General features: G+C 42.6%; 1 pseudogene across 1 annotated transcript; it reads left to right on the top strand.

Moving 5' to 3' along the window:
• The first annotated feature begins 20,759 nt into the window (after positions 1-20,759).
• LOC308248318 (phosphatidylinositol 3-kinase regulatory subunit beta-like) lies at positions 20,760-22,711 on the top strand (annotated as a pseudogene). The gene is made up of 2 exons: positions 20,760-20,846; positions 21,884-22,711. The product of its transcript is annotated as a phosphatidylinositol 3-kinase regulatory subunit beta-like (transcript).
• The last annotated feature ends 49,378 nt before the right edge of the window (positions 22,712-72,089 follow it).

Here is a 72,089-nt window from a genome sequence, read left to right as displayed (position 1 = left end):
AAAGCACCATGCACCTTAGCTGGTTTGCTCAGTGGTTAGAGCACGTGCCCATGGGTTGAATGGTAATGGGTTCGATTCCAGTCAAGGGCACATACTTTGGTGGTTGTAGGCTCGATCCCCCGACCCCAGTCAGGGCACATGTGGGAGGCAACCAATTGATGTGTCTCTCTCACATCAATGTTTCTCTCTCTCTGTCTCTCCCCTTCCCTTCCACTCTAAAAATCAATCCTTGGGTGAGAATCGATTAAAATAAATACCATGCATGTTGTCTGGATTATCATAGGTATTCAATAATTGATTGCAACTGTCAGTGGTAAGTTAACACTATTATGTAACGTGAAGGTAAGAGCAATCCATGTACCTATTTCTAATACACCTCTTTAGCATGTTTGCCTGAGACTGATTTCTATTTGGAATAGTTTATATTTGCTCATCATCCAGACATTTTGAAGTTAGAGATTACAAAACAACGTGTTGCAGAGACTCTGTACTCTAGAGTAATACTTCCCAGACTGTGCACCACAGCACACCTACCTTATGAGATTCTCTGAGAAGAAAATCTAAACAAATCAAACGTATTGGAATTTAATAAGAAGAAGCTTAACCTTATTTTGAAGAATTCTAACTCGATTTGTCTGTAAAACACTGTGAAAATCTTCTTTATGTACCATGTATTTTCCAAAAATATATTTCATGCATGGTAAAAGACAAATAATACACCACAGACTCGTATTGTGAGACACACACTTTGCAAACACTGACTCTAGAGAATGGTTACAAGAGGTAAATACACCATTTTTGGACATTTATAAAGCGCAGTGAGATTTTTTTTTATTTTGTCTATGTTCTAGCAAATTAACTTAAAAATATATTATCTATTTCATCAAAGTGTTAAATATTTGAGCTATATTTAATATCAAAGCAAATTTAACGTGAAGTCACCGCTTATTACAACAGTCTCTTAGGAGTTAGTCTTGTGCTTATTTGTCAAAGCAGCAGCCCCATGCAGACTCCTCTTAATACATAAGAAACAACCAGCATTGTGGGTTGCAGGAAGTTGGTGACATGGCAATTATAAATTTAAAAATTAGCTGTGCTTCTGAATTACTGAAAAGAGTGCACCATTGAGCACAATCATAGTTAAAATATAGAAATGACTGAATGGTAGGGGCCAGGTTATTTCATGCCTAATCACTACAACCAAGAATTTACAATCATTAATGGTAATCTTTGCATTAAGAGATTAAATTGGTTTTTGAAGTAAACATTTTCATTTTGTTCTTCTAAATACTCCTGTGGTATGTGCCAGTCTTAGCAAAGGATTTGCCTCGATCAATAATACTGAAGCAAGGGGAAGATTGGTCCAGTGATTAATTTCATGTTATACTCATGGGAACAAAACAGCTGAGTATATTTGTCTCTATAATCCCTTTTCCCAGATGTAATTACAAATGGAATTGATCAACTCATCTGTTTCTACTGAGGCAGAAGGAGGCATATTAGAATTGCTAGGGTGTGTAATAACTTAGTGGAGATCATCAGTCCTTGAGGCTGCAGGGAATTGGAATCTTATTCTAAAAGAAAACACTTTTTCTTCTTCAAGTTCCTTACTTCCTGTCAAGGTTAAATAACTTTCTCTTTGGCATCTTTGTAGGGCCTTGTGAAGGAAAGCGAAGAACTGGATGTTTTTCAGCAGCATGGGAGAGTTGGAAGAATAATAGATTTGGGAAACAGACTTCCTTAAAGATATATAAGTCACTACAAACTCACCTTCTTAGAACCTCAACTGTCTCATCTTTATAATGTAAATAATGATATATGGCTTGCAGAGCTGTTATGAGGATTACACAAGATCATTTTTATAAAGCAACCAGACATTTTCCAGAGAAGTGGTAAGCGATTAATAAAAGCCATTCTTGCCCAGCCAGCATGGCTCAGTGTTGAGCATCAACCTATAAATCAGGAGGTTAGGGTTTGATTCCCGGTCAGGGCACCTGCCCAGTTGTGGGCTCCATCCCCATAGTGGGGCATGCAGGAGGCAGCCAATCAATGATTCTCACTCATCATTGATGTTTCTCTCTCTCTCCCTCTCCCTTCCTTTCTGAAATAAAAAAATATATATATTTTTAAAAGCTATTCTACACATTTCAGATATTATTTTTACTCTGTAATCTCTACAGCATGCCATGATATAATTTGTATTTAATACATATGCCTTATTTAGCAATAGTTAAACTTAACACCCCAAAATATGTCTCAGATATCAATTTGTTAAGCTGGGCTTTCACACTAGATGAATAAGGGGAAAATGTCAGTGAACTGAATTAAAGCCTACCCTTGCTATCTGCACTCTCCTTAGAAGTATATACCAGCCTAATTGTAGATAATAAAATCACACACATCTGTCTTCACTCTGGAATATGATCAAACACAGGTCCAAAATAAAGAACTAGTATATAAGCATTTGGGCTAACTTAATTACCTTTTGACATTCTAGAAAAGTGCAAGAGATTCAACTATCTTTGTTAACCAATCTATATTTTTTGAAAACTTAAGCATAGGTTGCTTGTTTTAAAATATATACATACTAGAGGCCTGGTGCATGAAATTCGTGCAGGGGGGTGTGTGTCCCTCAGCCCAGCCTGCACCCACCCCAATCTGGACCCCCTCAAGGGTTGTCCGAATGCCCATTTAGGCCCGATCCCGGTAGGATTGGGCCTAAACGGGCAGTTGGACATCCCTCTCACAATCCAGGACTGTTGACTCCCAACTGCTCACCTGCCTGCCTTCCTGATTGCCCCTAACCGCTTCTGCCTGCCAGCCTGATCACCCCCTAACCACTCCCCTGCCAGCCTGATTAATGCCTAACTGCTCCCCTGCCAGCTTGATTGCCCCTAACTGCCCTCCCCTGCAGGCCTGTTCACCCCTAACTGCCCTCCCCTGCAGGCCTGCCCCCCCCCCCAACTGCGCGTCCCTGCAGGCCTGGTCACCCCCAAGTTCCCTCCTCTGCCGGCCTGGTCACCCCTAACTGCCCTCCCCTGCAGGCTTGATTGCTCCCAACTGCCCTCCCTTGCAGGCCTGGCCCTTCCCAACTGCCCTCCCCTGCTGGCCTGATCGCCCACAACTGCCCTCCCTTGCATACCTGGTCCCTCCCAACTGCCCTCCCCTGCTGGCCATCCTGTGGCAGCCATCTTGTGTCCACATGGGGGCAGCCATCTTGTGTGTTGGAGTGACGTTCAATTTGCATTTTACTCTTTTATTAGATAGGATTACATTCAATAAGACCTTGCTCAACTCTGATTCACTATCATGCTACTGTTTCTGAAGAATTTCCTAAAATATTTGCATACATGTGTATCTAGTCTATATTTCCCCAATTTGGGGGGGACTATCATATCCTCTCAACTACTCAGAGGCAGAGCTAATACGGCATTGTGTGTTGTAAATTACCTGCCAAGGATCTTTAGTGCACCATTATACAAACACCCTCGGCCAATGAGCAGTTCATCACGCAACGCTGTGGGAGCATGCTCTGCAGTGTGTGTTTTTACGCTACAAAGTCCTTCCTTCCTGCCATTAATTTGTACTGGCCAACAGTTTCTATGTCTAATAGCTGACAAAAGTATACAGAGGAGAAGTTAGATTTGCCATAAAGAACCACTGTTCTGGGTATTAGAATTCAAGTTATACAGAAGCTCATAATGTCTGCAAGAGAATGATTGATGAAACAGAGTGAAAAATCAGCAGGCAATTAGGTAGCAGGTAGAAATGCTTTGACATTGCAAAGGGCATCGTAAACCTCATTGAATCCTGACATAGAATGGACAAGCAAGTGTAGAAAGAAGATATGGATGTGGCCTGTCATGAAGAGACTGCCAATGGGAGGAAATATATCTTCAATGGAGACTGTGTTATGAAGACCATCCAAAGCTCTGAATCAGTTAAAACATCCACCTGCAGGATCTCTCTTTCTCTCTCCCGCACAACCCCCCACAGTCAGCTTTCCAAAAAAAAGTGCATAATTATCGTGTTACTCCTAATCATTTTACTTTTATATCAAACAAACCATACTAGAAAAAAAATAAGTGCTATTTTTATTTATCTGTTATTTTATAGACTGTCTTTACAAACAAACTGATGGAAAGCCATAAACCCATCTTTACATTCTGAATTGCCCTGGTAATTACCCAGGCACTTCTGTCCTTTTGGCTCTTGGCACACAGTCATGATTAGTTATCTTTCATTCCTGGTCCAAACTGACAGGTGATAGTTTTCTTCTAATTCGTGAAAATTGGTTTTGAAAAACAAAATTTACTAAAGGTTTTTTGACCCAATATAATTTCCCTATCTTATATGCAGAGCAGCATTTGTGCCTGACAGTTTCCATGGTTTGGAGCTGTTTTGTTCTCTTTGGGAACAACTTGTGTATTTCGCTGCGTAGTTGTTTCTAGAATTCTGGAAGCCATTTTTATCCATAAAGCAAATGGTGTTTGAATCAGTTAGGCCACTGTCAGTTGCCAGTGACAGAAAACAACCCGAACTGGCTCCTGATAAAAGAGAATGTATTCACATAACTGAAAAGCCCAGAGAAAGGGCTGACTGTGGTGTGATTTATGTAGATCAACTGATTTCCCCTGGGCTTGGTTTCTCTATCTCTAGTCTTTATGAGCTTTTTGATGTTTCTCTTCTGAGGAAGTGGCAAGATGGCTTTAGCATCTCTAAATTTAACATCTTGTTTTGTTCCGATATTCCCTAGTTTCTTAAAGCAAAGGCCTATGCTTAACTCTGAATGCACTCATTGGAATGGCTTTAGCCAATTACTGTGGCCAGGGTGTTGGAATGCATTAATCTTTTAGGTCCAGGCAGCATGTCTTACCCTCCTAGGCAGGAGTGGAATCAGCTTTACTGAAAGCACAAACACTGAAGCTACTATGGGGAGAAATGGTGGAACCAAAACTAAAACCGGAAATACTTATTAAAGGAAGAAAGAAAGGGTGCTGAATTACCCAAACAAAGAGTAAATAGTCTCCAAATCTCATTTTGCCAAAAATACCTTTTCAAATATATAGTTAGGGACATTTAAGACTGAGACATTACCCATTTATTATTCTTTTCCATCCCTTCTCTTGGATATATCCCCTTTGTTAATGTCCCTCCTGGTGGTATATGTGGGGGGAGAGGGATGGCCCTGCTCTTAGAAGGGGCTGTGTCACAAATGAAGACGGATCTGAAAAACAGGAGAATGACTACCTCTCTTATAGTGTCAGAACCTTCTGATCTCAGGCACTGATTAACAGCTGTTTGAGTTAACAACAAATCTAGATGACTTGCTTGGAAGTTTCCGATGAGATGATAATGGCTTCTGCATGAACAAGGACTTTGCCTCCTAATGACGCTGTTCTAAAAGATTTATTGAACCTAGAATGCCCTTGGTTTTAAAACATATCGTTATTTCATGTACCACTGGAACAAGGAGAAGAGGAGTCAATTAAACTCTGACACAACATTGTTGTAAGATGTTTGTAGACATGAGAAATGTTGCAAAAGAAGGGAAAGAAGGAAATGCTTCTTAGAACTAATGCCATATGAAGCTGAACATCATTTACTTGGACTACTTAGTCTAATTGTTTAGGGCAGTGGTTGGCAAAATCATTAGTCAATGGAGCCAAATATCAACAGTACGATTGGAATTTCTTTTGAGAGCCAAATTTTTTACACTTAAGCTTCTCCTAATGCCACTTCTTCAAAATAGACTCGCCCAGGCCATGGTATTTTGTGGAAGAGCCACACTCAAGGGGCCAAAGAGCCGCATGTGGCTCGCGAGCCGCAGTTTGCCGACCACGGGTTTAGGGCATACATTTTGGAATCAGACCACCCTGGGTTTATGACCCAATGCTTCACATAAAAGTTGCATGTCTGGGTCAAATTACTTATCTTGTCTTCAGTTTTCTCGTATGGATAAATAAGATGTCAAGAATATTAATAATATAGAGTATGAAGATTTAAAATATTTAAACCATGGAAAGCCCATCAACTCAAAAATTGTCATGTAGTAAACATTCAATAATTCTTATTTATATAGTAACTAGTGGCCCAGCATGCGAAATCACGCGTATTAGGCTGCCCGCTGCTTCCGCGGGAGCTGGCAGGAGCCGCAGCATGCCCGCAGAAGCCGGTGGGAGCTGCGCCGCTTCCACAGGAGCCACACCGCTTCTGCGGGAGGGAGGTGGGAGGAAGACGCACCTCTTCAGCAGGAGGCGGGAGTGAGCCGCCATCTGCAGAAGCCGGGAGGGAGCTGCCGCTGCCCGTGGGAGCTGGAAGCGGGGGGAGGGAGCAAGAGGTGCTCCATGCATCTCCTGGTGACCAGTCGCACACGCAGCCCCGTCCACCCACACACACCTCGCTGCACACACAGCCCCACCCACCCGCACGCACCTGCTGCACATGCAGCCTCCTACTGATTGGTTGTTACACATGAGGGTGTGACGACCATTTGCATATTAGCCTTTTATTATATAGAATTGATTTAGGACATATACAAAATAATAAATATATAAATATTCAAACACATTTGTAACCACAACTTTGGAGTGCTAACCCTCCTCCTCAGAGTACTTTATAAGAAATGTCATAAGTCATTGTCCTTAATGGCCATTCTTCATCCATCACTGCTCATACTATTTCTTCTTCCTAGAATTATGCTTTCTCCCTCATGGTTGTCTTTTCCAAACAAGACTTTTTCTTCCATGTTCTCTTCGCATACTACTTCTTCATCCTCTTTCCTAAATTTCTTGTAGTGGTCATTAGTGCTACTTACAAATATCTCCTTTCGTTCTCTTCCTGGTTCATATGAGGATGGAACCTGCCTGCCTCTTTTACATTAGGCACTCACCAGTTTTTGTGGGAACACATAGAGGCATCATTGATGCCTGAGAGAATGTTATGAGCTGAGAGTTCCTACAATGGACATAGATTGAGGATGGAGAAATATCATTTTGCTCTGATATATCATTTTGTTCATGCTCTGAGCTTTCTTTTTCTAACCATAACAAAAGCTAAGCCAGTAGTTCTCAACCGGAGACTAGGATGCTGCCCTGCAGACATGTGGCACCCTCTGGAGATGCTTTTGGCTGTCACAACTGGGGGCAGGGATGTTACTGGCATGTAGCTTACAGAGGCCATGGGCTGCTGCCAAATATCCTACAATGCACATGACAGCCTCAGAAATAAGAAGTATCTGGCTCTAATTATCAATTGTGCCAAGGCTGAGAAAATTTTGACTTATGTTATCTTGACTGATACATTTTCCACTTAAAAATAACAATTTCTCCCTAACCAGTTTGGCTCAGTGGATAGACCGTCGGCCTGCAGATTGAAGGGTCCTGGTTTCGATTCCGGTCAAGGGCATGTACCTTGGTTGTGGGCACATCTCCAGAAGGGGGTGTGCAGGAGGCAGCTGATCAATGTTCCTAACTTTTTATCCCTCTCCTTTCCTCTGTAAAAAAAATCAATAAAATATATTTTTAAAAAATAACAATTTCTTTAAAGAAATTCCTAGATTAAAGTTTTTATACATATTGGTGGTTAATAAATGTTCATTGGTTGAAAATTAATCCAACAAACTATTTCAGATACTTGGGATAAAATGTTCCAAATAATTTAAATATTGTGCATATTTGTCCTTTCAAGAAGCACAAATAGGATATATTTATTTAAGAAGTTCAGGCTAGAAGGAATTTTAGAGCCCTACAATAAAATCAAGGAAATACAGATGTTGAGCTGAAGATTGCTGCACATTAGGGAACTATACTTGGAACATAATTTACCAAACATTCATCATGTGCAGTTTATGGCCTTATAAAAATCAGAACTAAACTAAATGAAAGTAAATGCACTTAATAGTGCTAAAAGGTGGCCTTCCTCTCTTTAATGTCTGTAAAATATTTTCCAGCTATACAGTAGAATTCTGTCTAGAAAAGAACTAATGAGATTACTCTAGGCTTTGAGATATTTTCTACTTTGAAATATCCAGTTTTGTCTTCAGAGATTAATGAAAAAGGAGTCTTTTTTTCTTGGTTACTATAATTTACCTGCAAGTTGTGGCATAGCAAAATACGCTTTCCATTGAAGAAATTTCAACTGATCTTCAAAAGGACTTTTCAAGGGTAAGAATGAATTTTCTAAGTTTCTAGCTTTTAAGCAACTGTGCCAGCAGACAACACTCTTACCTGCCTCATGGGGAAGGGGACAGGAGGGTGAGCAGCTGCAAAAATAGACTTCACTGAGGACTACACAACCTTATTTAATGTGTGCTTCATACTAGCTCATAAGTTCAGGGTTTGGCAAAAGTAGGTTTATAGTTGTTCATATGGAACATAGCACAATAATCAATAAATGATAATATAAGAACAAATTCTGTGTCACACACTTACAACTGTAAATCTTTTGTCCCATATATTGAAAAATGTATGAGTTTGACTGTGCTGTGTGGGGAATCATAACAAATAGATATTAAATAAATACTTTTGTCCCAAAAATGTAGCCTGATTTTTTTAATTCACATAATTTCTTCTTTTCTTTTTCTGGTAAAGTCTACCTTCAATCACAAATTCCACAGCTAATCTATCTAAAGTAGTGCTACCCAGAGTGGCCATCATTAACAAACAAGTGCTGGCGAGGATGTGGAGAAAAGGGAACCCTAGTTCATTGCTGGTGAGAATGCAGACTGGTGCAGCCACTGTGGAAAACAGCATGGAGTTTCCTCAAAAAATTAAAAATGGAACTGCCACTTGACCCGGTGATCCCACTTCTAGGAATAGATTCTAAGAAACCAGAAACACCAGTCAGAAAGGATGTATGCACCCCTACAGCAGCGCAATTTACCATAGCTAAGATTTGGAAACAGCTCAAGTGCCCATCAGCAGATGAGTGGATAAAAAAGCTGTGATCCATTTAAACAATGGAATATTATGTACTCGGCTGTAAAAAGAAGGGAACTCTTACCTTTCTTAATAGCCTGGATGGACCTGGTAATTATTATGCTAAGCAAAATAAGCCAGACAGAGAAAGACAAATACCATATGATCTCACTTACATGGGAAATCTAATGAACAAAACAAACTGACGACCAAAATAGAACCAGAGGCATGGATACATGAAACAGACTGACAGGGATCAGAAGGGAGAGGTATGGGGGGAACTGGATGAAAGAAGGTGAAGAGAACAAATATGCATAGCCCATGAACACAAACAACAGTGTAGCGATGGCTGGGGTGGGGGGTTAGGGAGGGAAAATGGGGACATCTATAATAGTGTCAACAATTAAAAAAAAAAAAAGCAAGGAAAAAAATAAGAAAAAGTAGCACATGGAGAAGAAACAAAATGTACTGTGTAGTTCCAAAAGCTGACCTAGGATAAGTTGATGGGTATCATTTGGGCTTAGAAAAACTTTTAGTTGCTAATGTTATTCCAGTAACAGAAGAGTTTGCATTTTAAAAATGTGAGGGATCCTACTAGGCTAAGTATCTATTTCCAGTTAACAAAATAATAGTATCTAAATAAAACTATTAAATAAAGGCTTAGTCCTGTCTAATGTGACTCTATCACAGCCAACCTACCACCATAATAACTTTTCACAAGCTTTTCCTAGAAACCAGTATCTCACTTAACACTTTCATCAGCTTTAGAAAATAACAATGTTCAGTGTCTGCATTTTGGCAGATGAGGAAATTGAGCCTTCAAGAAGTTAAGGAAATAGTCTAAAGACACATGGTTAATGAAGAGTGGAGTGACAGGCACCCTGACATAAGAATATAGATGCACCTACATCAGGGGTTCTCAAACTACGGCCCGCGGGCCACATGCGGCCTGCCGAGGACATTTATCCGGCCCGCCGGGTGCCACTGCCTGTCCTGCTTAGCAGCCGACTTGTCCCGGGCCTGCAGTGCACATAGGAATTTGTTCATAGTTTTTTTTTTTTAACTATAGTCTGGCCCTCCAACGGTCTGAGGGACAGTGAACTGGACCCCTGTTTAAAAAGTTTGAGGACCCCTGACCTACAGCATGCTATCTTATGTACAACCCTAGTTCCCAACTCTGACACTACTGAAAGCAGTTTTAAGAACTAGGTGTACTTTTATCTCAGCTCTTTTTATCCTGCCCCAAGGTGATTTTCAAAATAATCTACTCCATTGTATGAAACACTTTACTTTTATATATTTTCCCCCCAGATTTACTGGTAGCTTCTAGATCCTCTTTAATTTTCTCCCCAAAGAAATGTAAGAAATAAATAATTACAGAGCGGAAACTATACCTACAGTTCATCCTATCTAATAAAAGAGTAATATGCAAATTAACCATCACCCCGCTACACCCACAAGCCACGCCCACCAATCAGGAGCGAGTATGCAAATTAACCCAACCAAGATGGCCGCAGCCACAGAGTGAGCAGGAGGCTTGGGTTTCCCCAGCAATGGAGGAAGCCAAGCTTTCCACACACCCTGGCAGGCCCAGGCTTCCACTCCAGGCTACAAAGTTTCAATTATAGAAGATAAATAAATTCCAACAAAAATGGCGGCAGCCACGGAGCTGGAGAGAGCAGGAGGCTAGCATTGCCCCCGGCAATGGAGGAAGCCAAGCTCCTGCAGCCCTGGCCTGCCTTGGCCTCCACTCAAGGCTACAAAGTTTCAATTATAGAAGATAAATAAATCCCAACAAAAATGGCTGTGGCCACAGAGCAAGCAGGAGGCTTGGCTCTGCTCAAGGCTACAAAGTTTCAATTATAGAAGATAAATAAATCCCAACAAAAATGGCTGCGGCCACAGAGCAAGCAGGAGGCTTGGCTCTGCTCAAGGCTACAAAGTTTCAATTATAGAAGATAAGTAAATCCCAGATACAAGAGCCTCTGCTTGGATTGCCAGGGGGTGTGGCCGGCCTGTAAACCACCACAGGCCCCTTGCCCAGGCTGCCCCACACCCCAAGGGAACCCCCACCCTGATCCGGGACACCCTTCAGGGCAAACCAGCCGGCCCCCACCCATGCAGCAGGCCTCTATCCTATCTAATAAAAGAGTAATATGTAAATTGACCATCACTCCAACACACAAGATGGCTGGCCCCATGTGGTCAAAGATGGATGCCCCCATATGGACACAAGATGGCCACCACAAGATGGCCAGCAGGGGAGGGCAGTTGGGAGGGACCAGGCCTGCGAGGGAGGGCAGTTGTGGGTGATCAGGCCAGCAGGGGAGGGCAGTTGGGAGAGACCAGGCCTGCAAGGGAGGGCAGTGGGGGGCAATCAAGCCTGCAGGGAGGGCAGTTAGGGGTGACCAGGCTAGCAAGGGAGCAGTTAGGCATCAATCAGGCTGGCAAGGGAGTGATCAGGCTGGCAGGCAGAAGCGGTTAGGGGCAATCAGGAAGGCAGGCAGGCAAGCAGTTGAGAGCCAACAGTCCTGGATTGTGAGAGGGATGTCCAACTGCCCACTTAGGCCTGATCCTGGTAGGGCAGTTGGACATCCCTCAAGGGGTTCCAGATTGGAGAAGGTGCAGGCTGGGCTGAGGGACACACACCCCCGTGCACGAATTTCGTGCACCAGGCCTCTAGTGAAACTTTAAAAAAAATTGTGTTTAGCCCCACAGGGTGTCTCAGCTGGTTGGAACTTTGTGTCCTGTGCATTGAAAAGTTACCAGTTCAATTCCTGGTTAGGGTATATGCCTGGGTTGCAGGTTCAACCTCCAGTAGGGATACGTGCAGGAGGCAGCCAATCGCTGTTTCCCTCTCACATCAATCTCTCTCTCTCTCTCTCTCTCTCTCTCTCTCTCCCTCCCCTCTTCCTTCCTCTCTCTCTAAAAATCAATAAACGTATTCTTTGGTAAGGATTAACAAAAAAGGGGGAAAATTATTAAATGTCTTCAAGTTGGATTATATTCAGGATATTTTTTAAATGTTTCTTCCACTTTAAATATATATTATTTGGTTTAAAGCTGAAGAAACATTTTTATAATAAAAACAATTAACTTACTTGCCCTGAATGTCATTAGCATAATTTTTTAAATTAACGTATTTTCTTTTTAATCCTCCTATTCAGACATTACATATCAGGTGAGCGCACATTCATAAGAATATTAGTAACCTTGTTCGTGCCTTCTATTATCTTCCCTGCAGAGTTTTATAATTGTCTTTCTTTAATCTATCAGTTCAATCTGCCAGGTGCTGGCATCACCTCCAGCAGTTTTGGAACTCATCATTACTCTTAAAATCTTCCTATAAACATCCTTTCCTTCTTTTTCCTTGAGAAACAACTTGTGAATTGCCCCAGGACCAGCCAGCATCCATGAATTTCCCATCACCAGATCTCTGCCCCCTTCCCCTGTGGAAAATGTAGAACCAGGGAAGGCATGTGATTACCTGGGTCCTCATTTAGAACAGAGTTGTGATTTGAAAAATAGTAAACTCTTTGAGAGAATGTAATGAATTGTTTTGAAATTCATCTCAAATGATTGGAGAGGAATCATTTTACTCTGATTACTCAAGTATAGAGGCCACGGGCTCTTTACATTATCAGGACTTTGAAAATGGTGTGGTGTTGATTCTTCATTTTATTCAAGCCCTTCTTATTTCTGAAATACCGAATAGAGTGAATAAAAAGAATGTTACGCTTTATATTTGTATTTGTTGACATTCCAAATGTTTTAGGAAGGAATGCTTCTTTGCAAACATCCATAGATCCCTATACCATATGTTTCATTCCTTTGTAACCTTGGGAAGGCAGGGGAGGCTTCTGAAACATCTATCCAGTTACACACCCTTATCTGATGGTAACCCTTCAGCATGTGCTTATTATGTAGAAAGATGTTTTTAATGGCTACATTTTATTTTCCTGCAGAGTCCTAAAATGTGATGCATAGAGCAATGATAATGGAGACCTAAGAGAAAATCAACACTTCAGTCTTGCACTTGTGATAACCTTATCAGCCACAGTCACAAGTCATTAGAGTGCAATAGATATACTTTCTGCAACTAAAGGAATTGCTCTATATTTCTCTTATGCTCCTGTCCTCTGTAATTCATGTTAGCCAAATTTTTTTTCTATCTCAAAGTCATACTGTACTTTGACTAATTGCCTGGCAGGTGATTTCTTCATTCCATGAATAATTATTTCAACTCTGATATCATTGTTAACTGAATAGGGCAGAGCTTGCCTTTATTTTTGTTTTGATGTCTCAAAGGAATAAATGAGTGTAATTCCAGCCGACTTGCTCTTCATTAGCAAAATATAACTTCACATTCTGTTTGGCAGATGAAAGTAAGCTGTGCTAAAGTTGGGGTTAAAAGTGGGGGGGGGACTGAAGAAGCTTTAAAGATTTAGTACTTCAATAGGAAGAGACTTCAGTTTATAAATCTGAAATAGAAAATGTATTCAGAATATATTTTCATCTGTTCCCTAAAACAGTATTTCTCACTATGATTTTTTTCACTCCAATCTTTTTTAGAAAAATAAAATTGGGGGGGGGGGTTCCTAATTGTACCATAATGTAGCATGATATTAAAAGAAGAAAAACATATTAATGGTTGTTTGGGCTCAAGTGAGACTCTAAAATTTAGTATAAAATGGAATGGGCATTTTCCTATTTTGAAGCTAAAAAAAATGAGGTATGACAAAAAGACACCATATTTTGAATCCATACAAAGACTTTAAGTAAATAGTGGATTTGTCTTACTTGGCAAAACATCAAGGAATAGGCCATCCAGAGTGTGTACAAGGTGTTGGTAATGCTATCAAGAATCTCGGTTCTTATCTTGATCCACCCTTTTGTTCTGCACCACCGTTTATGATGTGCAGATTCTATCCATGCTGGTTGCCTCAGTCCTTCTTTGGAAGCTACACCTCTAGGTGTTATATACAAGTAGCACTTGACAGCTCTGTTCATGCTACATGGGCTGGAGCAAGTTATGAAGCCATGTCTAGCTTCAAAAGATAAGAGAATTAGACTCCTACCTTGCTTAAGAAGGTGGGCAAATATTAGTGAAAAACATTAATATTTACTAGAAAAATTCAAGAGCACTATGTAACTAAATTATAATAGAACTGGAGACTCAGGGAAAAATAAAATATTATATCAAAATATTATCTCAATATTATCTTAGAGTTTGTCTTAATTGGGGAATGATTGAGCCACTGATAAAAAAATTTTAAAGTAACTTTCAATAAAAAGAGGATAAATTAAATTTAAGTTAGCTTCAGTTTGAAGTAATAGCTAGAGAGGGGCTAAGTGGAAATATTCAGCATTCTCTGGGCGTGATGGCACTGAAGAGGTTAGGGATAGAGATGTGGACATGAGAGGCACAGGAGCTGAAAAGAAAGTTAAAGCAATAATAGTCAAGTGTCTGAGTAAGAGTACTGAAAGGTAAGTGCAGAGAAAGAGAGCTGAGGACGACTGAACTTTGGTTGCTTCTGACAATGAGGGAAATTAAACTAGTAAGGGAGGCCAAAACTGAAAAGCTCAAGAAGTTCCACAGAAGCCAGGTATAAAGAATTTCACAAAAGAAAAGTAAAATTGTTAAGTGCTAACTCCAAAAAAAGTCCCTGCAGACTGACGACTGAGAAAGGGTCCTTAGATATGTCAATTGGTAATTACTTAATAACCACTTACAGATGCTTCAGTAGGTGATCAGAATGAAAGTACGAATGTAGAGAATTAAGAGGTTACAAAAAAATATATTGTTCAAGGAACAGTGAATAGTTTATATCCCATATAGTTCATGGATCCAGTAAGCATTCACCTACAAATGGATAAATTGTAAAAATGAATAAATGAAAAGCTTTAAAGATAAAATTGACATAATTCTTCCCCAGGTTCTAAGTGACAATGACGACAATAACACTGATCTGCTATAATTATAGAGTAGCTCATAATATCACTATTAAGTAGGAAGAGGTTATGGTCCTTAATTCAGAAAGAGAAACACAAAGATCAATAATCCACACTATTAATTCACTCTTAAAACAAACACACACACACACACACACACACACACACACACACACACACACACGGCAGCAGAAAAGAAATAGAGCTCTGGATATTTGCCTCTTATTGTAATACTTTGCCAGATTGTCTTCACACCTTCACTCCCCTTGCAGTATGTATCAGTCAATTTTTGCTGTATAACAAACAAGCACTAAAATATCTCTGGTTAAGACAGTATACATTGATGTCTTACTCACATCTTTAGATTGGTGGAGGTGTGGAGACTTAGGCTGGGTTTGGCTGGAACTGATATAGCTTTGCTCCTAATATTTCTCTCTTCCTTAGAATCCTGCCATGATTGTCTGATGGTGATAAAGAAGCATAAAATAACAAACACATTTCAAGCACTTGGTTGTCTACTAACATTCCGTCCGCTAAAGCAAATCACATGACCAAACCCAATCTCCTAGTGGTGAGGAAATAATCTTTGCAGCAAGTGGGAGAAAATGTAAATACACATTGCAGAAGACAGGGACAGTGGTGTGCTGCAGCCAGCCTGTGCTGGCTCATGAGAACTGATCTCTTCTCAGCTCTGAATTCAGTGACATCAGATTGGCAGTCTGAAATCCGCCATGATAGGTATATTTACACCATGCAAATCAGCAAGGGCTAAAAATTAGAAGGTTGTTTATTTCTTTATTTGTTTCTGAGAACCAGTTGTTAAATAAACATTTACCAGCACAGCCCTGGACCCTGGGAATCAGTACAGAGAAGAGTGGACAAATATGGAGATTTAATCTGTTTATCACACATACCCCCTATTTTCATTCATTCATTTATTCCTTCCTTCTACTTCACTGAGGACTTACCACAGTTCTAATACTGTGTTAGTATGGTGTGAGAATACAGTGATGAATAAGACATTAGCTCTGTTATGGTGCTTTTCACCTTCAAAAGAAGAATGTATATGTAATGCTGTATCATTCCAGGAAGTGCTGGGGTAAGCAAAATACACAAGATGTCACATCATCCCAACAAAAGAGGGCTACTCACTCCTCCAAGTGTTAAGAAGATGAAGATCTGAAGTAACACATAATTCTGAAACACTTAAAGCTCAGAATGTACTAGAAAAAATAACTTGGCATTTTTATATTCAGACCTACATGTTGCTGTGACCATTTCAACAATTTAAATAATCAGTGACTCTATTCAGTCAACACAATAGCATGGGTTACAGGAAAATAGCAAGAAATTATATTTTAATTAGCTTTTATTAAAATAAGTGATTGAATGCATCCTATTGCATTGGTTTTATTGTATTATCTGTACGTTTTATCTTAAAATATTTCTGCTATCCTTTATGAGATTACATTACCTTTAAAATATGTTAACTTTCTATATGGTCTTCTTATGTTACAATTTGCCTACTTAACAACTTTGCAAATGATTCTCAAAACAGTATACGAAAATAAGCAAGGGCCAGAAGTGCATTATCCTGTTGGTTCTAAGAGACCCGGTTATGAACCGTTATTTAGGAACTTCAATTTGTCAGGTTTGACAACATTGTAATTGATTGCAATAATAAAACCCTTACCAAACGCCGAATAACTCTGGGGCAATTTGCCTTGTTTTCTTAAGTGTTTTGCAAGTATGATAAGTAGGTTGTGGTGCTTTTCTTGACATAAGTGCATGAGAGATATATGGTCTCTTTTAGAGCATACGGTGACAAAAGATCAAGTTGCTGGGCTGCAGGCTACAACAAATTAAACATGCTGAATTTCAGCTGTGGTCTAATGTAGCCTTAGGCTTGTTTCAGTTCAGTCACATGATGCCTTTCCAATCTAGTGACACAACTTTATTCATAAAACTGATCAATGAAGTGGCATGTGGTTCCTTACTTTAAGTAGTATTTACTGTTTAAATGCAATAAGCCTTTATTTATTTCCAAGAAAAATTACTGGGCACGATTTAAATTGTAAATCTCTTGTATGAACCACTTTATAAGAGCTGTGTGCCAAACCTTCACAATGCAGTTTGCTGTGCTAAGCAAAACAATGTCTAGCCCTGGCAGGTGTGGCTCAGTGGTAGAGCATTGCCCCCAAGGGTGGCAGGTTTGATTCCTGGTCAAGAACACATACCTGGGTTTTGGGTTCATTCCCCGGCCCCTGATCCGGTGAGGCGAATGGCATGCAGGAGGCAACCAATCTCTCTCTCTCTCTCTCTCTCTCTCTCTCTCTCTCTCTCTCTCTCTCTCTCTCTCACTTTCCTTAACCCTCCTTTCCCTTCCACTCTCACTAAAATTAATGGGAAACATATCCTCTGGTGAGGAGTAACAAAAAAATTAAATCATATTAAATTAAAATAAAAGGTATAAGATGTAAAATCTTAGGAAACACTTTAATAATTATTTGCTTTTATTAAAAATACAATACTTTGCACCAATAATGGCACTAACCTTTCAACAACACATGTACAAGAAGCCACTAGGTCATAAAATGAGCATAGAGTTCTTTTTTAAGAACATTTTATTATTGTCCTGGCCGGGAAGCTCAGTTGGGGGGAGCATCGTCGAGATATGCCAGGGTTGCGGTTTGATCTGAGTCAGGGCACATACAAGTGACAACCAATGAATGCATCGATAGGTGGAGCAACAAATTGATGTTTCTCTCTCTCTCTCTCTCTCAAATCAATCATAAAAAGAACATTTTATTATTAAAATATCAGCACCTACTTCTTGGGCATAAATAATAACACTTTTCTCTTTTACCCTGGATGCCTGTCAGACCTATGTGCCATGTGATAGTAAAGATAAAGTCTCATAATCCAGTGTCCACATTCCGGTTCACTGAAATGAGCCTCTTTACAAAGAGCTCACGTCTCATTTCTGGAGAAGTACAGGAAGGAACAATGAGATCACTCATTCTGATGTTTGAAATTAATATTTAATACGTCTGCTAGAGCAATGGGCCAGATGATGTATTAGTTTCTTTCCAAGTCTGATATTTTATGATTCTACAATATACAGAGTTACCAATAATTAGGATACATATAAAGTGCTTGAGTCCACACATACACTTAAAATGCCTAAAGAATATGCGTAATATCAGACTATTTTGGTAATTAACTCTCATTAGATACATTTAATCTCTTAAGAAGTTTCCTGTACTATCTTCTTCGATATTGCAAAGCATAGCACAGTTGGGTAATAATTAATGTATCAAGTGCTAACTGAAGGGGACTTTTTAGCTATGTATCTTAGGGCTTTATTTTACCTACTAACTTTGACTATTTCTTCCTCATTAAGCAACAACTTTTGTGTACACATGAAATCGTAAGTGAATGGCATTAAACTTTATGATATACATAGTATACAAATAATAAAATTAAGATTCAAAATTATAATATAAGCAGGCTAAAATATTGAAATACAATAAACAAAACTTATATGGAAAAACTAAAAATCACATAAAAGGAGCATGAGGAAAATTTCTGGGGTGATAATGTGTCTTAAATCTTGATAGGTCATTGTGCTGATTTGCATCAGATTATAAAGCTACCGCTCAAAGTCAGTATCATTTATCTTTTCAAATATGACACTAAAATTTTAGGAAAAATACACTGGTGTCTCTCATTTTTAGAAAATCTAAATATAAGTAACTGCCATAGTAATTTTCTCATTACCTTATTTGCCTGACTTGAACAGCCTCACAAGTGTAACTGAAATTAGACACTATTTTTATAGCATAGGAAAATGCATTATGAAGGTTTTTTAATGTAATTCAATCAAACAAACATATCGAACTCTAGTTCATGGTGCCCGTGCTGACGTATTTATGGAGTGTTATGAATTATTTATACCTGCCATTTTATTTAAAATGGATCATAATATAAGATGGTTTGATGGGCGAATATAGGGATGAATAGGAAAATAGATATGTGATAAAGTAAATATAGGCAAATGATAATTGTAGGTTGTAGGTTGTGTGAATGTGGTTATTCACTGTATGATTCTTTTAATTTTTCATTACATTTAAACTTTTTCCTAAGAAAAGTTCATGAAAATTTCATCTTTGGGCTTCAACACTCTATTGAATAATGTCAGGTACATAGAAGTAGTCTAACAAGTTTATGTGGAATAAATTAATAGATAACTGATTTATTAAGTGGATGAACAAAAATGGAAAAATTCTTGCAGCCCTGCCAGTGTGGCTCAGAGGTTGAGCATCGACCTATGAACTAGGAGGTCACTGTACGATTCCTGGTTAGGGCACATGTCCAGGTTACGGGCTTGATCGCCAATGGGGGGCATACAGAAGGCAATCAATCAATGATTCTCTCTCATCATTGATGTTTCTATCTCTCTCTCCTCCCTTCCTCTCTGAATTCAATAAGAAAATATATTTTTGAAAAACATTCTTAATGGCAGGTTATGTGAAAAATATCCTTGGCTTTAGGTAACCTTCTGCTTATTTTCCTAGTAATGGCCATGGATATCAAGTCATCAGACACAATTATAGATGACAATACAATAAATACAGTGTTCAAATCAAAAGATAAGGAAATAACTGGTCAGAGCACATCTATATTACTGCATGCTGTTCTATTACCTATCTTGACAAAAAAATAACAACTGAGATTGCACAGAAGAAAACTGCTAGGAAATAAGAAGCTCTAAAAATCATGTCATGCAAGAAACAGTTACAAGAACTAGAGGTCCCCAAACTGGAGAAGAAAAACCTGGCAAAGAGATGCCATAGATCCATTCCTATCCCTCCACAATGTTTAACTTTTTACACATCTCTAATTTCAGCTTAGTTTTCACCTCCTCCAGGATGCTTTATGTGACCACCAAAATCCGATTAAAATCTTTCTTCTCTGAAACCTTGTTCAAATAGAGATTTCCTTATATTATTACTTTTGTTATTTAGCATTTGGCACCTGGTACTTTCTACCAGTTGCCCTTCCTGTTCTTAGTCTTGCATGTACATGTACAGACACACACAATCTCCATTCTCAGCAAGAGTACAAGCTTCTCGAGGGAATGTGCTGTGCTTTACACATCCTTACACCCCTAGAGCTTAGCATAAACATTTGAGAAGACGTGTGCTAAGCAGTGGGCTGAGGTTTTGGTTAAAATTCTGGTTTTAATACTGACCCTGCTGGAAAGCAGTTCACAGTCTAAAATTGAAAACACACATGTAATTACAAAGCAATGTGAAAGACAGAAGGGACATACACAATAGCTATGGGAGCCGATATGAAAAACACATGTAACACATCCTGGAGAGACGGAATGGGAGGAGTGTGAGATCAGGGGGAGTCTTAAAGGATGCACAGAAATTACCGCTGGTAACTGAGTGTGATGAGGAGAGGGGGCACTGTAGAGAATCACTGAATGAAGAAAAAAAAAAAGCATGGGGGAGGGTCACAGAGCATGGGGCTCATCTGTACTGGGCACACTCTTGGGAAAAAAAGTTTTTGACTTAATAGTAGAGTGATTATTCATCCTTTCATACAATCAACCAATCTAGAATAGTATGTCTCATTAGAAGGTAAATTTCAGTATTTATCCAGATTCTCAACTGTGAAAAATACCAATTCTAGATACTGCATTTGTTGCTTGAGAACAAAAAAAAACAACAACAACAAAAAAGGAGCCACTTTCAGAACCATAATCTTTTATCTAATAAATAAACCTATCTACCATCTTTAGTTGCTACAGCATGAAAGTTGTAGCAGACTCTAATATTATTTACTCAAAGCAACTTGGTTATCTGTTTTGTAATCTGCATGTCCTGTAGAAGTCCTTTTCCTGGGGTTCATGGGTTTCAAGAGGTCCAAGAACTCAAATGGGAAAAACGGACACTTCATTCAACAGTAAGTGAAACTTAGCATTTCTTTTATTATAAAGATAGGCACCAAGCCATACTACTATTGGCAGTACCCATGACTGATCATCAATAGAAATCACATATGTTTTCTATTAACAATTAGTGCAGCTATATCAAATATCCTTTACTTTTATTATGACTTTGAATCACTGCCAGAATCTTGTTATTGTGAGAATAAAGAATCATGTTCTTTACTGTGTCATAAATATCTTAAAATGTTTTGATAAATGTAAGCTATATAATTGGTAACCTTCAAAATCCTATGTATGTCATCTATATATACAAAAAGCCAGCTACCATAACTACCAGAACACCAGGGCCCCTGGTCCAGGCTGGCCGCCCCCCCCCCCCCCCCCCCCCCCCCCCCCGCCAGGGAGCGGTTAGGGGCGCCCCTAGCGGGAAAGTAGAAGGAATAGAGGGGGAGGTCTTAAGGGTCTGCGGGGTTGGGGTGGTCGGCCAGAGTAGGTTTGGAGTGTGCTGGGAAAGGAAGAGGAAGATCCTATTGGAAAACGACTCAGCACAGTACCTTTCTCATTGCGAACCAGGATGGCGCCGCCGTGGACTGAATGGGCTGTTGTTTCATGAGTGCGCTTAGGACCGGCATGCTCATGGCAGCGGCAGTACTCCTGGAACTTCACTGATTCCAAATAGTAAACAGCCATCAATGTCAAAGAACAGAAAAATCCTCTCCAACTAGAGGGCCTGGACTTGCAATGTGACGGAAGGAAACACCATTTAAGGAGGAGCTAGAAAAGCCGGAAGTATGCGACCAGAGGATTGTGGGATTGTGGGATTGTGGAGGACGCCTGGGCGCCTATGGCTAGCATGTGAGCCTGTGACTGCCGCGTGTACAGTCACCCCTGTAGTCCTCAGTCTCACAGTATTTGGACGTGACTTCTGGCGGGAAATTATTTCTGTTGAGGTTTGCTGTTGCCTTGCGGCGAGGAAGATCAGAATTAAACATTTCTTTTCTTACTTTGGTTTGAAGCGGAGGGCAAGAGCCTGGAGAATGACCAGCTCTAGGAGGAGTACACACGCACCTCCCAGGAACTGCAGATGAAGCCTTCAATGAGACCATCAAGATCTTGGAAGAGCAGAGCCAGACTCAAGAGAAGTGCAGCAAGGAGTATCTGGAGCGCTTCCGGCGTGAGGGCAATGAAAAAGATACAGAGGATCCTGCTGAACCCAGAACAGGCTCAAGTCTTGCATCGCCGAGATCCACGAGAGCCACATGAAGCTGGAACAGGAGCTGCGGACACAGGCCTTGGACAACCGGGAGATCGATAAGAGTATGAACAGCCTGAAGCCAGTCCTCATGCAGCTGCGCAAGATCCAAGACCAGCAGCTGGTATAGCTCACCAGAAAGACGCCTGGCAAAGAAAATCAACGAGTGGTTGAGAATCACAAATAAGCCTGAAGACCAGTATACACTGATGGAGAATGAGGATGACCGCCCCCACCATAAGGAACGAACCTGGTATGTGGGCAAGATCAACCGCAGGCAGGCTGAGGAAATGCTGAACAGCAAGCGGGATGGTACCTTCCTCATCCATGAGAGCAGCCAGCGGGGCTGCTATGCCTGCTCCGTGGTGGCGAGCGAACGGCGATACCAAGCACTGTGCCATCTACCGCACGGCCACTGGCTTGGGTTTGGCGGAGCCCTACAACCCGTAAGGGTCTGTGAAGGAGCTGGTGCTGCATTACCAGCACACCTCCCTCGTGCAACACAACGATGCACTTACCGTCACACTGGCACATCCCGTGCGAGCCCTGGGCCCCGGGCGCCCCCCACAGCCCACTGACTCATACAGAGCAGGACTCCATCTTTCTGTCTGGCTCTCTTCTTTGTGAATCTTTCTCTGTCTCAATCTCTCTTTTGCTTTCTCTGCATTTTTCTCTTCCTGTCTCTCTTTCTATCCCCATTTCCGTCCTCTCTGTCTCTCTCAGTCTTTGTACCTCTAAGTCTTTGTTAGAGGAGCATACCTCCTCCACCCCATGCCCCCTTTCCCCATGGGCACTGCCCTCCCCTGGCTCTGGCTGTCCCCATCAGTTCCTACAGTTCCCCCAAGCTCCCCCTGCCTGTACCTGCCATGTTTACAAAGCCCCCTGGGGTGCTCATCCTTAGCCTGGTGCCCTAATTTTTAAGCCATAGACCTGGGGTCAGGGCAGGAAGAAGGCAGGAAGGAACTTCGCTGGGCCACTTCCAAGAACCTCAGCTGTGACATTTGGGGCAGACCCAATTTCCCCTCCAAACCCTGAAGTGAAACCCGTACTAGTTACCCCTACATGGAGCTGCTGCCCAGAAGCCCTCCTCCCCGCAAAGCAGAATCATTAAAAATAACTCAAGAGCTGGGCCCTATCAGACCCCAGGCTTCCCAGGAACCCAGGCTGCTGCAGGTACTGCTGGGCCAGCCAAGATGCACCGCTGCCCACAGCACCTCTGCTCAATGCAGTTTCAAGGCTTCTCCTTGATCATGTTGGGTTCTGATTTTGTTTCCTTGACTGTAAACCCATTTTCTCCTCTTTTGGGACAAGAACCCCGGTTTTCTATGCTGCCATGGACCCCCCTCCTGCCTGCCCAGCTAGGCTGGCAGGTGGGTTTTGAATGGTATGGATACTGAGGTGGATATAAAACATTGAACTCAAAAAAAAAAAAAAAAAAAAGGAAAATGGGATAGTGACAAATAAGAAACTTTGGAGACAGTGAAGGGCAGTTTGTCCAGACTGTTGAGAGCTAAGAATTGGAGTTTAATTGGGATAGAAATCCTGCAAATAGCACCTGATGCCTGAAATCTGAGCACTCTACTTTTAGGTTTTCCAGTTCAAGTTTTTGGAGACTGCCTATTAAAACATTCCTGGTTGGAAAGTGTTTGTATAGAAACCCATAAGTATTAAGTATTTGCTGTGTTTACCATGCTAAGCTCTCTGTAAGAAATATGGAATAATGTTAAATGCCTCATGTTCTCAAGAAGCTTGACTTTTAAAATAAAAAATAAAGAAAAAATATAGATATTAAAAATAAAAAAAGAAGAAGCTTGAGTTTTAGGGGCGAAATCAGCCAGGCAGGCAAGCGGTTAGGGGCAATCAGGCAGGCAGGCAAGTGGTTAGGAGTCAGCGGTCCCGGATTGAGAAAAGCTGAAGGCTGGACTGAGGGACACCCCCACCCTGTGCATGAATTTTGTGCACCGGGCCTCTAGTTTTATACATATAAAACATTATGCTAATGAAACAGGAATTTTAGGGGAATTATAGGCAGGCTTAGGGAATTTTTAGAATTGGAGTCCATGGAAAAACACGGCTACAAATTGGGAGAAGGTACATCTCCATAACACAAGGAAGCCAGGTGCAGGGAGCAGCAACAGTTGCATTTACATAAGACAGGGGGGCTGGAAGTAGCCAAAAAGGTCTATATTTACAAAATAAAGAAGAAGGAAGAAAGCCAAAAAGAAAAGAACTATGAGGAAGGAGGGGGGGAGAACCTCACATGTCCCATGTAAGGTTTGATCTTTGAGCTCAGGAGTTACTATAGTAGCCAGTCTAAGGGAATAATGACCAATCAGAGGGGATATCAAGGCAGCAGGATCTGCAGCCTTTATAAGCCATAGGGGAAAAGAACTCACTGAGACCCTTTCCCCCTCCCCATGTGGGAGTCCATTCTGTGGGACTCTTTCCCTCCCCCCATGTGGGAGTCTGTACCTGTTCTTCAATAAATCTCCACCATTGCTATACCAGTTTCTGTCTGTGGATTCATTCTTCGATTCTGGCGGACAAAGAATCCGGGTTCCAGTCCAAAAATTCTGTTTCACTAAGAAGTAAGACATAGGCTTAATCAAGAATACTAAGGGCTCAATGTGCCAATGAGATAAAATAAAATTTAATTTTTAAAAATAATAAAAGAAGATGTCAAGAGAATCCTTTGGGAATCATCTCTTTTGTTTGCTTGTTTTTATTTCCTTGTTGTTTGACCCTTCCCAAAAATTTGAGGGAAAGGGAAAGTCAAATGTGGTCTAATACACCCATCTTTATCAAACCCACCTTTGCCCATCTCTAAAGTGTATCTGAGACTTTCAAGCCACCCATAGCCCTCTGAGATAAGATCCCTCATTCATCTGTTATCCAACGTAATTTGTTGACATTTTCTCCACTATTAACTGAGTGCTGAGCATGGGAGCAATTGAATGCTACTTTTCTGCTGTTCCCTCTAGTCTGGCTTTGACTTTGGGGTTGACCTGGTGCTGGTTCTTTGAAGTGCTGTGGCTATCAGATATCTGGTAACTGCAAGGCCACTGACATTCTCATAATGCTGTCTGCTCTTTTTACAACACTTTCTGGTTATATTTTATTTGGCCTTGGAACCTTAAGGTTAGCAACGAGACTATTGCACCTCGTTGCTAACTCCAAAGGGCTTCCATCCTCCATGGATTAAGAAGTATGGATAATATTAGCAGTGCCTTTGGTGCCTCTATAGGCATATTCATCCATATTTAAATACACGTTTTTATGTTTAGCCATTTATTCTAGCTGTGAAATATTTCAACAGCTTATACATTAGCATACTAGCCCGGGCCTTAGGTCTAGAGGAAATTTATGTTGAACATTTTTGATGCCATTATTCACACTATGTGTGAGGCTGAGTAAGACTTTCTCCTGAATCAGAATAATACCAGATTTAGACACCACTGGCTGCACTGCGAGAAATTTTACTATTTTAATTTCATTTATTTTGCAATGTTTTTTTAAAAAAAGTTTAAGCAATGAGTTCAGCATTGCACTTGCAAATATGAATGGTTGTAGCTAAAGAGAACCAGGCTAAAATCTTGGCTCTGTCTTGTGCTAATTTTGTGTCCTTGAATAGACAACCTCATTTAACCTGTTTCCTTGACTATAAAATAACTAATGCTGTGGAGATCAAATGAAGAAATAGAGAATGAAAATTAAATGAAGAAGTGAAGACAGAGCCTGCCATGTAACCGAGGCTCAGTGAAAGAAGGCTCTTATGATAATGATTGTATTCAATGAATAGTGATGTATAATAAAGCTTAACCTCTCAGGTCCCAGATAGAACAGGGGAAATGTGGAGATATTGTTATGCAGGATGAAAAACACACACACACACACAAAAAAAAAAAAAACAAAAAAAAAAACCAAAAAAAAAAACCACAGCACTCAAGCTCATCAATTCCACCTGCTTCATCCTACCAAGTGGTAAAGTAAAGCACAGAGAGGTTAAGGAGTTTCAAGGCAACTTATTCATCGAATGGAAGTGCAAGACAAAAACTATTTCTTCAGCCTAAATTCTATTCTTCAAAGCTTAACACAAAATATCAGGGAGCCAAAGGCAGAACACTTGATCATAAAGTAACAAATTTCCATCTCCTGTGTACAGAGGAAAAGTGCATGGAGTTTTAAGAACAGGGAGTTCATAAAAGAAAGCTCCTCCTTAAAGTATTTTGCTCCCATGGAACATGGAGGCTCTCTCAGATCACAGAGCCGTTGCCTTCTCTTTGCATAAGGGACACAAATTGGATTAAATTTGTGGACTTTTAAATTCAATCTTGCTCCAACCATAAGGCTTTTCCCAAGTCCTCTAGTGTCTCCATCACCAAGCCCTCTTTCCAGACTTAATTCACTCTGTCTGTTCTGTTCCCATATCCTCATTAAACACTCAGCACAAACTAAAGATCCTACAAGCTTTTCTATTTCTTCTATAGGCCCTGATACCCTATTATTGAGATCTATAAATGTAAAGATGCCAATCTGTGATGATATTGTCAACAAAAGGTAATAATTACCTACAATAGCTATTCCCTACAAGGGGCCAGAGAGTGCAACTATCACGCCAGTGTGTAGACCCAGACTGCCTGGAATTGAATCCCTGCTCTCTTGCCACTTGTTAGCTATGTAGCTTTGACAAGTTTTGTAACTTCTCTAAGGCTCAGTTTACCCATTTGTAAAATTGAGTTAATACCACTACGTCACTGGATGTTTACAAAGATTAAGTGAATTACTACCCTGTTTCCCCGAAAATAAGACAGTGTCTTATATTAATTTTTGCCCCCCAAACATGCTAGGTCTTATTTTCAGGGGATGTCTTATATTTCCATGAAGAAGAATACAGTACACATTTATTGTTAAATGAAAATAAAGGAAATTTATTACCTGTATATGGTACGGTAGTAGGGTAGTTGTCAACACAAACCAGACAAACTGTGAATCCTACAGTATCAAGAATTTACTCATTTATTCAATGATAATCATCATGTCATCATCTTCTGGAGCATCATCATAACAATCCAATTCCTGAATTTCCTGGTGAATTTCTTGTGACTCCATTACTTTCAGAATCAGTGGACCAAATCTCTCATGTTTAGCAATAGCACCGTCTTTAAATGAGTACTTCTTGTCAAGGTAGACTGCTCGCAGTGCATTTGCAATGCAACTGTCAGTGATTTTCTCCCATGAATTCTTCACCCAAGTCACAACTTCTTGCAGTTTAGGTTTCACAAAGTTTCCATGCTGATTTCTCTCCATTCTATTTTCAATGTAGTCATTAATTTCCATGCGCAAATTGTCTTTGAATGGCTTGTTTATTGCAATATCAAGAGTCTGGAGATAGGCCGTCATTCCTGCGGGAATCATTATCTGATCTATTTTTCTTTCGTGAAGAAATGTCTTCATGTCTTTAGCGCGGTGAGTGCTGGCTGCATCCCAGACTAGCAGACCTCTTTGGCTCCCTCATATAACAAGCAGCAGCATTAAATCGACCCACTTCCTTATAAATGCTTGTGTGGCCCAGGCTTTTTCAGTTTCAAGAATAAAAACGCCCAAAATACTTTCAATCTTTTCCTTCTTGCCCTTAGAAATGATTAAAGGTGGGATTTTAGTGCCATCCAGACGAATTGCCAAAATACAGGAAACACGTGCACTTTCGTAAGCAGTGGAGGGAATGTACGCTAAGGAGGCACCCCACTGTTCAATTGTTGTTTGAGATGATTGGCCCATAAACACTGCAGTTTCATCCATAGCAATCATGTTGGAAAGATTGTATTTAGAGAAGTCAGCATCATCAATAAAGGACTTGAATGCAAGTGCTCGCTTAATAACTTGAATATCTTCCAACCTAACCAATGTTGTAGATCTTCTTAAAGACAGTTCACTTCGCTGAAGGAAATTATCCAGCCAGTGTTGTGATGCTTTGAAGTCTTCGGGGGCTATGTCAAACTGTGGTGCCATTGCAAGGGCAAATTCTTGAATCTGAGCCCTATTCACAACCAAAGCCTTTGCTCTCCTGTCAACAACCCATTCACAGATCAGATCTTCCAGCTCGGAAAATAATGGTTGCTGACCTGATCCACACTTGCGCTTTTTAGCATTTCCCTTGTCCACTTGTTCAATGAGGTTACCATACTCTGCTCGCCATTTTCGGACCAATCGGATACTCAACATCTTCTCTTTGCAGAAAGCAGTAAGATTTTGGCCCCAAGAGTCTTCCACGATTCCTTTCTTGTACTCCATGGAGTAGCTTTTTCTTTTTGTACTCATTTCTAGGGGTAAAAAAAAGGAATTGGGGTAGGGGGAGGGGGATCACTCAAAATGACACAGGGGGGATCAGAGGGGGGAATCAAAATGGCACAGGAGAATCAGAGGGGGGATTACCATTTTAGTAACCCCTTTTGATCCTCCTGTGTCATTTTGATTGTCCCCTCTGACCCTCCTGTGTCATTTTGATTGTCCCCTCTGATCCTCCTGTGTCATTTTGATTGCCCCCTCTGATCCTCCTGTGTCATTTTAAGTGATGCCCCTCCCCCTACCCCTGTGCCACTGAACACCTTCACCAGACATCTCCCCTACCCCTTTATCAGACATTTACCCCCTGGGGCCTGCCTGGGGACTGTCACTGGGCTTGCTGGGGCCTGGATCTGGGCTGGAGCAAGGTCTGCCACTGACTGAGAACCTTCAGTCATCACGAAGGCGGCCGCGAGCATCAGGTAGTGTCACCAGAGACAGACCAACACTCACCACCTTCGCCGTGTCCTATTTGCTCTAATCCTCCTGTTCTTCTACACGCATCTGCGAAAGTCTCCTCCTCTCTCCCGCCCCGCGCTCACTGCTCACTCCAACCTCCGCTCCACCTCCACACAGCAGTGACGTCAGGACTCCGCATAATGTCACTGGTTGCTAGACGCCAGTTGGGGCGGCCCTAGCGACCAGTTTATGGTAAATTAATTTTCATTCTGAGACAGAGCCTGGGGGCCTTATTTTTGGGGGATGCCTTATATTTCACTCAGAAGGAAACCTGTAAGTAGGTCTTATTTTCGGAGGATGTTTTATTTTCGGGGAAACACGGGTATATGCAAAACACTTAGAGCAGAGTCTGCCACATAATAAGCCCATGTTGATAAACATGGCTATTGTCATTACTTTAAAATTCTGTCCTTCCAAATTTCTTGGAATGAGATAGCCCTTCCTTTTCTGATATTATGTTAATAGAATCTGGAAGCAATTATTTAAATGGACTTGCTTGAGAAATGACAAATTCAGGAACCTTGTATATGTGTGCAGAGGGGTGGCAATTTTACCAGTTTAGACTTTGAAACATTAAGATGAAATATCCAAAATCCTTAAACTAACATTTCTGGCCCTCTTTCATTTTGAACTTGCATAGCTCTTCAGTTCCATATGCCACTGGTCTGGTTTTCAATTACTCTGTAACAAATCACCCCAACAATTAATGGCTTGAAATAACAGCATGGATGTATGGGGCCAGGAATTCTGTTAGGAGTCAGCCAAGTGACTCCAGCATTGACTGGGGTCACTTGGTGGTGTGTAATCAGTGACTAGTCTGGTCTGGAGGGGCCAGGGTGGCTTTGCTCCTGTGACTGGGGCCTTGTTGGATTTGGCTGAGAGGCAGACCTGAGCCCCTCAGCCTCTCCATGTAGCCTCAGGGCTGAGCCACGTGGTTTTTCCCATGAAGTAATCAGGCATCTTCTTTGGTGGCTAGATTCCCCTACCATGAGTATTCCAAGTGGAGTTGCTAGTCTTTTAATACCTGATCCAGCAACTGGTACAGGGTCACTTCCACCATATTATACCCAATTATTCACAGAGACAAAGACTTCGGAAAGGAATGGAGGGGGATATTTACTCCACCTCTCAAAGGAGGAGAGCCAATGACTTTGTGGCCATCATTAGTCTGCCACACTTACCAAACTCAGCCTAGAGTGGTTCATTTACTAGTATAATGCTAAATTCTTGTATAATTTCTCACACTCCTTAGTGTTCAAAGCCTCAATGCCTTTGTACCTCCTAGTCCTCTGTATATGAGCCTCATTTACCTTTCTTCTTCTGGCTCACTTTATCAAATTCCAGTTCAGACATCATCTACTGTTGCCCCACATCCCTAAATAGCCTGTGATTGGATATCACACTGATTGAATGCCTATCTTATCTTTTTACAGATTTTATTGAAATCATCTTTTAATCTGTTTTTCTCACCAGTATATCACCTCTGTGGTAAGGAGAGTACCATATTGTTGTTTTTCTTTTTTGTGTATTTCCAGCATCTAACACAATGCACAGTATACTAATGTGTTCCTTATGTGCATTGTGTCATCACTTTTAATGGATTCACTTGTGAGTTCTACAAAATATTTAAAGAAGAATTAATGCTAGTTCCTCTCAAACTCTTAAATGATGAATGACTGTCATCCCTTTTATTTTGTTAAATAGGCACCAAGATTAGTGTATAAAATAAGTTGACTTGAATTCAAATGACCAAAGCATTTCACCAGGAATATTTGGCTTCCAAACATTTTCAGACACACGAATTTGTAAACTTTCAGTTTTTACAATAAGATAAAAATGTACAATATTCAACAATGAGCTTGGTTTTAGATATCTTTATTCAATTACATTATACATTTTATTTTTCTGTTGAGGGTTGAATTGGCATAGATAGACTAGGAAATAATTTTTTAAACTTAGACAGTACCTGAAAGTCAATAAAAATGATGAAGAAGCTGTCTTGATGCTAACAGAGAAACAGAATTATATATGAGATTTCAAATATAGAAAATTAATCTATATCTGGCTATAGATGTATCTGATCACAATCCAAAAATTAAAATACAACTAAGCCCCAAGCAATTTTCCATCATGTCTAGAATGAAAATACCTTACCAAATTGCTCAATTTGCAAAAATTTTCAGCCAATCTCCTCTTATACCTTCCATCTTTCTGTTTACTCTCTCAGAGCTCTCTTATTGATAGTAGAAAATATCTTCAAAAATACATATGGCAAAAAAATGTGTTTACAATTATTGAGCATTATTATGTTGTAGGCACTGTGTGAAATACCTCATTTATTTTTACAATGACCTTACAAATTACCTGTTGTTTATATTGAGAGAATTCAAGCTTAGAGAGAGTAAGTGACTTGTCCATGGTCACATTGTAAGTGGCAGAGACCAAGTCTCCATAAGTCTAATGACCCTGCTTTGAATCTCTCAAACTTACCTCATAAAGGGACTGAATTCTGGCATTTAACCAAATCTAAATGGCTGTTCTATGGACAGCAATGTTTCCTCTGACATTGCTGAGATAAAAGTCAATGGATTGTATGAAAAATTTTATTCTCCATTAAGCTCTTTCCATTTTATTTGACCATTTCTCAGTGTGTCTCTAATTGTAAACATTTATGAATTATTTATCTATCATTTATTTGTTCATAAGTATCCAAATCCTCTGGGATCTCTTTTACTGGTTTGGTGTGCCCACACTATCAATCTTCTCCAGCAAGCAGTTTTGGGGAGACTAGAGCTGCCTTCTCACCTTACAGGGTGGGGATTATATTGGATCCCTTCCAACCCCATATTTGACAGTAGCCAATGACTAGTATTGCGAGGGTACCTCTACCTCAAGATGGAATAAACTTTAATGTATACTCTATATCCAAGAGGTCCCATCAGAATAAATTTCCTCTTATTTCTGTGGGGCGCAGCTACAGTGTTTTGGACAGTTCAAGCCTTGGACTGATGAGAGGGCACATTCCTCTCGTGGCCATGTGCAAGTCCCAGCTTGGAGGGCAGAGCCCTCCCAGCACAATTATAGCCAACAGCTGTAGTTGTAAGCTTGAACCTATGGTCCGAACACGTGGCCCCATGTGCCTAAGTCCGTGGTCGGCAAACTGCGGCTCGCGAGCCACATGTAGCTCTTTGGCCCCTTGAGTGTGGCTCTTCCACAAAATAGCACGGCCTGGGCGAGTCTATTTTGAAGAAGTGGCGTTAGAAGAAGTTTAAGTTTAAAAAATTTGGCTCTCAAAAGAAATTTCAATTGTTGTACTGTTGATATTTGGCTCTGTTGACTAATGAGTTTGCCGACCACTGGCCTAAGTGATATAGGCTACAAGTAAACAAGGATTCATCAGGTGCATGTAATTGAGGAGGATCAAAACTCACGAGAATGTTGTAAACATCTTGACCTCGTGGCATCTGGCTATAAAATAAAGACACAGCTGTGGGCAGCAGTGCTATCTCTCAGGAAGCAGAGTCCCACTGAAACCCAGCTTTCATTCTCTTGTCTGTCTTTTCTAAGTCTTTCAGCCGCCCCCACTCAGGTTCACCCTTGGCCATGCCAGCGCAGCACACATTTCTACTTCATGGTAGGTTTCCCATGAGAGCATTCACATAAAAAACATTTATAGTTCCCAGCAAACAAAATTACAAGATCAAATGGATTCACTTTTGAGTTCTACAAAATATTTAAAGAAGAATTAATACCAGTCCCTCTCAAAGTCTTTAAAAAAAAATGGAAGAGGAGGAAACACTTCTAAGCTAATTTTATGAGGCCAGCATTACCCTGATACCCAAACCAGAAAAATAAATTACAAGAAAATAAAATTACAAGTAAATATTCCTGATGAACATACATGTTAATATTCTCAATAAAATATTAGCAAACCAAATTCAACAATACATTAAAAAAATGATACACTATGATCAACCGAGAATTTTCCCAGGATGCAAGGATGGTTCACCACTCACAGAGGAAGCAATGTGATGCCACATTAACAACATGCAGAATAAAAAGCATATGATTGTTTCATTAGATACAAAAATAAAAACCTGACAAAATTCAATGTCCATTTATAAATAACAAATGTTGTATAGGATGCATTGAAAGGAAACCCACGTACACTCTTGGAGGAAATTGGAAACTGGTGCAACCACTATAGAAAACAGTAGGAGGTCCCTCACAAAACTGAACATAAAACTACCATATGATTCTGCAATTCCGCTTCTGGGTATTTATCCAAAGGAAATAAAGACACTAACTTGAGAAGATTTCTGCATCCCATGATTACTACAGCACCATCTATAATAATAAAAGCATAATATGCAAATCAACCAAACAGCCAAACAGGAGACTAACCATCCAGATGACCACGCTATGACACGCACTGGTGCCAGACCAGCCAAGGTGGGTGCAATGTGATTGGTCGGTGGGCCCGCCATCATTCCACGATCGCCCGCAGAGGGAGACCCAGGCCACCGGCCAGCGGGGCAATCAAGCATAAGTCCTTGAACTTCAGGAATTTTTTCTCTCTTTCTGCACTTAAATTTCTTAATTTGCTATTTAAAAAAAACAAACAGAAAAACAATTACTTTACTACAAAGCTTTGAACATTAAATATGACACATTCCTAATAATGGCTCTCAATGTTATAATAAATGTCTTAATAATATCATTAGCTCAAGGTGAGTATAGTTCTTGCCCATCTCTAAAGTGTATCAATAAAAACAATAAAGGAAATTTTCAATAGATTCTTGGTCAACATTACAGATGGGTAATATCTTCCAGATCCTAAAAATATATTACTCATACTCCCAATCACCCAACTCAAAACCTTGTAGTACATACCTAGGAAGCTATCAAGTCTTCTTGAAACTTCTCAAAAACATTCTTTCTTTTTCTCCTTCTAGGTTTAACCTCCAGCCTCACTTACTTAAGACAATGGAATACCTCAAGTCTGGAATATTGTAATAACCAAATGAGTTTTTCAAAAATGTCACTTTAGCCGAAACTGGTTTGGCTCAGTGGATAGAGCGTCGGCCTGTGGACTGAAAGGTCCCAGGTTCGATTCCGGTCAAGGGCATGTACCTTGGTTGTGGGCACATCCCCAGTAGGGGGTGTGCAGGAGGCAGCTGATCGATGTTTCTCTCTCATCGATGTTTCTGACTCTCTGTCCCTCTCCCTTCCTCTCTGTAAAATATCAATAAAATATATTTTTTAAAAAATGTCACTTTATTCCTATAATTCCTTTGATCTAACAGGTTTCTATGAGTCTATAGTGCTCATAGAATAAATTCCAGATTCCTTAGGTTGGGATTTAGGGTTCTTGATGATCTCATGACAATCTGCTCTTCCCACTTCATTTCCTACTAGCCCTTGACACTACCCCACGCTTTAGGCCATTGTTCTTCTCACTGTCCCTACACCAGCTCTGAGCTTTTCCTGTTCTGTCTTGACTCATGATGAACAGAATGTCCTCTCTCCTTTGCCACCTCTCTAAAGTTAATCAAGCCTCCAGAGCCCGGTATAAATGTCATTTCTTCCAGAAGACTTTCCTGATCATCCAGACAGGAAAACACTTCTTTTTCTCTATGCAATTCACTATGCAATTGTAGAGTCTATAGTCATGGTTATTTCTGTCTATGACTTTATTGTATTTTCTTGAATTTATTGTTCATAAGGGCAAAACATATGTCTCTTGCAAACTTGATCTTAGAGTACCTATCACACAGGATGGTTAATTTATATTTGTCAAATAATTGCATACATGCAATATATTATTTTTATTCTTTAGTAGCTTTAATCTATCAATGTCCAGATAGGCATCCTATCTAATAAAGATGGAATATGCAAATTGACCATCACTCCATGACAAATATGTTGGCGCCCACAGCCAATAAGGAGGGAATACGCAAATTGATGTGACAAAGATGGCAGCAGCCTGGCCAGGATGCTCCAGGCCTCTGGGCAGCACGCAAGCACAGGTGCAGAGTGGCCAGGGTGGGGTGGGATGTCTGCTATGGGGGGGTGGGGGTGGGCAGGGGGTGAAGGGAGCTACAAGAAGGAGGCAGGGCCAGAACAAAGGTGGAAGGCAGCTCTGGCTGGAGCAAAGACAGAAGGCGGCTCCAGCCAGAGCAAAGGTGGAAGGTGGTGGCCAGAGCGAAGGCCCAGGTCCCGGGTGCCAGAGGGAAGCTGGTGCCGGCAGCCAGGGGAAAGGAAGATTCTTGCACGAATCTTTATGCGTTGGGCCACTAGTAGAGATATAATTTAAAAATTTTAAATTTTAGCCATTACAGTCTATGTATGAAATGTGGATCTTGATTTATTAATTTGGTTATTACTGGTACAGTAATATATATAAAGTAAAAATTAATATTCAAACCAATGTTTGTTATATGCATAAATAAGTAATCAACTCTAAATTAAGGTGTACCTGCTTCATGGATATCTAAAGGTCAAATATTATGCCATTCATTTACAAAGTAGTACTTAATTCCATTTTATTTTTTCAATGTGAAAATAAAACCTTGTTAAAAAAAAAGCCTTAGAATAGAAAAAATGGATTGAAACAGGGGAATACTATAATATTAAAATTCAATGCCTAATAAAAAGTTGCCATTTAAATCCCACTTATGGAATATCAGACTTTCAAGTGCCATCATGGAAATCAGAAAACATCATTGGATAAGAAATTTAGGTTGAGTTCAAAGCCTGCTCTTCCTTTCAAACATTTTTGTTCTCCATAATAAACCTTCAGAGCCAGTTTTATCCTCTACCAAATTTTAAATGTGACTAAGAACAGGCTGTAACATGATGTCTTCTAAGCTGGCCACTCTCATTAGTGTGAGTGTACATGTGGATAAGCCCTAGTGGGCATTTATGTGACACCAAAGAGCTCTACATGACATTCCTCCAGTCAAGATTTGGGGTCTCTCTCCACTGCTTTCTCCTCTTTCTCTGTAGCATTTATTCACACTTGACTCTGTGTTTTAGAAAGTGCACACAAGTCAAGGTTCCAGACATCCCAGGGACTTGAAGAGCTGATCTAATGCCTGTGTTGCAAGATGAAAAACAGAAGAATTCTGTTGAACCTATAAAAAGGATGACATTTTGCCTGGCCCTGAGCTGTTCTCTACAAAATTGAAGCTTTGCAGCTTGGGTCTCTTTGATTTGTGAGCTAGAGAGTATCCTATCTTTCCCATTACTGAATCATAAAAGTTCTCTGCCTCTTCCCAGCTCATTTTATTTAAAAGGAAAAAGAGAAACCGTTTATCTTACAAAATGTGTTTTCTTTCTTTCTTTCTTTTTCATTTTGCACATTGCTGGAATAGATTCTGTGAGGGTTTCATAGAAACATGTAAATGGTCATTTGAAAAGACCTTTGAGTTGGTATCAAGTAAGATAATGTGGGTGAAGAGATTGGAGTAGGTGTCATGAGAACAGAGGATATTGTAGCACTATCTTTGCCTTAACACCTTATTAAAGACCAGAAACTTGTACTCATTGCTTATTTTCATATATAAAATAGCCCTATAGATCCACATAGCACAACTAAGTTAAGATATGGCTTAACCACAACATACTGATTGGTTCAGGAGGGCAGGGGAGCGGCATGAAGGAGACTTCATTGGAAATACCTGTGCATTCCTTTCTCCTCGGACAACATGGAACCTGTCTTAACATCTGAAGATGTAGTTGATTTCCCAGCTGAACTATATCACCTTTAACTTAACCCTTTTCCATAGCTTAATCGTTCCCTGATTTAACAAACATGTGATCAGTGCATTTTATATGTCAGTCAGAATCCTAGCTGCTGGGAATCAATAGCACATTCATACTCCTTCTTCAAGAAGCTCTCAGTCTCCTTATAAACAAAAGATTAGTTAAAAGCGATAAGCACTACAGTATTTAAAATCTTATACTAGAAATATTCCCATTTTTCTACAGATACTAGATAAAACAACATCATTTCCTTTGAAAAGTATGTGTTTCATTAAAAGAAAAACAGAAAAAAAAAGCGTGTCAAACAGTTAATTTTTTAAATGCTATTTCCATGGATTCTGTGATGTGTTATATTTGTGAGCTTTTAAAAAGATTTTTATTGATTTCAGAGAGGAAGGAAGTGGGAGAGAGATAGAGAAACATCAATGATGAGAGAGAATGATTGATTGGCTGCCTCCTGCATGCCCCCCCCCCCCCCCACTCAGAATCAACCCACAACCCAGGCATGTGCCCTGACCTGGAATCAAATCATGACCTCTTGGTTCACAAGTCGGGCTCAACCAATAAGTCACACTGGCCAGGCTATTTGTGAGCTTTTAAAAAAAGTTTCTATTTTATTGTGATTTCTTTTCTCATTTTTGAATAAATATTTACTTCTACACATAATTTGCATTCTTGTTTTTAAAGACTTGTCTCAAAAAACTAGAAGTTTGGGACCCCACATAGCCTTGACCCAGCCCTGCCATAAGGCTGCGCCTGAGATGATGCACAAGGAAGTCACAACACTGGCCTGCCCAGAAGAGGGGTTTGATACGCAGTTGCTATTCCTATGATGATAGCTTTACTGGTTCTCTCAATGCCAGCCTCTCTGGCTCCAGAAAGTTATTTTCCTGCAGAATCAGGGAAAATCACAACATCCTTGACAGTTCTATAAATTGTTTTAGTACCAACTCAGAAGTGCCATTTTACAATTAGTTTTCCTTTTCATTTCACCCAAAATTTATTGTCCAACTTACGTAGTAAGTTTTTAAGAAAGTAAATCTGGAAACCCTGAGGTTATTTGTCCATTGAAAGCATAGCCATTGGGAGGTAGAGTTGGAAACAAATATTCTACGCACATTTTGAGAGTTCCTTTCTCCATTTTGAATTACCTGTTGGAAGAGTTGGGGGAAATGAGTGTGAAATGAACAGTGTTTCATAGTGGGGAAAATTCACAGCTGTTTAATGTCCTCTGTAGTAAGAAGTCCTTGACAGCGACCTCTCTCTTTTTCTCTCCCACAGAAGCTGGAGAACGTATCAGGGTCTCTCAGTGCTTAGAAAGAGAAACAGCCATCCTTTTCATTGGCTCAAATAGCCTAAATGGGGTGAACAAACCCACTGCAGCTGAGTCAGAGGGAAGATCACCATCTGTTAAAGATAAGCAGCCCGCTGTAGCTTTGACACTGAGCCAGCCCGAGATTGAGGACAAGCTTCAGGGAAGGGCTTTTGATCTTGAGTGAATCGCTCTGTGATGGTTGATAAGGGAAATGGAGGATTCCTGAGCAAGGTGGTGACCTTCCTTGGAAGCATTTCTTTCTTTAAAAATACGATTTAGGCCTGTCCACCTATCAATACGTTCTTATCCAGGTTCATTTTAACATGGCCTCATATACTATCTAATAAAAGAGTAATATGCAAATTAACCATCACTCTGCTACACCCACAAAGCCACGCCCACCAGCCAATCTGGAGTGAGTATGCAAATTAACCCAACCAAGATGGCTGCAACCACGAGAGAGCAGGAGGGAGGCTTGGGTTTCCCCGACAATGGAGGAAGCCAAGCTTTCCACACACCCTGGCCGGCCCACTCCAGGCTACAAAGTTTCAATTATAGAAGGTAAATAAATCCCAACAAAAATGGCGGCAGCCACTGAGCTGGAGAGAGCAGGAGTCTAGGGTTGCCCCCGGCAATGGAGGAAGCCAAGCTCCCGCAGCCCTGACCTGCCTTGGCCTCCACTCAAGGCTACAAAGTTTCAATTATAGAAGATAAATAAATCCCAACAGAAATGGCTGCCACCACGGAGCAAGCAGAAAGCTTGCCTCTGCTCCAGGCTACAAAGTTTCAATTGTAGAAGATAAATAAACCCCAGATACCAGGGCCTCCGCTTGGGTCACCGAGGGGCGTGGCCAGCCTGCAAACCACCACAGGCCCCTCGCCCAGGCTGCCCCATGCCCCAAGGGAACCCCCACCCTGATCTGGAACACCCTTCAGGGCAAAGCAGCCGGCCCCCACCCGTGCCCCAGGCCTCTATCCTATCTAATAAAAGAGTAATATGCAGATTGACCATCACTCCAACACACAAGATGGCTGTCCCCATGTGATCAAAGATGGCTGCCCCCATGTGGACACAAGATGGCCACCACAAGATGGCTAGCAGGTGAGGGCAGTTGGGAGGGACCAGGCCTGCAAGGGAGGGCAGTTGGGGGCGATCAAGCCTGCAGGGGAGGGCAGTAGGGGTGACCAGTCCGGCAGAGGAGGGAAGTTGGGGGTGACCGGGCCTGCAGGGAAGGGCAGTTAGGGGCAAACAGGCTTGCAGGGGAGCAGTTAGGCTGGCAGGAGAGTGGTTAGGGGGTGATCAGGCTGTCAGGCAGAAGCAGTTAGGGGCAATCAGGAAGGCAGGCAGGTGAGCAGTTGGGAGCCAGCATTCCTGGATTGTGAGAGGGATGTCCGACTGCCCGTTTAGGCCCGATCCTGGTGGGATCGGGCCTAAACGGGCAGTCGGACATCCCTCAAGGAGTCCCAGATTGGAGAGGGTACAGGCTGGGCTGAGGGACACCCCCTCCGCCCCCGCACGAATTTCGTGCACCAGGCCTCTAGTTTTTAATAATTGTGTGAGATATTTGGGGCCCAAGGAATTTGGGGAGGGTCTGTAGAAGAGAAGCATTGGAGCACAAGAGGACTGCAGAGAAGACAGCTGGCTGCAGAGCCACACTAGCTGCGTTCAAACCCTCCCTGCTTAGCTCCGTGACCTCAGACAAGCTCCTGGACCTCTACAAGACTCAGTTTCCTGACCTGGAGACACTAAATTAATGATATCTACCTCATCAGATTGCTGCTGAGGGTCAAATGAGGTGATCTCCATAAAGATATTAGCTTAATTCCTAGCAGACAGTCAGGACTCCATAAAAGCCAATGCCCCATTAAACTTGAACTCACCATTTCCAGTGTCCTCTAGTATACGGACTTCAGCCTCAAGGATTTGTGTGTGTGTGTGTGTGTGTGTGTGTGTGTGTGTGTGTGGTTTCCAGTAGCAGTTAGGAGGAAATAAAGAACATTGACAACATCTCCCTATTAATTTAAGAGTGTGTTTTTTCTAATAAAAATCTGGACAGTCCCTAGAAATGGTGACGACCCATGGACCCTCCTAAGAAAGTTAAACTCTGGCTTTGTTTCTGGGCAGCTGGCCAGAAGCAACCAACACACCTGTTCAAAATCTGAATTCCACTTCAAAAACAGATGCAACATGAAGATCATGTATCATAGAAATGTATAATTCCAACTTACAAATCTTATTAACCAATGTCACCCCAATAAATTTAATTTAAAAAAAAAATAACAGAAAGAGATCCAAGCAAACGGGCCTACTTCATTAATCCAAATTTGAAATAAGAATTATAAATTGTCAGGTTCTTCGCTGAGCCTGTAGCTTTTAATTATCTGTTCCCCATGGTACAATAAGGAAAGATGTAAGTGGTGTCAGAAAAAGCCAAAAAAAGATGACAGGTGACTATTGTAGAGTCATGTCGCTTAATGTCATGGAGATAGATGCCCATGTTAACAGCTTGATTGTAGCAACATATGTAAGACTGTATAATACTTTGTTGGATGAAGAGAAACTATCTTGGAATAGCTTGGATTTTGATACATATGGTATTAGAGGAAAGTACCCAAGAATATTCACCAAGTTGCCATGAATACTGAACTGGCAAATGCTAAGCCATTGTTCCCAGGGGAAATGTGGGGTTCGGTTCTTGCAAGCCTCTAGTTGCAACATTGTTATAAGATGGTTAATACATATCCCTGTTTTATGTGTGTTTTGGTTTAAAGATGCCTTATTTATGCGTCCTTAAATGTTGTTTCATTAACATTGAACTTACAGCTAACAGCACTGTAACTCATGCCTGAACAAAACATATCATACACACATTTTCTCTATTAGACACTTCACAGTCTTCTTGTACCCAGGGACACTGAACAGCATGTTAGCACTACAGTTAGGAGCCACTGGAAAGAGCAAAATCACTCCCCCCCCCAAAAAAAACAAAAAAGCAGGAAACACAACAATAAACAGATGGCAAGAAGGACAGTTGTTTGCAGGATTAGAACCCAAACAGGAAGGCTCCAATACTGCCTTGTCTGGGAAGGTGTGTGCTGGGTGACTCAAGTGTCACTGTGCTGAGAATATCCATAAATGATTCAGAAAGCACCACCAGAATCAACCTTGGTGTTACAGAAAAACTTTAGCTTGTAAGCAAATTTTAAAATATAGAACTTAGGAATAAGGAAGATTAATGGTGTTTGTATATTATCTGGAGGAAATACTATTTGATGCTGTATATTCAACATGATTCCAATCCCATACAATAAAAGACTAATATGCAAATTGTTCGATCAGGAGTTTGACCACTCGCTATAATGTGTGCTGACCATCAGGGGGCGGTGCAGAACATGGCGGGGGTTGGTGACATGTCGCCAGCAGTGGGTGGCAGTGGAGGCACTGCCAGCCCCAATGGGCCCCAACAAGAGCGGGACCATGGCAGGATGGTGGAGCAGGTGAGTGGGTGGCACCAGGCCAAGGAGGGTGCGAGCGAGGGCCCAATTGACACACCAATCGCCCCACAGACAGTGACCAGCAGCGGCGGCAGGGGGTGGGGCCATTGCCCAGCACCCAGGCGCTGAGGGAGCCAGGCAGGGGACCTGGCCCCTACTGATCGCCCCACAGGAGGGTGGTGGAGCAGGTGAGCAGGCGGCGCTTCAAGTCACAGTGGGGTGCCAAGTGGGGCTGTGGGGCTGCAAGCCTAAGGGCACAAGTTGGGGCCCGATTCCCACAATTCTCCCCGAGGGACCCCACCCATGCACGAATTCATGCACCAGGCCTCTAGTCTATATATAAAAAACCTTAAGGGACCTGTTGACCAGTAGCTATGATGCACACTGGCCACCAGGGGCAGATGCTCAACACAGGAGCTGCCCCCTGGTGGTCAGCAGAGGCAGAAGAGGTCAGCACCACTCAGGTGACCAAGGGGCTGCAGACTCCAGGCTCACGGCTGGTGAGCACAGCTGTGGTGGCACGAGCCTCTTCCGCTTCTGTGGCAGAGCTACTGAGCAGTGGCAGCAGCAGGCACAGCGGGGCCTGGATGAGTGGGAGCGGCATGGCACCTGGCCCTGGCTTGGGCTCCTCCCGGGCCTCTTGTGGCTTTGTGCACTACTGCATCCCTCAAGGGATGTTGGACTTCCGGTTTCGGTCAGATAGCCTGGCCTGCGGGGATCTGGCTGAAACCAGCTGTCCAACATCCCCTGGAACCAGGGGTCCCAGATTGCAAGAGGGCACAGGCCAGGCTGAGGGACCCCGCCAGTACATGAATCTGTGCACCGGGCCTCTAGTTTTATAATAAGAGATAGAACTTTCTTTAAATGGTATAGTGATGTTTTCGTTTTAAAAGTCAATATTTGCCAAGCTGGTGTGTCTCAGTTGTTGAGTGTCAACCCATGAACCAGGAGGTCCCCAGTTCAATTCCTAGTCAAGGCACATGCCCATGTTGTGGGCTCAATCTTCAGTAAAGGGTGTGCAGGAGGCAGCTAATAGATGTGTCTTTCTCTCTTTTTTTTTTTTTTTAATAATGATTTTTTTTTATTTTTTTAATATATTTTATTGATTTTTTACAGAGAGGAAGGGAGAGGGATAGAGAGTTAGAAACATCAATCAGCTGCCTCCTGCACACTCCCCACCGGGTATGTGCCCGCAACCAAGGTACATGCCCTTGACCGGAATCGAACCTGGGACCCTTGAGTCCGCAGGCCGACGCTCTATCCACTGAGCCAAACCGGTTAGGGCAGATGTGTCTTTCTCATTGGTGTTTCTTTCTCTCTAAAAATATTGATAAAAACATATTCTTAAAAAATCAATATTGAAAATATGATTTCAGGCAAAAAAAAAAAGGGTCTAGATCTTCTAGTTGTAAATTCAAAATGTTGCATGATCAAAAATATGTAAAAATGACTTCAGGTAAGCAGTGAACCCCCCAGTGTAACTGTTTATGAGTCAATGCTAGCACACATACTTAGGGCCCACCAGTATCTGAAGACACTTAGGAAAGGAAGATAAATCTTCCCTGAAATTATAAAGTGAGACAATGAGTCAATACAATTCAATTCATAAAAGTTAAATACAGCTCGGGCTTATACAGACATAATCTGTATTTCACAAAGGTAAAATTTAATTATCAAAACTTCTCAGGACTTATCTGTCCAATTATCCATCAGCGTCTAGCATATGGAGCTTTATGGAAAAAAAAATTTTTTTTGAATGAGCCCCTCTTCAGAATCAGTGAGTTTCTATCTTCTAGGCAACCAGCTTTAAAAAGAGCTGTAATTTGAAGTCCAATGTGTCTGTCCAACTAACAAGGCTATACTTTTGCAGAATAAATTTAAGGGAAGCAATGATTCCTTCTTAAACCCCTCAACTTTTGCCACCGCCATCTCCAGAAGCCACAGAGGATATTATCCCTTCTATCCAAACCCCACATTAATGACAAACACTGTTATTGTTAATCTATAAGCTAAACCTCACCCAGTACTAAATCCATCCTGATCCAGACAGGAAACGCACAGATGTAGAGCTTTGGAATTGATTTCATAGTTTTAAGTAGAATAATTGGGGTGTTCTTCCTCAGTTTCTTGCCTAGAAGACTTTCTTTCTAGGCCTAAATCCTTGTGATGATATCAGCTGTCTGCTATCTGCATTGTCACACCAGACACGGCTTCCTGAGGGCTGTGCCCTTTACATCTAGCCACTGTACATCACGCTGCCACTCAGCTGACATCACTGCTGCTTGAAGAGACCTAATGTTCATCCCATTGGCCAATTCAAAATTGCATAGAAAAGCAAAGCTGAGCCCGGCCAGTGTGGCTCAACAGTTGAGTGTCAACCCAGGAACCAAGAGGTAACTGGTTCAATTCCTGATCAGGGCACATGCCCGGTTGGGAGCTCAATCCCCAGTGGGGGTGTGTGCAGGGGCAGCCTATGGATGAGGTTCCTCTTTCATTGATGTTTCTATTCTCTATCCATCTCCCTTCTCTTTCTCTAACAATAAATAAATAAATAAATAAATAAATAAATAAATAAATAAATAAAATATTTAAAAATCTTTAAAGAAAAGCTGATCTGACATGTCTTTAAATAATAATCCGAACTGCCACACCCACTATTCAGGGGCCAGCCCAACAGTTAATTCAGCTCCCCATTCATATGTTTCCCTCTATAATTCTACTTTACTCTCTACTGTGCCATTCCAACATTATAATCCCATTCTGCCTTACCCTGCCCAAACATTTTATTTATTTATTTTTTAAAATATATTTTATTGATTTTTACAGAGAGGAAGGGAGAGGGATAGAGAGTTAGAAACATCGATAAGAGAGAAACATCGATCAGCTGCCTCCTGCACACCCCCTACTGAGGATGTGCCCACAACCAAGGTACATGCCCTTGACAGGAATTGAACCCGGGATCCTTCAGTCCTCAGGCTGACGCTCTACCCACTGAGCCAAACCAGTTAGGACATTTTAAGAGGGTAAGATAAGGCGGCATTTCGGGGACTGAGCAGCAACCAACTGTAAGGAACAGAAGAAGGCAGTAGATATGTAAAATGTACTGTCTCCATAAACTGGTATATGTATTTTATTCGATCTGTTCTAAATATATGAAATAAGAGCAATTACATTTATCCTCCCACAATGGGTACTTAAGGTCTTTATTTAGTGCTTTAAAAAGACGAGTTCCTTCAAACAAAAAGTGTTTGGTAAGTTGAAAGGTTCAAACTTACTTTAAAGAAAATGTCAGGTCAATTAGTAAATCCTTTTTAACTAAAAGTCAAAGAATTATTTTATAATATTTTTTGAAGCAAAATGCATTTTTTTCTGACACTGGGATCTGCATCTTTCCTTTAATATTTATTTTACTATTCTGAAAAGACTTAAAATCTGCATAACATAGTAAAAACAATTATATTTAGGAAAAGGAAGCACTGTCTTCAAATTTTACTAGTACATGTTTCTCTGATATATTCATGTTTCTCAAAAAACATCTGAGCATATAAACAGAATCAAATAAAAATAAATTCAATTTAATTAATAAAATAATTTAATTTATCTCTTTGGAGGACCTCCATTTTCCCTTTATTCTAAACTAAAAGAAAGTATTTTTCTAATAAATAAATATAAATTTACATATTAGCAGAAGATTTCAAAATATGAAATTTATTTGACTTTTAATATGTGAATAGGGTTTACCAGTGCTTACGTTAAGTTTAATAAGTGTCTACTTCCATGTTATAGTGCTCTTCTATGCTTCAGGTATATCAATTTTCTTTAAACAGGCAAGGATCTAAATTGTCACTTCAAAGGCAAAATTTCCACAATCAACTATCTCTAGCATGAAGGCATTTGTATCCCAAAGATTTGCTGTTTCTGTTTGACAAGTCTAAGCATCAACAATGTTTAGATTTATGTTACCCAGCAGAGTTCTACAGAGAGCCTGCTTTTTTATAAAAAGACTAAAAGTAAAGTACAAAGAACATTAACCACTGTGGAAAAGGACAGCTTTTTAAATAGCAGAACTGTTAGCTGAAACACTTTGGATATAAGTGTTTGGGTAGAAAATAACATTTTACCAAGATGCTGTGATATTTTGTGCTAATATTTCACACCCAAGGTGTTGTTTTCTTCATGCTGAGGAAGCAATCAGTTGGAAAATAGACAACACAAACTACACACTTTGTTTTTTAATCTTAAGGCTAATTTGCTACATGGTGATTAATGCTTTAATCAAGATTCTTAGGTTTGAAAATTAATCATTTCATCAACTGCATATGGAATATATATGGATGAAAAAATGCTATAAATCAAAAGGAGAAACATTGGAACACTGAGACATTCTAAAATTATTAATTTTTTGAAGACATCTCTGTCCACCTTCCCCTTGGAGTATTTCCTGGGGAAGCTCCAATCTACTATTTATTAACTACATTGCTCTGAGTAAATGTTTAACCTCTCTAGTCTTTTGTTTTCATCGCTTAAAAACAATTATTAGAATTTATGAGTTGACCCCTCTTACTAGCAGTAGCAGCAGTCACTCACAGAGGGTCGCAGACACAGGAAGGTGAATTCATTGGAGCCATTACTATCATGGGCCCGCCCCATAGCCTGGAAGAATCAAAGGGAGGGGCACTGAGTCCAGTGCCATCATGCAATCAAGTTCCACTAAAAGGTGATGGAGAGGCGAAGGAGGCAACAGATATGGATATACACTGAGTAGCCAAATTATTATTATCTCTGAACACATAATAATCTGGCCACTTAGTGTATGTATGTATGTGTGTGTGTGTATCCTATTTAATAAAAGAGTAATATGCAAATTGACCGTACCTCTGCTACACCCACCAGCCAATCAGGAGCAAGTATGCAAATTAACCCCAACCAAGATGGCTGTGGCCACGAGAGAGCAGGAGGGAGGCGTGGGTTTCCCGGACGATGAAGGAAGCCAAGCTTTCCGCACACCCTGGCCAGCCCAGGCCTCCACTCAATGCTACAAAGTTTCAATTATAGAAGATAAATAAATCCCAACAAAAATGGCGGCAGCCACGGAGCTGGAGAGAGCAGGAGGCTAGGATTGCCCCCGGTGATGGAAGAAGCCAAGTGTCTGCAGCCCTGGCCTGCCTTGGCCTCCACTTAAAGCTACAAAGTTTCAATTGTAGAAGATAAATAAATCCCAGATACCAGGGCCTCCGCTTGGGTCGCCGGGGGTGTGTGGCCGGCCTGCAAACCACCATAGGCCCCTCACCCAGGCTGCGCCATGCCCCAAGGGAACCCCCACCCTGATCTGGGACACCCTTCAGGGCAAACCAGCTGGCCCCCACCCATGCACTAGGCCTCTATCCTATCTAATAAAAGAGTAATATGCAAATTGACCATCACTCCAACACACAAGATGGCTGTCTCCATGTGGTCAAAGATAGCTGCCCCCATGTGGACACAAGATGGCCACCAAAAGATGGCCAGCAGGGGAGGACAGTTGGGAGGGACCAGGCCTGCAAGGGAGGGCAGTTGGGGGCGATCAAGCCTGCAGGGGAGGGCAGTTATAAGGTGACCAGGCCAGCAGAAGAGGGATGTTGGGGGTAACTGGGCCTGCAGGGAAGGGCAGTTGGACATCCCTCGAGGGGTCCCAGATTGGAGAGGGTGCAGGCTGGGCTGAGGGACACCCGCCCCCGTGCACAAATTTGTGCATGGGTGGGGTCAGGGGGAGGGGACATGGGTGGTTGGCCAGCCGGCCTACCTGCTGGTCGAACTCCTGGTCGAGGGGACGATTTGCATATTAGCCTTTTATTATATAGGATATACTCTGCGTTCAGAGATCATAATAATCTGGCCACTCAGTGTATATGTTCTAATCTTATGTGCACAAAATTCTTCTATATGAACAGAATTCTCAGAGCAAGGAGATAAGGTAAATAGGCTGAGATGAAAGTCATCAGTACAGATGGAGCTTGTGGCCAATAGAATATCAGAATTTCTGGAAAGAAAACACCGCACAGAAGACCCCCACACACACGCACCAAAATAAGGCAGCTGCAGCGAAGTAAGCCAGCAGTGCGGGACAAGCTGAGCTGGCCAGAACATCTGGTTCCTATATAGTGCTGAAGCTGCCCAGTGGTTCACCTGTGCCTGAGATTACAAGTGCTTAGGGTAGCTGATACTGCCCTCTAGTGGACATATCCATGGAGAGCTGCTGAGGTGTGTGTGTGGGGGGGGAAGGGGGAGGGCTGAGAGGCAGGGGGAGGAGGTTGAACGGTTTGGGGGTAAGGACCTTTAGCCGATGATTTCAGGTTAGACAGTTTCCGTCTGAGATACATGCGGTACCAGCAAGACAAAGGCAGGCTCTCATTCACAAGGAGGACCAGCACTCTGCTGAGAAACAACAGCTCTGGATTGACAAGGTCTAGACTGAAGTATTAGGTGTCAGCAGGGCAACAAGAATTCAAATGAATGCGCTAGAACAGGGGTGGGCAAACTTTTTTGACTCGAGGGCCACAATGGGTTCTTAAACTGGACCGGAGGGCAGAACAAAAGCATGGATGGAGTGTTTGTGTGAACTAATATAAATTCAAAGTAAAGGAGTGGAGGGGAGAGCAAGAGAATCCTCCGCTCTTTTAGCTCCGCGGGCCGGATAGAACAGCCGAACGGGCCGGATCCGGCCCGCGGGCCGTAGTTTGCCTATGGCTGTGCTAGAACCTCATACGTGGATCCTAAATCCCCTCCTTTCTAATTGCCTCCTGGCCACGTGATGTTCCCGGCCTGACCCTTGGCTCCAGAAGAGCTGGGGAAGGAGAGAGATTTGAAAGTCTACATACATTTGCCTGGAGGAGTTTAAATGTTGGAATTAAAATGAGATCAATTTTCCAAATGGGAATAAATGTAACTTCCTCTTTGAACCATTCTCATTTTCTAGTAATAAGTAGGTTTTATAAAGAAGGGCACATCTGTAATAAGAAAATAAAGTAGCTACTTTAGTTTTGCACTTCTAGATGTAATATCTAAAATTAACATAACCCTGTTATACTTCTCTTCCAGTGTGGTGAGAGCAATGGAATGAAATGCATTAACAATTAAGTGAAACTTGTGAAGTGTCTGGCACAGTGTCTGTGACTTACAAGCCATCCAAAAAAGAAAAAACAAAGGTAGCTTCTGTTATTATGAGGTGGTTACACACACAGCTCTTGCTTAGACCTCCTTGCACCTGGTAAGAACCCGCCCCCCACCCCCCACCCCCCACCCCTGCCCTGACCTGCACTCTGATCATGGTTCTAAAATTGCAGTGCTGTCACATGCCTTTATATGGATAACATGGTGAAATGATATGAGGGCACAGAAAGAAAACAGCCAATTTAAAAGCTATGTAAGTTATTGCTATTGAACTATCAGTATAAGAAAGTTGGTGAACTCTCAGAAGGAAGCCCCCAGGGTCAGAAAGGCTGCCTTGAGCAGCCCACCAAGTTCCCATCAGCACAACCTTGAGCACCTCTCCAGCTGCAGGAGGAGGCTTGGGAAGCTGCCCCACACTGAATGAACACTTCACTGGTGCTGATGCACATGTATGCACCACAGACAACTGTAATTTTTACATTGCAAAAACTGCAATTTTGGTAATATCGCTCCCCACCTCTCTCTCCATACATATATGGAAAACAAAAGATATTATACTATAAATGTCTGTATGTGTATACTTACAGAGAGAGGGAGGGAGAGAGGGAGAGAGGGAGGGAGAGAGGGAGAGAGGGAGAGAGGGAGAGAGGGAGAGAGAAAGAGAGAGATTTAAGGAATTGGTGAATACACACACACACACACACACACACACACACACACACATTATATTGGTCTGTTTTGTCCAGAGAAACCCAATTACTATGCCTACTAAATTGGAAACTATTGGTAAAGCCCAGAATCTGTGTTTTAACAATACTTCTAGGTAATTCTGATGCTGCTAAAGTTTCAGCTCTCCTGTTCTACAGCATCTTTATCACAGCTCACTGACAATTTAATGAAGGAAGTTTGAAATTATATTGTGGTAGATTTGCCTTTTATCAAGTTATCTAAGATGAAACTGTGTTTCCAAGAATTCCGTCCCTGCACAGTTCCCAGCTAATGTAAACCACAGGCAATGTCTGTGAGATTTGGAAGGTGGAAGTCGAGCAGCAGTACCTTGCTTTGTCCGAAGTCTGGAGTGGGGCTTTGTTGTGTTCTGGGCTGCAAACATTGCACAGCTCCTCCGTTGCCTGGGGGCAAGATACAGAGGGAGAGGGAGCAGGTCACCAAACAATGGGTCAGTTGGAGTTTGAAGGGAGGCAGTGGTTCATGCTCCGGCCAAGCGTGCCCAGGCATTGCACCTGTGCCCTGAGTTTCTTGGAAACAGCTGAAATGGCTTTTGTAACCTTTGGGTTGTCATTGTAACTATCCTAACTCCCTCTTGTGGTTCCCGAGTATAAATTTGCTGTAACACCTGTGGACTGCACTGCAGTTCGGCCTTTACCGCGGTGAAGTGCTGCAACTGTAGTCACTGGCCAGCTTAATAAAGGCTCATAAATTTTGATCTCAGTCTCTGGTGGTCGTCTCTTGTGGGTTGCCCCACAACATTTGGAGGCCCCAGCGAGATACACTCCGGCCACGTTGCCGGTGGACGCCCCAGGTGAGGACACTCCAGTCTCTGTCCCAGGTTCCAGGGAGGTGGAGTGTCTCCTCCAAAATTCGCAATCCAAAAGTGAGAGCCACCTGGACCTCCAGTGGGGAGATAAGCACCTGGTTTCTGTTTGTGGAACGTTCCCCTGGTGGACTGCAGGAGGGCTGGACGCAGCAGAGCCTCCGAGTCCGGACACCCGGGCGCGACGGTGTCTGGGGTCCCTGTTACGTGTGACCTTAGGGTGCACATGTCTGGTTTGTCTTGTCTTTGTTGTCCTTGTCTTTGTTAAAATGGGTCAGGGCCAGTCGTCTACGTCTACCCCCTTACAATGTTTTCTTAAGAATTTTCAGGACTTCAAATGGCGTGGAGAGGACTACGGGACGTTGGTTAATGGTTTTGATTTACAGAAATTGTGTGAATTAGAATGGCCCACATTTGGGGTTGGGTGGCCATCCACCGGGACCTGTGACTTAGGAACGGCTTATAAGGTTCATCATATTGTTTATGGCCGTCCAGGTCACCCTGACCAAATCCCTTATATTCAAATTTGGATTGACATTCTCACTGAAAAACCCCGGTGGTTGAAAAATTGCCAGGGCCAAGAAGGGAAACTGGGACAGAGACAGACCGTTTTATTGGCTCATCCCCCAAAAGGAGACAAGAAGGTAGACCCTAAGGTCCTACCAAATGATCCGGAGAACAGGGTCCTCGACCACTGGCCTCCCCCTTATGTTCCCCCTCCGGAGCCCCACCCGGAGGTGGGCCCCTTGGCCTCGCGAGAGGCCCCAATACCCTCACAAATGCCTCCTATACAGACAGGAGGAGCCCCTGGGAACCCGACCCTGGCGGCACCCCTCTACCCTGCGCTCCCACAGGCGCTTCCACCCGGAGAGAGAAAAAATCCGGACCCAAGTCGATGTCCCCTGGGGGGGGCGGACAATTGGCCTCCCACACAGACTCTGTCCGCAAACAACTCTTTCAGTCTGCCCCACACCCGGACCGGGACCCCTTATGGCCCACCGGACACGACCAGCAGAAGAGAGAGAGAGACGGGTCTCGGTGGCCCTGCTCCTATGTTCCCTCTACGCCAGGTGAGTCCCCCTGATTTAGGACCTGATGGTCAGCCTTTTATGGTCTATGTCCCATTTTCAACCAGTGACCTATACAACTGGAAGAACCAAAACCCATCGTTCTCCCAGAATCCCCAAGGTTTGATTTCACTCCTAGAGTCGGTCTTTTTCACCCACCAGCCGACCTGGGACGACTGCCAGCAGCTACTTCAGACCCTTTTCAGAAGAGAGAGAGAGAGTGAGAGGGGAAGGGAGGAAGTTAGTCCTTGAGCCAGATGGCCAACCCACCACAGACCCAGGGAGGATCGAGGCTGTTTTTCCATCCGGAAGGCCACAATGGGATCACAACACTGATTGGGGAAGGGAGGCTCTCGACAGGTATCGCCAGACTCTCCTGAGGGGCATCCGAGCGGCAGCTCGGAAGCCCACCAACCTTTCCAAGGTAACAGAAACAGTCCAGGGACCAAACAAGAGCCCCACCGCCTTCCTCGAGAGGCTCTGTGAGGCATATCGGGTGTACACCCCAATAGACCCTGATGCCCCAGAGAATCGGCAGGCTATCAGTATAGCGTTTGTGTCCCAGTCAACCCCAGATATTAGAAAAAAATTACAGAAGTTAGAAGGCTTTGAGGGGAAGTCACTTTCAGAACTGGTCGAGGTTGCCCAGAAGGTCTTTAACAACCGAGAAGATCAGACTGCTAACCTAAACACCAGAATGGCAAAGGTTTTTCTAGCCATGAATGAAGTGAAGGGACAGCAAAGAGGGACAGGAAGAAAAGAATGGGAGAAGAGAGGACAGAACCAAAAGACCCGGCTGGGGAAAAACCAGTATGCCTACAGTAAGAAGGAAGGACACTGGAAACGGGAGTGTCCTGAGCGGCCAGGGAATAAGGCAGTCCCGGTGTTAGTGGAAGAAGTGGACTGAAGGTGTCAGGGCTCCGTGGGCCCCCAGGAGCCCCAGGTAACGCTAAATGTGGGGGGCAAGCCAGTAGATTTTCTGATAGACACCGGAGCCACCTTCTCTGTCCTCCAACACCCGGCCGGGCCAGTTTCTAAGGACAGAACTCCCATCCAGGGGGCCACAGGACGAGTAAAATCTTACCCCTGGACACAAGCCCAGATTGCTAACCTCGGGAAAAAGACTGTTACCCATTCCTTCCTCGTTATGCCTGAATGTCCCTATCCCCTCTTAGGGAGGGATCTGCTCAGCAAACTCCAGGCCACAATTTCCTTTGAAGGAGGGGAGCCTCAGGTGCTTCTTCGGGCACCCGCAAACCAGGAAAAAATGACCCTCCTCCTCACTTGTCCCCTAGAAGAGGAATACAGGCTGCATGAAGGACCTTCGGAGGCCCCTCCTCAGGATCCTTACCTCAGGAGACTCCGAGAGGAAATACCGGGGGTCTGGGCGGAAGGGAACCCACCTGGATTAGCAGCTCACAGACCCCCGATAGTGATTCAACTAACCAGTACAGCCACCCCAGTTAGAGTGCGGCAGTACCCTATGAGCCAGAAGGCAAAAATAGGGATAGCAAAGCACATCCTAAGATTAAGGGAGGCCGGGATCCTGATTCCCTGCCAGTCGGCATGGAACACCCCTTTACTCCCTGTCCAGAAGCCTGGGACAGAGGACTTTAGGCCAGTCCAGGACTTACGAGAAGTTAATAAAAGAGTAGAGACTATCCACCCAACGGTGCCCAACCCGTACACCCTCCTGAGCCTGCTCCGGCCTGAGCACCGATATTATACAGTCTTAGACTTAAAGGATGCCTTTTTCTCCCTCCCATTGGCGCCGCAGAGCCAGCCAATCTTTGCTTTTGAATGGACAGATCCAGAAGAGGGGGAATCAGGACAGTTAACCTGGACAAGGCTTCCCCAGGGATTCAAGAACTCCCCTACCTTGTTTGATGAGGCTCTGAACCAGGTCTTAAAGGAGTACCGTCATAGTCACCCGGGCGTCACCCTACTCCAGTATGTTGATGACCTCCTACTTGCTACTGGGAACCGGGAGAAATGTCAACAGGCAACTCGGGACCTGCTGGTGACTCTGGATCAACTTGGGTACCGTGTATTGGTCAAGAAAGCCCAGCTCTGCTCAACCAAGGTAACGTACCTAGGATACAACATCGAAGAAGGTAAGCGGACCCTCTCGAATAGTAGAGTTCAGGCCATCCTCTCAATACCCACCCCAAAGACGAAGCGGCAGGTACGGGAATTCCTGGGAGCCGTAGGGTACTGCAGACTTTGGATCCTGGGTTTTGCTGAAATAGCCAAGCCCCTATATTCAGCTACAGGGGGTAAAAACCCAAGCCTCCCCTGGACGAATGTAGAGGAAAAGGCGTTCCAAAAGTTAAAGCAGGCCCTCGCGAGTGCTCCAGCCCTGACACTGCCTGACCTCACCAAGCCCTTCCAGCTTTATGTGGCAGAATCTCAGGGGGTTGCCAAAGGGGTACTAACACAAACTCTGGGGCCCTGGAAGAGGCCAGTTGCCTACTTGTCTAAGAGGTTGGACCCAGTGGCCGCAGGATGGCCGAGCTGTCTGAAGGCTATAGCAGCCACGGCCATACTGGTTAAAGAAGCCTCTAAACTGACTTTTGGCCAAGACTTACAAGTGGTTGCACCCCACGCAGTAGAAACCCTACTGCACAGCCCACCTGAGCGCTGGTTATCAAATGCTTGTATTACCCAGTACCAGGTGCTCCTGCTTGACCCCCTGAGGATAAGCTTCTTGAAGACTACAGCCCTAAACCCGGCCACTCTCCTCCCCGATGAGGGAGCTGAAACTCCCCTCCACGACTGTGAAGAGACCCTGACTACCCTAACCTCCTTGAGGGCCGACCTGACAGACCGGCCCATCTCCAACCCTGAGGAGACCCTGTTCACTGATGGGAGCAGCTTTGTGGAGGACGGTGTCAGGTATACCAGGGCAGCTGTAGTTACACAAGAAAGAGTCATATGGGCACAATCCCTAGGGCATGGGACTTCAGCACAGAAGGCAGAACTCATAGCCCTCACCCAGGCCTTACGGTGGGGAAAGGACAAGATAATCAATATCTACACGGACAGTAGATATGCCTTTGCCACAGTGCATGTACATGGAGCCTTATATCAGGAGAGGGGCCTCCTTTCCTCAGGGGGGAAGGATATTAAAAATGCTCCAGAGATACTAAACCTTCTTTCAGCTATTTGGGGCCCTAAAGAAGTTGCAGTCATCCACTGCAAAGGGCATCAAAAGGACAATTCCCCTGTGATGAAGGGGAACCAATTTGCCGACAAAACGGCTAAAGAGACTGCAAAAAGACCAGTAGGGCCCCTAGAAGTGCTGGCAGCCATACCTACTCAGAATCTGGAGCCCAACCCCAGGTACACCCCTGAGGAAGAGGATACAGCCAGGAGGTTATAGGCGAAGGAAGCCACCAATGGGTGGCTACAGTTACCAGATGGGAGACCATTAGTCCCAGAAGCCCTTGGACGGACTATCGCCTCCCAAACGCACAGGAGCACACATCTGGGAGGAACTAAGTTAGCTGAGCTTCTAGGAAGAGAATACTATATCCCTGGGTTGCATAAAATGGCCCGGGACATAGCCAGGAGATGCCAGATCTGCGCACAAGTGAACCTCTGATAACCGCTCTGCCAGGAACCCGGTTTCGAGGTTCAAGCCCTGGTGAACACTGGGAAGTCGACTTTACTGAATTGCCCAGTGGATTGGGAGGATACCAATATCTCCTAGTATTTGTGGACACTTTCTCCGGTTGGCCAGAGGCATACCCGACCAGGGCTGAAACAGCACAGGTAGTAGTTAAGAAACTCCTCTCTGAAATTCTCCCCCGGTTTGGCCTGCCTTTATTCATGGGGTCCGACAATGGCCCAGCGTTCATCGCTAAGGTAACCCAATCTTTAGTTAAGGCCCTTAAGGTCACATGGAAATTACATTGTGTTTATAGACCTCAGAGTTCTGGACAGGTAGAAAGAATGAATCGGACACTTAAGGAAACCCTGACTAAACTAAAATTAGAGACTGGCGAGAACTGGGTAAGTCTCCTCCCCTTTGCCCTACTCAGGGCTTGCTGCACCCCATATATAAAAGGGCTGACTCCTTTTGAAATCATGTTTGGCCGTCCACCACCTCTTCTCCCGCGGCTGAGGGAGGAAGAGCTAGCTGTGTTATCTAATAGAAATCTCCTCAGGTCTTTGCAGGCGCTCCAGAGCAGCACAGCGGCTGCAAGGCGAATCGTCAGGGCAGCACACCAGAAAGCCCACCCACCGGACCCGGATAGCCCACCTGTGTGTGCTCCTGGCGACCTAGTCTGGGTGAAGAGGCACGACCCAGGTACTCTTGAACCATGGTGGGAAGGGCCATTCCAGGTCATCCTGAGCTCCCCAACTGCCGTTAAGGTTGGGGGAAAGAAGCGTTGGATCCATCGGACTCAGGTCAAGAAAGCTGACGAGACTGCTGAAAGATGGACAGCAAGGCGCACCGAGAAGCCCCTCAAGTTCAGACTAATGTGGGATCCCACATAAGTACCCTTCTTTTATGCCTCCTTGCCTGTGCAGGGAATACCCAAGCAAATGGAAACCCCCACCAAGCTCCAGTTTATACATGGGAAGTCACACGCACCCTAGATGGAAAAACCATCGGTAGGGTAACTACCTCTGGAGTCCCCACAATTGGGGCTGACCTATGTAAGATATTCGGAGAAGGATGGAATCACCCCCCTACAGTAAGGGGTACGGGGATGTCTAGAGGAAATACAGGGTATATTGCTACAAAAACCTATGGGTGCGGGACGCTAGACCTTGAGAGGGGACTTTGGAGAACCCAACATTATATATGTCCTCGAGAAGGACCCCCCAGGTGTGGAAGTGAAGAGGACTATTTTTGTGCCTTGTGGGGATGTGAGACATTAGCCCTGTGGAAGACAGTTGACCCGATACTCCGGCTCACCCGGGTAGTAAGGCCAGGGGCCCCCACCGCTAATTGCACGATTGGGAACTGTAACCTGATTAAAATCCAACCCTTAAACTGGAGGGCAGACTATTGGGAGGGAGGTAAGACCTGGGGTATCCGGCTATATGTCTCTGGCTGAGACCCTGGAGCACTTTTTTTCCGTCCAGAGACGGACCCTACCCCGGACCCGAAACCCTGTAGGTCCCTTACGTCCCATTCTCCAACCCGAACCTCCAAGACCCCCTAAGGTGACACCTGCCCACGTGGTGACGAGAACCCCCAGATGGAACAACACGGAGACGCCAAAACCAGCCCCAGGACCAACCGAGGCACCAGGAGAACTTAGGCTCGTACCAGAGACGTCCCATCGAGGCCTGTTAAGAACACTGGAGGCCATGTTCCACTTCCTCAATAAGACCTCCCCCAACATAACCAAAAACTGCTGGCTGTGCCTAAATCCCGAACCCCCGTATTATGTGGGTATCAGGGCAAATATTTCCTTTGGGCAGAATGTATATGAGATCTGTAATTATTCTGTCCAAAGCCTGCCGGAAGGCCTCTGTGTATGGGGACATCAATCCCGCCTCACTCTGGAGGACCTACAGGGAGCTGGAACATGCATAGCCCCAGTGAACTACCCCTTAGGGTCCTCTTCATACTCTTCCTCATGCACTCAGGTAACAGAACTGCCTCAAGAGTATGATGAGTCCTTAAATAGGTATTTTGTAGCACCAGAGGGAACTTGGTGGGCGTGCAGCAATGGGATAGTACCTTGTGCCTTCCCTGCTTCTTTGCTTTCACCAACAGATCCTGGCATATGTATCCTTACTCATATCCTACCACAAGTATACTATTACTCTGGGGAAGGAGGCAGGGAACACTTAAGATTAGAACCTAGAAGGTATAAGAGGGCACCTGTCCTGGTCCCCCTCCTAGTGGGGCTAGGCCTGGCTGGATCTACGCCATTGGAACTGCCGCTCTAATAACAGGACATCAGAACTACAAAGAGCTGGGACAACAGGTCGATCAGGACCTTAGCACCCTTGAAAAATCAGTAGGACAGCTAGAAGACTCCTTAAGCTCCCTAGCCGAGGTAGTCCTGCAGAACCGGAGGGGATTAGATTTATTATTCCTAAAACAAGGAGGCTTATGCTTAGCACTAGGAGAGACCTGTTGTTTTTACACAAACCACTCTGGCGTCATCAGGGAGAGTCTAAGCCAGCTTAGGAAACGCCTCTTAGATCGGGAAGAAAGGAGAAGGGCCGAAGGAAATTGGTATGAAAACCTGTTCATTTGGTCACCATGGCTAATTACCCTCTTGTCAGCCATAGCCGGACCTCTGGTCCTCCTGCTCCTCATTTTGCTGTTTGGCCCGTGCTTTGCCAAATGCTTAATAAACTTCATCCAAAGTAGAATACAGGCTGTAAAGCTCATGGTCCTCCACACCCATTACCAGCAAATCCCCAGGGAAGGAGGGGAGGAATCTGAATCAACGATTTGATTCACCGTAAAGACCAGTAGGGAATGTTCTGGGCTGCAAACATTGCACAGCTCCTCCGTTGCCTGGGGGCAGGATACAGAGGGAGAGGGAGCAGGTCACCAAACAATGGGTCAGTTGGAGTTTAAAGGGACGCAGTGGTTCATGCTCCGGCCAAGCGTGCCCAGGCATTGCACCTGTGCCCTGAGTTTCTTGGAAACAGCTGAAATGGCTTTTGTAACCTTTGGGTTGTCATTGTAACTATCCTAACTCCCTCTTGTGGTTCCCGTGTATAAATTTGCTGTAACACCTGTGGTCTGCACCGCAGTTCGGCCTTTACCGCGGTGAAGTGCTGCAACTGTAGTCACTGGCCAGCTTAATAAAGGCTCATAAATTTTGATCTCAGTCTCTGGTGGTCGTCTCTTGTGGGTTGCCCCACAACAGTTGCAACTCCCACAACTTGTGGCTTTTCTGCTGGCTCAGCTGCTTGACATGAGCAGCAGCAAGAGCCATAGAAAGTGCACCCCTTCTGGATCCTCCATCTGGTTTTTCAACAGCTGGGCCATGAAGAAGGGGGCCACTTTTCTCACAGATCACTCCCATCATTGAAACGGGAGACATGGCCGTGTTGAGAGCCAGGTAATACTCAGGGCTTTCTGCTCATCCTCACAGGTTCTAGTTGGTCCTTGTTTGCTCCACTTCACATCCTTCTTCCTTTGGTAGGTGCACCCATACCACCCTCACCAAGACTGTATATCAGCTCCCACTGTTGTGCAAAGTCCAATCCCTATAACAAATCTCTTAGTATATATCTCTCTGGAAGTTCTGCTGGTCTGATCAAATCTGATAGAAGCATAAACAGAATCAGCTACCATTGTAGTAAATATTTTATCTATATATGAAAGCCTAATATGCAAATTGTCCCATGGGAGTTTGACCGAGAGACCAATTGCTCGCTATGATGTGTGCTGACCACTAGGGGGTGGTGTGGAATGAAGGGAGTCCCTGGCCAGCAGCCGGCAGCCAGGGAAGGGAGGCCCCAGCCAGCAGCCAGAAAGCCCTGATTAGCCCTGACTGCTGGCAAGGCCTAGGGACCCTACCCATGCATGAATTTCATGCACCAGGCCTCTAGTTAAAAATAAAATCAGAAAGGTGAGACCACTGAATGTTTTTTACTTTGAATAAATACACTCCTTAATAACCCTGCCTAATGCAGTATATGTTACATCCACGAACATTTGCAGTATATCTTTGTCTGCCTTAACGTCTCTCTCCTGCCCATTTTCTGTTATGTTCAGATTTTTTTCTTCTATCCCACTCCTTTTCTTTCCCTAGACTTTAGGCCATTGCTCCTTGTCCTACAATCCTCGGAGACTATTAAAAAAGAACTCTTTCCTTTTAGTATGCTGTTTGTGCCCTGGAAGGCACAGAACATCCAGTGATCACGTCTTGTGGAAGCACCCACTTCCCTAAATCACATTATTTTCCAAAGTTCCTTCTAGTCTCTTACTATCTGGTCCTCATTGGTTTTTGTTGTCTTTCTTCTCATTTGTGCCGCACTGTATTTGTACTAAAGCATTATATTGAGACAACAGAGAAGACCCCAAATACAAAGAGACTTACACATTAACGATTCTAGAACTGGTTTACATCCATCTTTAATAAAAATTCTAAATGACCTTGATTTTTAAATGTCAGTGGAACTTTGCATTTCACCTAAAATGGAGATGTGTTAAATTTTTATTTCTAATGCGTTATGTAACTTATCATCTGAGATAATTAGTCAATGCCTCGTGTTTTCTTTAAACGCACTTGCCATGTTTCTTTAACCATTAGAAATCACCAGACTAAAAAGAGGTTTTATATTATTTCTCTTATATGTGAAATCTAAAAAACAAAATAAACAAATAAAACAGATTTATAGACACAGAGAATAGACAGATGGTTGCCAGTAGGGAAGGTGTTGGGGGACTGAGTGAAAAAGGTGAAGGGATTAAGAAGTACAGATCGGCAGTTACAAAAGAGTCCTGGGGATGCCAAGTTCAGCATAGGGAATACAGTCAGTAATATTGTAATAACTATGTATGGTGCCAGGTGCGTACTTGTAATCCCAAGGGGATCACTTTGTAAAGTGAATGACTGTCAAGCCACTATGCTGCACACTTAAAACTAATCTATAATAATAAAAGCATAATATGCTAATTAGACCAGACGTCCTTTCAGACGACCATCCGGACGAAGCTGGGCTGTGAGGAAAACCCGCGTCCTGGGTGCTTGCTGGCGGCCAGAGGGAAGCCCGGGTCCTGGGTGCCAGAGGGAAGCCAGTGCCAGCAGCTGGGGGAAGGAAGGCCTACTCTCTCACGAATTTCGTGCATCGGGCCTCTAGTACAAAATAATACCAAATGTAAAATAATACCAAATGTGACTAAAAAATATAAATTTAAAAAATGAAAAAATTAAAAAGAGGTTTTACCTATTTAACATGAGCAAGTCAACTGTAGTAAGATTCATTGACAATATTTAGTCAGTATCAGGTGTCTGTGAATAACTGCCTGGTGCCACTCTTCCATCATTCTCAGAAGCTCTACTTCTTTTACATTTTGTACCAGTTATTGGTGGTATTGGTAGATGACTTCTTTTATTACATCCTGTTCTGAAATACCATTGATCTACAAGTCACAGTATAGTGTACTATATTACAGTATAGTATAGTATAATAATATAAATCAAAAATTTTTTTTCACCACATTATTAAGAGAATCTATTTCAGTTACTCAGGAATGAATTAAATTCCTTAAATGTGACCCATCCAGTTTTTAATGCTTAATGTAATCAAATCAGATGGCTGTTTGATAATACAGGATAGAAAATGAAAGGGAGGTTTAAAGAAAAAATTTATTCATTCTAAATAAAAACAAAAAGTAAGTATTTCAGTTATGTTAATAACCTCATTGCTATACTTGTATGAAAATTAGTCTCTGAAGCAGGCAGAATAACCTTGGTAAATAGTAAATGTTGTACCGACTCATAGACCTAAATTCGAGTTTTTAATCTCTTAATAAAAATGTTCATGATTTTAAAAATCAATGTAACCCTAGCCGGTGTGGTTCAGTTAGTTGAGCATTGACCCATGAACCTAGAGGTCACCAGTTTGATTCCAGATCAGGGCAGAGGCTCAATCCCTGTGGGGGACATGCAGGAGACAGCAGATCAATGTTTCTCTCTCATCCATGGTTCTCTCTCTCCCTCTCCCTTCCTCTCTCTAAAAATCAGCAAAAACATATTTTAAAATAATAAAAAATTTGAAAAAAATCAATGTAGTTTTCCTTACAATTTGTTTAAATCTAAAAACCCATAAAATTTTTATCCATCCTTTCCTATACTTGTCATTTTGATAGTAGTGATACACTCATATTGCACATGTCTGCATGTACATTTACATAATAATACTGCTAGGGAATGCTTTTAGCCATCATTATAATTCCTTTCAACAACTTAATTTATTTAGGACCCAACTTAATATCTTGCAGAACCCTGATTTGTGGGCTCACATAAATGAATTACAGATTCTGATTAGTTTACTTTTATCCCCATAAGGTTCATTCCTTTTATTTCACAAACGACTTCTGGTTTTACACTGTACAAAGTAATATAGAAACAAATATATGCAGAAAGCCATCTTTAAATCCCCAGTCAAATAAGGAGGAAAGAAGTGGTGTGTCAAGGTCTCAGATAGTCATTATGCAGTGCTTAATAACCCCAAGGACATGTCCTTCTCAAGGAATACAAATTACTGTGGGTAAGAAAAGCTTATGTAGACTAATTGCTTAAACAAACAACATTTCATATTCTAACAATAGAAATTTTTTGTCACAGTGAGAGGAAATATTACAAAAAATACTTGTATCAAATATTTTTCTCTTTGTATTTTTACTAGAAAGTTCTAATTTATTTAAAAATAGGTAGGCTGACTGAGCCTTCTGCTAATTTTTACATTGCTACCTACGTGTCTTGAACTATGCTATAGGTTGGAGAAACTCATAGAAACAGAGGAATTTGAAGCAAAAACTTCTTAATTGTCTTGGAATTTCACCTAAATCATCAAAACTGAGGACAATGAGTGACAGATATTTTTACTTTCTAAAGAAAAGCTCTACACATAGTCTTGAAAGACTTACTAAGGGGTAGCCAATCTGTTCCATCAGCCTGACTCCTTCCTTCACTTGATATTAGACAAGGCTAGAGATCCCACTGAGGGAATCCTCTTTGATGGGATTAGTGACATTTAAGACTGCCTTCTTTTTCCCTTACCTCCCCAAGTGAGCCATGGATAGAACACAGAGTTCTAAAGAAGACAGATTGGAATCTTAGGCCCCAGCAGAATATGTGGAGAGAAATTTGTCAGTGTGCCCTTTGTTGCCACAGGAGCACAGTGAAAGAATGTTTCTGAGAAAGTTTCAGTGATGTCCTCTGTAATGTTCCTCTCTCCAAGAGAAGTCTCAAAGCAAGAGGCTGGCCAGAGTAGCCTGCAATGGCAGGATGAATAGGGAGGGAACGAGTGGGCGTAGTGTTGGAAGAGGGAAGGGTAACTGAGTTCTCCTTTTCACTAACCTATCCAGATTCTAGTGGTATTGAAAAGGCTGCCTGGTGGGCCAGGCAACACTATCAACAGGAAATGAGATGCTGCACAGGGAAGGGAGTAGGATAGCGTTTGCCTAAGAACAACTAACAAATGGCATGCAGGAATCAGCATGCTGGTTCTGCTACAAAGAGTGAGGGGAAGGTCTAATTGTTCTAATACTAGTCATATACATCTTCCTCTAATCATTGCTTCCCATGACCCTGACCATGACCTGGGAGAGGCTAGCACTGACCTAAGAATGGCAGATGAGGAAGACCACAAATATACACATCAGCACTAATGAAATCAGACCCAATTCCCTTTTTCTTTCACTGGCCCTCTATCTCAACCAGGCACCTATGGAAAGGATGGAGGGAAAGATGCAAGTTGGGTCTGAAGTGGAAGTTTGAATAAGGTGGCCCAGATGTTCTGGAACTAGACTGAGAGACAGAAGCAACCAGGCAAGCTGTGCTGTGTACCTGAAGAGCCCCATATTGGGATGGAAAAAAGACCACTGCACTGGGTGCTAGCAATAGGAAAAAAGAAAACAAGGAGGTTTCTGATTTTGCTCTACCAAGTTCAGCCATACAAAAATCAATCACACTTACATATAGCAAAACTTCAGCAGTGCTCAGGGAGAGGCTGTTTCACAGAAAATAAGTGGCCTTTAACCTATTAGAGGTATCTAGAAATACACAACAAAATTTGACCATTTTCCTGCACCATACTTAAGTGGTGTGTATGTGAATACACACACAACTTTTTGATAAGGAATGAAAATTTTTTGTAGAAAAATAGTGCTTTGATCACAGAAGGTGGTTCCAACATTTTCTCACTTTCCAAACCTTTGTGTCTCCTTTGTGCACATTGGGGTAAATTTTGTAGAAATCAGCATTACACTTCCTGTTTGTATTGTGACTCACAATACATACTAACATTTTTGAGAACACAGACAATGAGATTGTACTGGAAGAGAAAGGGGAGAAAAGAAGTCTGAGGAGCCTAGTATAGACCTTAGATTTTCTTGATAAAAAATATAGTCAAATGTTGTAAGTTAATGGTTGACAGAAAAAATGTTAAGTTACAGAATATAAGAAGAATATTGGCTCGTGAAAGAATGCATTTATTCATTCTTTCATTCAAAATTATACTGAGATCTTAGTGTTTACAAATACTATATATAGTTATTAAAAAAGAAAGAGGACTTTTATCATAATTTATAATTTTGAGAAAAAAAGAATAGTATACATAAGTAAATAGACACCACCAAAACACATACACACAACATACAAACATGTGCATGCACACACACACACACACACACACATTGAGAGTACTTTCTAAACATATATGGTAGACAAATAATCCAGAGGAACTAAGGTGATAAAAAGGTGGCTACTGTTTGGAGAACATAATATTTGAACTGAATCTTGAGAAATGACTTGAAATTTTCCAGGCAAAGGGGGAGTAGAGATAAAGCAGTTGAGATATTTTGAGGTGAGGGAAGAAAAGGCATATTTAAAAAGAGAGACTTTGGGAGGAATGAAAAATCCAATAGTTCACTTTACTAGCTGACATATGAGGTCTGTTCAAATAGTAGCAGCAACTGCAATTGTAGGGAAAGATTAAGATGCATGTTCTTATGAAGGTAGTGCATGCTTTGAGATAGTGAGAGAGGAACAGCGAGTGGAGCTCAACCAGAGGACCTGACATTCATGTTTCACATATATGTTAACTTCAACATTAGATTTTAGTTGAAGTGTTCCATAACTTTAAAAAAAATCAGAATCTGTGTATCCTGAAAAATAATAGAAGGCACACGGACAGACACAAAGTACCAATAATAGAAAAAATACCAAAAGAGAAGATAAAAAAATTCTAGGTCACAGCTATGAATGACTTCCAGTATTGTGGATCTTTCTTAAAACTCTCCTTCCATGGTTTCTTTGATTTCTGTTTCCTAATTTTATCCCCAATTGTCTTTGGATAGTCTCACTGCAAACTTTTCTCAAACTTACACCTTAAATATTCACTCATAAATGCATTCTTTCATTAAATGCCTTTTAGGGGCCAGAAAATGCAAAAAGTAATCAGAATGTCCTGGCTAATGAGAAACTCCCACTTTAGTTTACAGGGAACAAGTACGAGATCAGAAAACTTACATTACAATATGCTAAATGCTTTGTCAGTTGCAAATATAAATACCTAGGGAATGAAACAGCTCACCTAAAAGAAAGAAAATGGTCCATGGATTAGGTGACACTCATAATAAAATTTTATCTCTGCCACTGTCTATCTATGTCCCCATTTATTCAATCAGTAGCTCTACCTGCACCTCAATTTTCTCTCATGCACAATAAGGAATAACAGAAGCACCTGACTCATTGCATCACAGTGAGGACAGAACACCACTAAGGATGTATGGTGCTCAGCACTTCATCTGCCACAGATGGACACTGGGCAAGTAATGGTGACTGTGCTCATAAGGGAGAGGAGAAGAGCAAGGGAGGAGAAATTGAAGAATAAAGGAATGTTTCAAAGGGAAGATAAAGTTTCTGCTGTGTCTCAATCAATGGATGGGAGTTCACGAGTTTAATGAGGTGGGAAAGGGATCCCAGACAGAGGGTCAGGGGTGTCCCAAGATTGTCTCTTTAGGTTACCCATCCATTCTCTAGGCAATGACATCCACTACTATTGTGGTGTAAACTCTCAACTAGGAGAATGCTTCCTAAGGGGACAAATTATATTTCTAATGAACTCCCTTTCTATTGGAACTCACTATATTGATCTCCTGTAACCACCACAAACTCCCAGATTTAAAAGTAAATTCAGTCTTTCTCTGCCCACACATTGCTTCTCCTCTTCCTGTATTCTCTTTGACAATACAAAAATTTCAGACTATCACAGACTCCTCCTCCTTTTCCCCTCTGCCTTCTCCATTTGAGTTATCACTAAACTTAGCTGATTTTATACAAAAGTTATCTTCCAAATCTGAGTCCACCCCTCCAAATGCATTCATCATCTCTTGCCTAAACTTCTGAAATAGTGCCCCAGCTATGCTCCTATAGCCAGCATTCCTTTAATCAGCAACTAGCCAATCATGTTTATTCAGTCACTCCACAGAGATTAACTGAGCTACTAAAAGATACCAGTAATACTGTGATGTGCTAAAAAAATCAATAATGAATACCTTTGACCTAATGAGGCATTTATTTATATTTTCACGGTATAACCTTTGCAAATTAACCCTGTCAACTCTGTTGAAAACCTCCATCAACTCTATTTGCATACAGACTATGACTCAGTACCAATTTTGTAGCATGTCATAGAAAGTCCCTAGAATCCAGGAGCCAGTCTATTTTAAAAAAAACTTTTTCTAAAAATGACTCATTTTTCAACTAACCAAACTGTACCAAACTCATCTCCAATCTCATGCTTTCTGGCCTTTGTACACAGTAATTTTCACTTCTGCTCTTCCCTCCAGCTCTGTCTGAGGAATGGTCCCACTTTTAATAACCAGTTTAGTGTCTTCTCTATGAAAATGAAATCAGTCAATTAATAAGTTTCTACTATACCTCTTCCTGCTTTAGTCTCATCAAACCCTTTAGTATTATCTGACTGCTTATCTTAATTTATTCTGATTACCAATTGAAAACAATTCTCTATATCTCCTTAGAAAACTTACTCCTTTTGAATTTGCCCATATCTATGCTACCCTGTTTATATTAAAATAGTATAGGGCTGTGTAACAGAATTAAAACATACAGAGAACAGCAAGGGGGAGTGGATTAAACAAAGAACATACTAGTATATGCATATATGCATAACCCATGGACACAGGCAGTAGTGTGGTGAAGACCTGAGTGGTAGTGGAGTGCGGGGTGGCAGGGATCAATGAGAAAAAAAGGGTACATCTGTAATACTTTCAACAATAAGATAAATTTTAAAAAACATACAGAGAACTACCTAAATTGATTCACATCAGGGGAGATTTTTAGAACTACAGAGCACCTTATTCTCCCTCTTTTCCAACATGCTATTTTCTGAAATAGAAATCAGTCTCATATGTTGATTCACCTCAAATCTAAACTATAAGTTTGGAGTAAAATCAGCATTAAATAAACAATAGTTAAATAATTTCACTGACTGTGTGACTATTTCCACTCTGTTGCACAAACATGCTCCTAATTTCTTTAAGTGAAGATATAATGAATATAACTATATCATCTCACCATGTAGTACATCCTAATACAATATTGCAATCCAGCATTGAATTCATTTGTTCATTCAATATGTATTCTTGATGTGAATACTCTGTGTTAATAAGCAGGGTATGTGGGGTTAAATAAAAAATGTTTTCTCTGAAGTTACTCACAGTCAAGTAAACAACTGAAAAAAAGAGGAAATCAACAAATATAGCATAAAAATGTAACTGCTGAAGGAAGGTTTAAAAGGCAAACTGTGTAGTCCAGAGACTGAAATTGTAAGAAGGAAGAAGACATTAGGTAAGGAGAAGAAAATTCCAGATAAGGTCAGTATAGGTGTCCAGCATATGCAATTACAGAAGAGAGCATAAGTGTTCAAATAGCCTAAGATAGGTGTGTGTGTGTGTGTGTGTGCGCATCTATGTGTGTGTGAACTTAAAGACTCAGTCTTTCCTCAATTATAAGATCCTAGAGCTCAAAGAGATCATTGTCTTAATCACTGTTTCTCCCACAATGTATTGAGTAGTAGGCACTCAGCGATTACTTCCAGAAAAGATAAATAAACGTCTTATAAGAAATAATGAGAAATGATAGTTCTCAATTTATTTAAAAATTCTAATATGTGACAAGGAATTAAGGCCTGAGACTAGAAGCAGCAGAGTTTAAGTAATCATAGATTTTTAAGTTTGATCTTTAGGGTTTGCTTAGACATTGTAGATTATCAGATACATTTGACAAGAGGTCCTATATCAGAGCACATCAAGAATGTCAGATTATATTCATTATGGCCCAGGATTTCTTTAATTTCCAGGCAGAATGAATTAATGGTATCAAGATAGAACTGGCACGTGGCCCACGTGGCAGTTCTATCTGTGCAGAGGAAATGATTAGTTACTTAGATAAATTAAGGAGTGTGTGTGCCTTTTCAATGTAATAAAAGCAGAGTGATAGAGCCATGGTGAGGAATAGTGCGCTGTCTCTAGGATTCATTCTGGGAACATTCCTGTAATGCCAGGCAGAGTTGGCTGCACTCCATGCTTCTGTGCCCTGTTGTAGGACTGTCATAGCCTTCCTGGCATTCACAGCTCTGAAATTCTAGAGAAGACAATGGGGCAACAGGCAAATTGTTATTTTCCCTAGATGGGCTGTTAAGGACAGAGAAGAACCTTGTGGACAGAGTTTGAATGCTGGAGTCAAGTAGATCTCGGTTAAAATTCTGGATCTGGACAAAGTAACATCCAGCAAAGGAAAGCCCCAGTCCCTCACTTCTTCTCCTAGTCCTGACTACCTATTTCTCAACCTTTGGATTCAACTGAGATCACAACCCTAAAAGCTTTAGTACTTCCAAAATGGAACTCCGGCCATTTCTCCCCACATTCCATTCCCAATGGCCTCAACACTTGCTTCCCTAGTCAGAAAACAGTCTACTTTTCCCCAGCTTCTAGGGCAAAAATCCTGGGTAAACTTATTGCTTTCTACTGTTCAAACATCACATCCCATCCATCAATATTTCCTGCCAGCACTATCTTTGGCATAAATCCTGAATCTGACCACTTCTCATAACACCAAACATTGCCACCTTAGTCCATATACCCATCATTGCCTTCTGTCTACCCTCCCAGCAACCATTCCTGCCATAAAACATCTTGTACTTTGTATGTATTCCTGCCATAAAACATCTTGTACTTTAACTGACAGTTAAAACTACCAGATAAGATATAAATATTAGTTTTGCCCATTGAGAAGGATGTTGGCTTTGGAATTGTCACATATGGCCTTCATTGCATTGAGGTATGTTCCCTCTCTTCCCATGAGGCTGAGAATTTTTATCATAAATGGGTTCTGATGTCAAATGCTTTCTCTGCATCCATTAATATGATTGTGTAGTTTTTAGATGTCATTTTGTTTATGTGCTGTAACACATTTCATCATTTGCAGTATTGTACAATCTTTGCATCCCTGGAATAAATGCCACTTGATCATGGTGTCTGATATGTTTAATGTACTTCTAGATCCAGCTTGCAATATTTCATTGAGGATTTTAGCATCTATGTTCATGAGGAATATTGGTTTATAAATTTCTTTGTAGTGTCTTTATCTGGTTTTAGAATTAGAATAATACTGGCCTCATAGAATGAGCTTGGGAGCCTTCCCACCTCTTAGAAAATTTTTGGAATAGACCTGAATAGCTTCTGGAGTCACACTTAGCAATCCTGTGCCCTGAGATTGTACACTCTCTTACTAAAAGGGCTTCTTTGTTCACATCTGATCTCTAGTCCATCTGGGATAACAAAAATGTTATTTCTGATTAAAACAAATAAAAATATGTGAGCCGAAACATACTTTTAGGAAAATTCTATTTAAAGAAATTATCCAGAATACTTAAAGAAATAAAGTTTTCCAGAGGAAGGGGGGGTGGGGAGTGAGTACTGTTGGTGCTGGTTTCCTTGTGGGGTGATCGGATATCCTGCAACTAGACAGTGGGGATGCCTGCACAGCATCGTGATGTACTCCATGCTCAGGAATGGCACCATTTCAAACACAAATGATAACTTTTATTATTTAAAATTAATTATACAATGGAAAAATGAAGGCTAAGAACAGAAAAAATAAAATGACAAAAGCAATAATTCCCCAAAACCCCCAAACAATAAACATCAAAAGATAAAAAATTGAACCACCCCATGGAGAACATAAAAACAAAATAAAAAAAACAAAGAAAAGGAAAAAAACAAGGTTGTCCTTTGGGACAGGATGAGCACATTCAACAAGGGGCCCTTGAGCTGGGGCCTCTACAGGCAGCTCCTCCTCTGAGGCAGGAACCAGCATGGGCTCCAGGGAAGGTTCTTCATCCAGGGGTGCTGGGGCCTCAGTTTCCTCTGGGGCCGACCCTGGCTCCACAGCTGCAGCTGGAGAGGCTGCTGGAGGTGGTGAAACCTCTGGAGATGGAGAGGCCTCCAGCTCTGCATCCTGCTCCTCAGGATGGACTTCAGGTGTGACAGGAGGAACTGCCTCTCCCTCCTGGACTGGTGCTGGAGTTGGGAGAGGAGAAAAGATCACCCAGGAGCCTGCATTTCCATCTGTCCCTAAAGACAGAACACAACCACAGCCCAGGACCCTGCACAGGACGTCCTCCCCACCACCTGCAGTCCAGCACATGGATCTTCTTTGCTCCTGTCCAGGCTCTGGGATGCTCCCTGTGTCTGGCAACAATCCCTCCCCATAAGCTCCCATGCAGCTCCACCCCCAATCCCACCCTCACTTCCCCCAGCTTCTCACCCTTGGGCTCTGCCTCATTGGGCTCCAGCTGCTCCAGGCAAGTCTGGTTGACATGGGCACCGTAGTCCAGGTCATTGGTGAAAACTTTGAGCTTCCGGTTGAACCTGGGCGGCTTCAGGGTTAGAGGCCTGAAGAGCCTGGGCGGCTTCGGTGGAGGAGTCCCTGGTTGTCCATCCTCGGGCCCTGGCTCCCCAGACCCCCATGTGGCCACACGCACTTCAGGCCTGCTCTGGCCCTCGGTGGTGTGGCTCACCGGGCCCTCACTGCTGCGCATGTCACAGGGGTCGTCCTCAACCAGCTGCTGCTCCATGTTAACATAGGTTGAGCTCTGCAATGACAGTGACCATCAGCCAGTGGGGAGTCCTCAAGCCTGGCCCAGTCACTGCTGCTTCTGCCCACTGCACCTTCTGCTCTGGATCAGGCTCCGAACAGACAAGCCTCATGTCAACCTCCTTCTACACACACACACACACACACACACACACACACACACATTCATGGGGAGTGGACATAGGGCTGCTCTGGTGGGATCAGAGTGGTGGCCTGTCCCCAACAAAACCTCCCTGGGCCTCCCTGTGTTACCTTTGGCTTCCGTCGTGAAAAGGGCCACAGGCGGCATCTGGGTCGTGTCTGGACCCAGCAGTGGGCATCGGGAAAATCACTCTCATTGCTGCCTCTCTTGAGGCCTCGGCCTTGGCACACGGGGAGACAACACGAAAACATGGTGTGCTCTCCAATGCCTCTATCCGAGTGAGATGGGAAGGGGCAGTTATAGAATGGGGCTGCCTGGTTACCAGGGTTCCAGGTTCTCTGGGCTCCATCATCAGGAAGTGATGTCGCTGCTCTTGTCAGAAAGTGAAGTCACCGCTCTTGTCTGAGGACACACTCTGGGTAGGGGACCGGGCTAGTGACCAGTGGGCAGAAGCAGCAGTGACTTCAGTTGGTCAGGGCTTGAAGCCTCCAACTAACTGCCAGTCACTGTCATTGCAGAATTCAACCCAGGACATGGAGGAGCAACATCTATTCAACAAAGACCCCCCACACATGTCCACCGGTGATGGGTGGGTGAGCCATACCACTGAGGGCCAGAGCAGGTACGAAGTGAGTGTGGCCACCTGGGGGTTGGGGAAATAGGGCCCATGGATGGGTGAGGAGGGACTCTTCGCCAAACCTGCCCAGGCCCAACAAGCTTCCAACCGCAAAGCCACTCATTCTCCGCTGGCAGCTCACAAATGTTGACTCCAACCTGGAGTCCGGTGCCCATGTTCAACATGCTGGCCTGATCAGCTGGAGGCCAAGGAGAGAGAGCCCAAGTGTGAGAAGGTGGAGGAGGTGGAGTTGGGATAGGGGGTAGAGGTGGAAGCAAACATATGGGGAGGACTCAGGTCCAGATACACAGGGAGCACCCAGAGGTTCTAGGAGCAAAGACCAGCTTCAGATCGCCACCTGTTGGAATGTCTGCCCGGGAGGACGTCCAATGGGGGATTCGGGGCTGCAGACATGTTCTTTGTTTGGAAGGGACATGGAAATGCAGTCCCGTGCATGATCTTTTCTCCTCTCACAACTACAGCACCAGCCCAGGGGGCAGAGCAGGCTCCTGTTTCAACAACTAGCCCATGCACAGGAGCCCAATGCAGAGGAAGATGTAGAGGCCTGTCCCCCTCCAACAGTCTCACCACCTCCAGCAGCCCCTGCTGAAGAGCCAGGGCCGGCCTGTGCAGCACTCCTGACCTAACTGAGCATCCTCCACCCTTGCCTGAAGAGCTCTCCCTCGACTCTGTCCTGGTTCCTGCCTCAGAGGAGGAGCTGCCTCTAGAAAAGGCATCAGGGCCAGCTCAAGACCTGTTTGTTGAATGTGCTCACCCTCGCCCAATAGAAGTATTTCTTTTACCCCTACACATTGACCTTTTACTCTTATTTTCTTTAATTGTTGCATTTTTGTTTTCTCCATGGCATGATTCAGTTTTTTATTTTTATTATTTGTCTTTTTTATTTTATCATTTACTTTTTTTTGTTTTTAGCCTTCATTTTCCTATGTTGTAATGAATTTTAAATAATAAATGTTATTTGTATTTTAATTTGTGGCATTCCAGCGCATGGATTACACCCATGATGCTGTGTAATCACCACCACTGCCTAGTTGCCAATGTCTCGTCACCCCACAAGGAAAAGAAAACTCTACCCCAAAAGTACTCATTCCCCACTCCTTCTGCCCCTGGAAACGCCTGATATGCTATTTGTTTCTTTTATTAACCTATTCTGGCTATTTCTTATAAATGGAATCTCACAATATGACCCTTTTTGTGTGTTCTCAGGATGCAAGGCAGGTACAATATCCACAAATCAA

Source organism: Plecotus auritus (assembly GCF_963455305.1).
Source record: "Plecotus auritus genome assembly, chromosome: 5".
NCBI classification, from domain to species: domain Eukaryota; kingdom Metazoa; phylum Chordata; class Mammalia; order Chiroptera; family Vespertilionidae; genus Plecotus; species Plecotus auritus.
Note: the sequence above shows the minus strand (reverse complement) of the source record. Positions and strands in the feature narration are given on the sequence as shown.